At 39.2% G+C, this 72,089-nt stretch overlaps 3 protein-coding genes and 1 non-coding gene across 5 annotated transcripts; all 4 read right to left on the reverse strand.

Annotated features, from left to right (window-relative positions):
* Positions 1-19,527: 19,527 nt before the first annotated feature.
* On the reverse strand, positions 19,528-22,467 carry LOC142164699 (uncharacterized). Its single transcript, XM_075223078.1, has 3 exons — positions 22,144-22,467; positions 20,810-21,081; positions 19,528-19,801 (listed from the first exon to the last, which is right to left on the reverse strand). Exons 1-3 carry the CDS (start codon positions 22,465-22,467, stop codon positions 19,528-19,530), a joined length of 870 nt encoding a protein of 289 aa, XP_075079179.1.
* Positions 22,468-30,471: 8,004 nt separating this feature from the next.
* LOC142165275 (small nucleolar RNA R71) lies at positions 30,472-30,578 on the reverse strand. The gene has a single exon (XR_012696137.1). It is a non-coding gene; the product is annotated as a small nucleolar RNA R71 (small nucleolar RNA).
* A 3,196-nt stretch (positions 30,579-33,774) lies between these two features.
* Positions 33,775-34,404, reverse strand: LOC142164701 (secreted RxLR effector protein 161-like). Its single transcript, XM_075223087.1, has one exon. It carries the CDS (start codon positions 34,402-34,404, stop codon positions 33,775-33,777), a length of 630 nt encoding a protein of 209 aa, XP_075079188.1.
* A 4,318-nt stretch (positions 34,405-38,722) lies between these two features.
* On the reverse strand, positions 38,723-57,426 carry LOC107763146 (uncharacterized). Of its 2 annotated transcripts, XM_075256163.1 has the most exons (12): positions 56,982-57,424; positions 43,646-43,730; positions 42,507-42,637; positions 42,315-42,417; positions 42,101-42,115; positions 41,541-41,686; positions 41,204-41,399; positions 41,061-41,135; positions 40,732-40,848; positions 40,338-40,382; positions 39,905-40,003; positions 38,723-39,112 (listed from the first exon to the last, which is right to left on the reverse strand). In XM_075256163.1, exons 1-12 carry the CDS (start codon positions 57,299-57,301, stop codon positions 39,092-39,094), a joined length of 1,353 nt encoding a protein of 450 aa, XP_075112264.1. In that variant the 5' UTR covers positions 57,302-57,424; the 3' UTR covers positions 38,723-39,091. The 2 variants fall into 2 exon arrangements, with proteins under 2 accessions (XP_075112264.1, XP_075112268.1); XM_075256167.1 differs by lacking the exons at positions 38,723-39,112; positions 39,905-40,003 and having other exon boundaries at positions 40,341-40,479; positions 56,982-57,426.
* Positions 57,427-72,089: the final 14,663 nt, after the last annotated feature.

Here is a 72,089-nt window from a genome sequence, read left to right on the forward strand (position 1 = left end):
ACCAAGCTATGGCACATGCGCTTGGGACATGCTGGAGGAAAATCCTTGAAAACTCTATCAGATCAAGGATTGTTAAAAGGAGTCAAGGCTTGCAACTTGGAGTTTTGTGAGCATTGTGTTAAAGGGAAACAGACAAGGGTTAAATTTGGTACAGCGATCCATAATACTAAAGGCATTTTGGATTATGTACACTCTGATGTTTGGGGTCCTTCCAAAACACCTTCATTGGGTGGGAAGCACTATTTTGTAACCTTTGTTGATGATTTTTCTCAAAGAGTGTGGGTGTATACAATGAAAAACAAAGATGAAGTGCTGGGAATTTTTCTCAAATGGAAGACGATGGTGGAGAATCAAACAGGCAAGAGGATCAAGTGTATTCGCACAGACAATGGAGGTGAATACAAAAATGATCATTTCAATAAGGTCTGTGAAAATGATGGCATCGTCCGACACTTCACTGTTAGACATACACCACAACAGAATGGAGTGGCAGAACGTATGAACCGGACCTTGCTGGAGAAGGTACGGTGTATGTTGTCCAATGCTGGCTTGGGCAAAAAATTTTGGGCTGAGGCAATTACATATGCATGTCACCTCATTAATCGTCTACCATCTGCTGCTATTGATGGCAAAACACCATTTGAAAAATGGTACGGAAAACCTGCTGTAGATTATAACTCTTTGCACGTGTTTGGCTCAACTGCATATTATCATGTGACGGAGTCAAAATTGGATCCAAGGGCAAAGAAGGCTATTTTTATGGGAATTACTTCTGGAGTCAAAGGATATCGCTTATGGTGTCCTATGACAAAGAAAGTAATATTCAGCAGAGATGTTACCTTTGATGAATCTGCTATGGTAAATAAGGTAACAGAAGACACCAACCAAAATAAAGGTGCTTCTAAGCAGGTGGAGTTTGAGGGAAAATTTATTTTTCCTACACAAGAAGCAGAGGAGGAAACAAATGAAGATTACCCTCTGGAAGGAGAGCCAGTAGAGGAGATTCCAACTCAGGAACCTCAACAACAACTTGAATCAATAGCAACCAGCAGGCCAAAAAGAACAATAACGAAACATGTTCGTCTCATAGAGACGGTTGCTTGTGCAACCTCAATTGTAGCTGATGATGTTCCTACTACTTATAAAGACGCTGTCCAAAGTTCAGAAGAAGATAAGTGGAGGATTGCCATGAATGATGAAATACAGTCCCTTCATTAGAATCATACATGGAGATTGGCCAATCTCCCGAAGGGAAAGAAAGCAATTGGGTGCAAATGGGTATTTGCAAAGAAGGAAGGATTTCCTAACCAAGTAGATGTTCACTACAAAGCAAGATTGGTGGCCAAAGGATATGCTCAAAAGGAGGGAATTGATTACAATGAAGTATTTTCTCCAGTTGTAAAACATTCCTCCATTAGAATTATGTTGGCTTTGGTAGCACAATTGGATTTGGAACTAGTTCAGATGGATGTAAAAACTGCGTTTTTACATGGAAACTTGGAGGAGGAAATCTACATGACTCAGCCAGAAGGATTCAAAGTTGCTGGAAAAGAAAATATGGTGTGCAAACTTGAAAAATCGTTGTACGGATTGAAACAATCTTCTAGACAATGGTACAAGCGATTTGACAAGTTTATGTTGCGGCAAGGGTACAAGAGAAGCAAATACGATCATTGTGTGTATTTGCAAAAGCTTAAAGATGGTTCCTTTGTATATCTTCTCCTATATGTTGATGATATGTTGATAGCTTCCAAGAATTCGGAAGAAATTGATAAGTTGAAGATTCAACTGAAGAAGGAGTTCAAGATGAAGGATTTGGGTGAGGCAAAGAAAATTCTTGGCATGGAGATAATTAGAGATAGACGTTCAAAGAAACTCTGTTTATCTCAAAAGGAATATTTGAAGAGAGTACTTCAACGTTTTGGCATAGATGACAAGACTAAGCAAGTTAGTACTCCACTTGCTTCCCATTTTAAGCTAAGTACTATTATGTCGCCAATGGATGAAGCTGAACGAGAGTATATGTCAAAGGTACCATACGCAAATGCTGTTGGTAGCTTGATGTATGCAATGGTTTGCACAAGGCCTGACATTTCACAAGCTGTTGGAGTTATTAGCAGATATATGCACAATCCAGGGAAGGAGCATTGGCAAGCTGTGAAGTGGATTCTACGGTATATTCATAATACTGTAGATATCAGGTTAGTTTTTGAGCAGGAATACAATCAGTTGTAGTTGGATATTGTGACTCAGATTTTGCGGGTGATCTGGACAAACGAAGATCAACTACTGGTTATGTGTTTACTTTTGCAAAAGCACCAGTTAGTTGGAAGTCCACTTTGCAGTCAACAGTTGCTTTGTCTACAACAGAGGCAGAGTACATGGCTATTACAGAGGCTGTGAAGGAGGCAATTTGGCTTCAAGGATTGCTAAAGGAGCTTGGTGTTGAACAAAAAGGTATCACAATTTTTTGTGATAGTCAAAGTGCTATTCAATTAGCGAAGAACCAAGTTTATCATGCAAGGACGAAGCATATTGATGTTCGGTATCATTTCGTACGAGAAATCATAGAAGAAGGAGGAGTCACAGTGAAGAAAATTCATACTACGGAGAATCCTGCTGATATGCTAACTAAGGTGGTGACTGCGATCAAGTTTCAACATTGTTTGGATTTGATCAACATTGTTGAACACTGAAGATTGAAGATGAAGACACAACCAAAATTTGTTATTGAGAGAGAATTGAAAATGTGAAATTTTGCCAAGGTGGAGATTTGTTGAAGTTTGGCAAAATGCCAAAGTCCCACATTGGTTGGGAGTTAAGTTTGGGGGGATTTTTCCCCTATAAAAGAAGGCCTAATGTTTAGGATTGAAACACACCTCTCATTTGCCTTCTCATCTGTTTAAGGCATTTGTATCTTCTCTCTTTAGTATTATTTCACTTGTATTTTGGAGTGGAATAAAATATTGGTTGTGTCCGAGGAGTAGGCAAAATTAGCCGAACCTCGTAAATTCTGGTGTTCCCTTTATTATTGCTTTATTGTCTTATTTATTATTTGGGGACTGTCATAATTTTTGGTATAGTAGTTGTGACTTATTCACATTATATACATTTAGCTTCCGCAACAATATCTCCCTCCAGCACGCATTGATTCCACAGGTGATTTAGAAGTATCTAAAAGAAGTATCCTCTGCCTCTCTGTTTGGATTTCTGCCTGTAGAAAATTGAATCACTTCTATAAAGCAGTTCGTAGAGCCAAGAGATAAGAATTCAAAAGGTTAGAAAGTTTCTAGCAGCTTACAAAACTGATAATATGAAAAACAAGATCCCTGTACTTGACTCTCAATCAGAGAGGCTTGAGGTCTAACTTGTCCAGGTAGATATTTATCTCACCCTTTTCACTAAACGATTCCTAGGCTTTTTATATGCATTTGACAATTACCTATGAAAGCACTTTATACCAGATACACACGGTAGCAAAATTGTAGCATATCAAATAATAGAAACTGAAGTTTCATAAGCCATGCTTAAGAGGCATTCCATTGTCCGTACACTCACACACAGACTCAAATATGCCCATTGAGCAAATTCATTTTCTTCAGTGTATGATACATTTTGACGGTGGGTGTAAGATACATTTGGACCATACTTTCCAAAAATATGAAAGCTTGACTAACGGCTTTCAATAAGTAGCTTAGTTTAGCCAAAATGATCAATACAAGAGCATAAAGGCCACACATATACAAAATGCAATAGCCTGTTGTCTATATATCTACTTAGTCGAGAATGTCCTCTATGTGTGCACATTCCTAAATATGGAAAAGGCAACTCTATGACCAGAAGATTGCGATGACACTACTATTCTCCATTTATTATTTTTCCAAAGAAATTTTCTACACCAGAAGCACATCATTCTTTCAGACAATTCGCTAAGTAGAAAAACTATTTGGTTATATTTGTGTAGTTTTTTGAAAAGTTTATCATACTTGCGCACTAAAATGCAGTAAGCACTCAAACAGGGTAAACCAAGGAAAAAACTTTTTTTATCAATTTTATTTTCTAGGATAGAGAAGTAAACCCCCGGCTAATGTACAGCACCAAACTTCATTTAATACTTTTGCCAAAGAGCACGTATTCAGCCTTGCCACCTTACAAATTGATGCCCCCAGACAAAATAGTAAGGATCTTGCTTATCAACAGGTTGAATAATCCACAGCATCTCTATCACTATTTACAGTAGCTTCTCATAGTAATCAGCTAAGCGAGCAAATCACCTTGATGGTAACAGCTCTAACTTCAAAGTTGGAGCTGTTATTAATGCTTATATAACTGCAGAATGTCTCTCCCAAATATATCGCCCTGCAAGATTATAAATTTAACAAGGGGAAAAGAAAATTAACTAATCACAACATCCAACATATAAGCAGTGATTGCACGTCACTCATTATCTACTGTTTGAATATATGTATATAGAAAATTTAAAGAAAAATGTTAACATATACTCCATTTCAAAAACAACAACTGATAACATAGTACAAGGGTCAAACCATTCAATTTTATCTCAATTTGAACATCAATTCCTTTATTTTGTAAAATAAAATCTCCACATTCAAAGACTGCTCAAAAGTAGAATAGTATTTTAAGTTATTTGTATTAAAATGTATTTTAGAATGTTACTTCCTATGTCCTAATTTATGTGACGATCTTTACTTTTTAGTCTGTACGAAACAATTTAATTAAATTTCTCATTTTATCCTTAATGGGATGATTTAGAGCCACATGAATTTCTTTCTAGAGCTTGTTTTAAATCACAAATTTCAAAAGTTTTACTATTTTTTTTTCTTAAACTTGATGGTCAGTCAAACATCATCATATAAATTAAAACAAAAGGAGTACTATAAGTTACAAATTTTGTAATTAAGATTAGTAAAAAATGTTATAAAATTACAATAAGAAACTATTCGACTATCCAAATAGTTATAGTGTTATTGTGAGTTATGGTCTCATATAGAGTGTATACATGGCAATGCTTCATTGGTGGTGACTAATTCTTATGTGACAGATTTGTATAAGTTAGTTAATTGGGTTAGTCAGTTTGTTAGAAAGACAGGTAGCTTAGCTTAGCTTTTGTGTATAAGCTCTTAGCGGTGTATAATCAAGTTGGTGGTTATCATTTTCATCTAACACATTCCTCATTTCTCTTCTTCTCGAAGCTTCCGCCATTAGAGAGCTTTGAAGCTCATGCTCTTGCTCAATGATTGTCGTATATTTCAGCATGGTGCTGGTAGTATACGCGAATTAAGTTTCTTCTTCAGATTTCATCGATTCCGCAGATCGCCTTTATTTCCTGTTTTTTCAGTTTGTCAATGGAAGAATCAACAATTTTGTACACATATCCACTATACCTTGGTGCATCGGATACTCCGGCCGTTGTTCTAATCCCTGTTAAGCTTACAGGATCTGAGAACTATGGGCTTTGGAGCAGGACAAGGAAGAATACCCTTTTAGGGAAGAGGAAGTTAGGGTTTTTTAACTTGCACCTGCACAAATGAGCCATGTTAGGCAGAGTTGCATGAGCAATGGAAAACTTGTAATGCGATTGCCCTTTCATGGCTGATGAACACGGTGTCCACAAAACTCCCCAGTGGAATTGCATATGCTTCTAATGCACATCTTGTGTGGGAAGATTTGAGAGAGCGATTTGACAAGGTGAATCCCATAAGAATCTTCCAATTGCACAGAGCTATTGCCACTCTATCACATGGTATTGATTCTGTTTTCACCTATTTCACTAAGTAGAAGAGTCTTTGGAATGAATATGATGCCTTAGTGCCTGCTCCAAATTCGAAAGATTATGTTGAACATCCTCAGCAGCAAAGGTTATTACAATTCCTTAGTGGTTTAAATGATTCTTAAGGTCAAGCTAGAAGACAAATTCTCTTGAAATCCAGTGTTCTTTCTATTAATCAAGTATATGCTATGGTAATCAAGGACGGATCACAACACTCTCCTGGTCTAGGCTCAGTGAATGAGAAAAATGATCCAATTGCTATGCAGGTTGGTAAAGGTCAAGGTTACACAGATAAAAACCTTTTCCTACAGTGTGAAGATTGTGGGCTTAAGGGCCACACAAAGGAAAATTGTTATAGAAATATTGGTTATCCTGAGGAATTTAAGGGAAAGAAGAAATTTGGTTCTGCTAATATGGTCATGGCAATGAAGAGGGCAATTTGGTCGTGGTACTCAATTATCCTTCAATGTTGTCAACAATATATGTAGAAATGTAGATATTTAATCACAGGGCTATTCAACCAATGATCTGCAGAACACTTCTGTTGGTAAGGAACCATATTTCATTGAGGACAAATACATGCAAATCCTAGGTTTGCTAAACAAGAAGACCACTGACAGTCAGGCTAACATGGCAGGTACTGCTGCTTGTCTAATGTCACACACTCTTGCAAATGACTAGATTGTAGACTCAGGTACAACTCATCATACAACAGCAACTGAGAAATAGCCAAAAGATGATCCTAATTCTAAGAGGTCATCTAAAGATAAAGTCCATTTGCCCACAGGGATAAGTTGAAACTTCATGTATTGGTCAAGCACTTCTATTTGGAATTGAAGGTGTAAACAATGTGCTATTTGTACCTGACCCCAAATTCAACATGTTCTTAGCCTCCAAACTAAGCAGAGAACTCTCCTGTTCAATCAATTTTTGTCCTCGACTTTTTGTTTTGTTTCTGGATCTCTACATTAGCAGGGTGAAGGGGATATTGGTAAGAAGAATGCAGATACGTGCATATACAAGGAAGCAGGTGATAATAATAAAGCCAAAACACATCGACGGGCTGTAAATGTGAGTGGAGAAGATTGTAGATTATGGCACATGAGGCTTGGTCATCCTTCAGGTATTGTTATGAAGACTATGAGCCTAGGAAGTGTTGTAGAAAATGATTTATTGAATAAATGTGCCATAATCTGCAATCTTCTCCACTCACTAGATAATGATTTGTTGAATAAATATCCAATCTGTCCATTAGCTAAACAGGTTAGGTTTCCTACTAGTAGTTCCAGAGCTGAATTTCTCTTTTCTTTTGTTCATATGGATCTTTGGGGACCTTATAAAGTTGCTACATTTGATAAGAAATACTATTTCTTGACTGTTGTGGATGACTTCAATAGATATACATGGGTGTGTATGTTGCAACTCAAATCTGAAGCCATAGTTGCAATTAAAAACTTTTTGCTGATGATAAAGAACCAATTTGGGACAATGGTGAAGACTCTAAGGTCAGACAATGGAACAAAATTTTTTAATTCTCCATGTAATGAATTTTTGCGGAGTCTTGAGATGATACACCAAAGCAGTTGCACTCATATTCCACAATAAAATGGAGTTGTGGAGAGAAAGCATACACATATTTTAGATGTAGCAAGAGCATTAAGATTTCAGTCCAAGATGCCACTCAAATATTGGGGTGTTTGTGAATGCTGCACTATATTTGATCAACAGAACACCATCTTCAGCCATCAAAGGGAAGAGTCCTTTTGAAATGTTGCATTCTAAACCTTCATCTCTAGCTCACTTGAAGGTGATAAGATGTCTCTGCTACGCAACTGTAGTGCCTAAAGGTGATAAGTTTGCTGCAAGAGCATGAGTTGCAGTCCTTATGGGATATTCTGATAGACAGAAGGGATATCTGTTGATGGAACTAGCCACCAAGCAATTCTTTGTAAATAGAGATGTGTTTCAAGGAATCAGAGTTTCCTTTTACTAAAATTCAAAACTTTGTACATTCAATAGTTCCGGATGTTCATAGTTTGAGCATCTAGGATGCTAAATTGCAACCAGTTACAATTGACAGTGTTACACTTGACATTGTTGAGCATCCTTCAGAGTCTTAGGTTTTTTTTTTAAAAAAATTCAAACCATCACCCAGAGTATGTTGCCCTGTGGTGGTGGCGGGTTTGCCATTACCCCTACCTGTTTATTAGACAATCCAAAAAAATACACAAAGGACATAAATCTTAGCCTCTAGATATACATGGAGTGTGACTGAGACTCTAGGATATTTATGTGCATAGTCTAAATTTTCACTAAGACTAAGAGAGGACTCCCCTCTCATGTTACAGATAAAGGAGCTAGCTTTGAAATGAAAACTATATGTGAATACAACGAGAGTAGTCTTAAACATTATCAAATATGAAATGCCCCTTCTTGGACCTGATTCTAAAGCGGATAAAGCCATTTTGATCATTCTTCAACAAAGCTTTACTCTTTCATGGTAAGGCCATAGCTTGCGTGAAGAATCTCTTATGTTTAGTCTCCACTCCAATGTTAGCAAGCGAGTCCGCAACAATATTGGCCTCCCTATAAAAGTGACCAACTTGAGTTTTCCCTTGAATCATTAGGTATCTGATTTGATGGATATAATCCTTGAGGTATGACTAAATCTTGTTCTCCCCTTTAGTCATTCTAACTAGTAATAAGGAGTCAGTTTCTAGAGCAGGAATCAGTAGCTCAAGATAAAGAGATGCTACCTGGAGAGTCATTACAAGAACAGGATTCACAGGAAGCAACCTCTTCAGCACCAACACAAAGTGTTCCTCCTCTTATTAGAAAATCCACAAGGGAATCTAAGGAGCCTATTTGGATGAAGGATTATGTGGCCCCCAACACAGTATCTAGCAATATCCCTTGACCAACTACCTATCCGATGACAACACTACTCCAACTTATCATAGCTACCTAGCTAAATTCTCAGACTTTGGTAGAGCCACAAACCTTCAAATAGGCAGCAAAGGATGCCAAATGGATCAAGGCAATGCAACAGGAGATTTAAGCCTTGGACCGTGGGATCTAAATGGGTATACAAGATTAAGTACAGCCAATGGGAAATTAAAAAATTTAAATCCAGGTTAGTTGCAAAAGGCTATAGTCAACAGGAGTAGCTTGACTATCATGACATCTTCTCTCATGTGCCCAAGATGGTCATAGTGAGATCTGTTATAGAACTGGCTGTCTCTAGAGGCTGAACTTTGTACCAAATAAATGTTTACAATATTTTTTTACAAGGTGATCCCTGTAAAGAAGTGTACATGGAGATGCCAACAGGCTTTAAGAAGCAGGAAGAGCAGAAAGACATAGGTTGCTTAAGTATGGACTCAAGCAAGCTTCCAGGTAGTGGAACATAAAATTGACAGATGTTTTACTTGCAGCAGGTTTCACTCATAGTAGTCATGACTATTCTCTGTTTACATTGAAGAAACAAGGAGGAATGGTAATGATTCTGGTATATGTTGATGATTTACTTATCACAGAGAGTAATGAGGAGTTGATCAGTTAGGCCAAGCAGGTACAACAACAACAACCCAGTAAAATACCACTAGTGGGGTCTGGGGAGGGTAGTGTGTATGCAGACCTTACCCCTACCCCAAAGGAGTAGAGAGGCTGTTTCCGAAAGACCCTCGGCTCAAGAGGAATGAAGAGAAAGTTGGAAAATTTATTTAGCGAAATATATTTTGTCAACTAAAAAATATTATTGAGGATAAACTAGTAAAAGCCTTGGTCAAACTAAAAGTGATTATAAGCTGAAAAGCCATAAGTTGGGGGTGACCAACTTATGACTGCTTTTAGCTTATAAGCACTTTGGGTGATTTAGCTATTGTTTATGCTTCCGCTTGATTATAGTCCAATGACATTATGGTTAATTGATGAAAAATAGGCTTTAATTGTGATATGTATACATTGCAGGACGAGGAGCCTGTATGATGCTTTCAAGAGGATATTAGAATGATTTATGAGCAAGAACAACCCCTCGGAGTTGAGTGCGCGCAGGGACGAGATGAAAAAATGGACGAAATCAAGCTCCAGGTGCGCGAAGGCACGCAGGAGTTCGCGAGTAAGAAAGGCCGAGGCAGAATCATGTGCGAAGAAACGCGCGAAGTTATGCACGAGCTCGCGCGTGTCCGGTCCGGAAAAACGTTATTTAGGGTTAAAATTGGAAATCTGGAGAGAAACCCACTTGACATATATAAAGTCAAGCTCGCCCAAGGTTAAATCATCAGGGATTTTCATAGTTTAGTGCAAGAAATAGAGAGGCAAGAGGCAAGGAGGAGTTTTGACCATCAAGTTCTTCTTTTCTTCTCTTGTTTTTGCTATTTTGTGATGAAATTGAACTTATTTGGGATGAACACTAGTATGAGTGGCTAAGACCCATTATTCTGGGGTCATGGGTAAAACATGAATGTTGTTATTTGGAGTTTAATTTGACAAAGTGAGTTTATCATATTGGGTTGTTTATTTAATTATGCGTTCAATTATTTTGCTGAGTAGCTAACAGTGAAATACTATCTACGAATCTTTAGTTGAACTCGAAAGTGGGAACTTTAGATTGCATATAGAATTAAATAGAGCAAGTTCTTGAACCCGGGTCTCGGGGAACGGATTCGCAATTGGGATAGACATATACCCAATTGCCTTGCTTGGTTGAAATACAGGAATTGTAAATGCGTTCTTGTTAATCTTAATTCCATAGACATATAGGCATTGAGTTGACTTGAATAGGCAAGTAAGAACTTGACAGATTCTTATGAGTAATATCAACCCTGTCAATCAATAACCCAGATAAATTGATTAGTCATTCTAAGCCAAGAACACAACATGATTGCTAACTATGCCTGTGACCCTGGAATATCCTCTCCTACTGTTTGTTACTCGAAATTGCTATTCGTTTGGTTACTTGCTTTAGTTAGATTAATTCTTTATAGTTTAAGCAGTAAAACAATTACATCTCTCTTTTGTGAACAATCTCTTGGGTAGAGACAGAAATTGGGTTTGAATCAGTCAACAGTTAATCATAAGTCTTTGTGGGAACGATACTATACTCACTACTCTATTACTTGACGATCACGTACACTTGCGTGAGTGTTTTTGGTCACAACAAGTTTTTGGCGTCATTGTCGGGGACTTAGAAATTAGCTACTTGACTGAATTGAGCTTTTATTATTTATTTATTCGAGTTTTAACTCTCAGTTCACTTTGTTTGTGCTAATACAAGAGTTTCTATTGAATGCGAAGAAGTAGAAGCGCAAACAATCTCCTTCCTCTCGATCCCGAAATTGAACGAACACTTCACAAATTGAGGAGGGAGGTGGACGCTAGAACCAGAATTGAAAGAGAGTTGGACATCGTAGTTCAACCACAGCCAATTGAGATGGTAGGTAATGAGGAACGCGCGGTGATTGAAGCCACAAGGCCCAGTCTGGCTAATATGACTCAGGCTATTGTGAAGCCTGACATCACTGGGCACTTTGAGCTGAAACAATACATGGTGCAGCTGATCCAATCCACAGGGCTGTTTGTGGGTTTACCTTATGAAGACCCGCAGAGGCACATTCAGAATTTCTTGGAAATTACGGATACCTACAACTATCCGCACGTTTCCAAAGACTATGTCAGGCTGACACTTTTCCCCTTTCCACTGATTGGGGGAAGCTAAGGAGTGGTTGAATAAAGAGCCAGCAAATTCAATCCGCACTTGGGATGATCTGGCGAGGAAATTCTTAATCAAGTTTTTTCCCACTAAGAAAACAAAGGTATTGATGAGTCAAATTCTTGGGTTTGAACAACGAGCTAGCGAGACACTGCGTCAAGCATGGGAAAGGTACAAGAAGATGCTCAGAGACTGTCCTCATCATTGCCAGACGGACGATATATTGGGTTAGATGATGCTTCAAAGATGAATCTTGATTCAGCTTGTAGGGGTAGTTGCATGGCCAGACCGTACAGTGAAATCCAAATCTTGCTGAATAACTTCACTACTAATGATAATAACTGGCAAGGTGAGGGTGATTCACGAAAGGCAGTTAAGCAAAAAATCAGTTGGGTTACTTGAGTTAGACGAAGTGTCAGCCATGAGAGCTGATATTGCAAAACTGGCCAATCAGATGACTAGGATGACAATGCAGCAACCACAGACAATGCAACACGTACAACAAATGATTATTTGCTGCAAACTCTATGGCGACAGTCATATGAGTGATATGTGCCCTACGAATCCAGAATCCATCTATTATGTGGGGCAACAGAACAGAGGTCCACCGAATCAGCATGCACAATACGGGAATTCTTACAATCCAAATTGGAGGAAGCATCCCAACTTCTCATGGGGTGGAAATCAGCAGAATCAGAATCAGCATAGACCCCAAGGGAATTTCAATCAGCCTCAGAGACCACCCCAACAAATGGAAGAAAGTACCAATGATCTGCTAAAGAAGTTGTTGATTGACAATCAGCAACTCAGGACCGATTTCAGAAATCTTGAAAGGCAAATGGGGCAGTTAGCAACAAATCAAAACACTAGACCTGCAGGCGCCCTCCCCAGTGATACAGAAAAGAACCCTCAAGTGAATGCAGTTACACTTAGAAATGGTAGGGAGCTAGAGGAAGTGCCAAAGAAAAAGAAAGACAATCCCATACCTGAGGGAGAGTTGATCCCTAAAGTGACTCAAGAGCCAAAGAATGCTGCTGAAATTTTAGAGCCAGTGGAGGCCCCAAGACCACCACCACCTTTTCCTCAGAGATTGCAGAAAAAGAATAACGATCGCATGTTCACAAAAATCCTCTCTATGTTGAGCCAGGTTCAATTGAATATCCCACTTGTTGATGTGCTTCGTGAAATTCCAAAGTATGCTAAATACATAAAAGATATAGTGGCTCACAAGAGAAGATTAACTGAATTTGAGACAGTGGCATTTACTGAGGAGTGCACTTTAAGGGTCCAAAATAAGCTCCCTCAAAAGCTTAAGGATCCTGGCAGCTTCACGATTCCTGTGCGCATTGGCAATATTGATGTGGGTCGTGCTCTTTGCGATTTGGGGGCGAGCATAAATCTAATGCCCCTGTCCTTGTTCAAGCAACTGGGCCTGGGAGCTCCAAGGCCCACTACTGTGATGCTACAGCTGGCTAACAGATCGATAGCACACCCTGAAGGGGTGATTGAAGATGTATTGCTGCAGATTGGGAAATTCATCTTCCCTGCTGATTTCATTATCCTTGATTATGAGGCTGACGAACTGGTTCCAATCATATTGGGGTGACCTCTCTTAGCTATTGGTGATGCAATTATCAAAGTGAGAGAGGGAAAGATGATTTTGAGGGTAGATGACGAGGAAGCAGTTTTTAATGTCTACAGAGCAATCCAACTTCCCCGCCACTATGAGGAGCTCTCAATGATATCTGTTGTTTAGGCCGATGAGCAGATTCATTATCCGAGTGTATATCTAGACGATTCTCTAGAGAAAGCACTTATGTTGTTTGATAGCCTGGGGGTTGATGAGGAGGTTGAGGAGATGATGCACATCCTTGATACATCTTGTGCGTACCTGCAAGGGACGCACCCCTTCGAGCCTTTGAATAGACCAGAGGGGCCTCCTACAAAGCTGTCAATTGAGGAAGCCCCAAAATTGGAACTTAAACCCCTTCCACTTCATCTGCAATATGCTTATTGGGTGACTCTGACACTTTACCTGTTATTGTCTCGTCTGACTTGTCTAAATTGCAGGAAGAAAAGTTGTTGAGAGTGTTACGTGAGCACAAGCGAGAACTTGGGTGGACTATGTCTGACATTAAGGGCATTAGTCCAGCCTTCTGCATGCACAAAATCCTCATGGAGGACGGACACAAGCCTAGTGTAGAGCAACAATGCCGACTCAATCCAATCATGAAAGAGGTGGTAGGAAAAGGAGTGATTAAGTAGCTCGATGCATGTATTGTATTTCCTATCTCAAACAGCAAATGGGTAAACCCCGTCCAATGTGTACCCAAGAAAGGGGGGATGACTGTAGTAGTTAATGAGAATAATGATTTAATACATACAAGAACTGTCACCGGGTGGAGAATTTGCATTAATTATAGAAAATTGAACAATGCCACCCGGAAGGACCACTTTCCCCTCCCCTTTATTGGACAAATGCTTGATAGATTAGCTGGCCAGGAGTACTACTTCTTCTTAGATGGTTACTCGGGGTATAATTAGATTGTTATAGCTCCAGAGGACCAAGAGAAGACCACTTTTACGTGTCCTTATGGCACGTATGCGTGCGAATGCCCTAAAGATGGAAGCGATTGAAAAATTGCCTCCACCGATATCTGTCAAAGGCATTCGCAGTTTCTTGGGCCATGCAGGTTTTTATCGTCGTTTCATTAAAGATTTCTCGAAAACTTCCTCTCCCTTGTGCAGGTTGCTTGAGAAAGATGTCGCCTTCAAATTTGATGATGCCTGTCTGAAGGCATTCGAGGAGCTGAAAGGAAGGTTGGTTACTGCACCAATCATAATTGCTCCGGATTGGGAGCAACCATTTGAGTTGATATGCGATGCGAGCGACTTGGCTGTTGGTGCTGTCTTGGGGCAAAGGAGAAATAAGATATTCCACTCCATCTACTATGCGAGCAAAACTCTGAATCCAGCTCAGATGAACTACACCGTCACTGAAAAAGAGTTGCTTGTAGTGGTGTGGGCATTTGACAATTTCAGGTCATATCTTGTGGGGACCAAAGTCATCATCTGCACAGATTATTCAGCTATCAGATACCTATTTGAGAAGGACGCCAAGCCGAGACTGATTCGGTGGGTCCTGCTCTTGCAGGAGTTTGATTTAGAGATTCGAGATCGCAAAGGAACAGAGAACCAAGTGGTTGATCACTTGTCCAGGTTAGAAAATCGGAACCATGTGGCTGAAGGGGGTGCAATAAAAGAAACATTCCCTGATGAGCAGTTATTGGCAATCACCTCAAGCACAGCCCCGTGGTATGCAGATTATGTGAACTTTATTGCAAGTGGGGTAACACCACCAGAATTGACACCAGACAATAGACGAAGGTTCTTGCATGATGTGAGGCTCTACATATGGGATGAGCCATTCTTATACAGGCTATGTGCAGATCAGTTGATGCGGAGATGTGTTCCTGAGGAGGAGATGAGTGCCATACTTCATAGTTGTCACGCCTCGTCATACGGAGGTCATCACGGTGGAGACAGGACCGGCCAAAAAGTGCTACAATCAGGTTTCTATTGGCCAAAATTGTTTAGGGATGCACACGCCTTTGTTAAAATGTGTGACAGGTGCCAAAGAACTGGGACGATCACTAAGAAGCACGAGATGCCGCTGCAAAACATCCTGGTAGTGGAGCTTTTCGATGTTTGGGGAATTGACTTCATGGGACCTTTTCCATACTCGAACGGCCATAGATACATCTTGGTGGCAGTTGATTATGTATCTAAGTGGGTGGAGGCCATTGCTCTTCCCTCTAATGATGCAAAAGTGGTGGTAAGCTTTGTCAAGAAGCATATCTTCACACGCTTTGGAACTCCCAGAGTGTTGATCAGCGATGGAGGTACGCATTTCTGCAACAAATTGTTAAACAATGTCCTTGCAAAGTACGGGGTCAAGCATAAGGTCTCCCTGCCTATCACCCATAGACAAGTGGTCAAGTGGAGGTTTCAAACAGAGAGGTAAAGCAAATTCTTGAGAAAACAGTAAGTGCAAATAGAAAAGATTGGGTCGGAAAGTTAGACGACGCATTGTGGGCGTATCGAACAGCATACAAAACTCCCATAGGTGCTTCTCCTTATAGATTGGTGTATGGGAAGGCATGTCACTTGCCCATCGAACTTGAGCACAAGGCCTATTGGGCAATAAAGAAGCTGAACATGGATGGGGACTTAGCTGGAGAGAAGAGGTTGTTGCAACTCGATGAGCTCGAGGAGTTTCGATTACATGCATATGAGAATGCCAAATTATATAAAGAGAAGACTAAGAGGTGGCATGACAAGCACATTCAACATCGAGAGTTCGAGCCAGGGCAAGAAGTTCTGTTGTTCAATTCGAGGTTGAAGCTTTTCCCTGGAAAGCTTAAATCGCGTTGGTCGGGCCCTTTTGTTGTGGTAAGCGTGAAGCCTCATGGAGCCGTGGAGTTGAGAGATATGAGTTCAACTAGCACTTTCTTGGTGAACGGTCAACAGATAAAACATTACTGGGGTGGTGACTTTGCACGTCACAAGACCTCAGTGGACTTGAAGGATGCTTGAGAACATGTTGAGTCATGCCGCGACGTTAAATCAGGCGCTGGATGGGAGGCAACCCATTGAAATGTTGTAACCGTCGTGCCATGACATTAAATAAGGCGCTGGTTGGGAGGCAACCCAACGATAGTAGTAGTGTTTGAGTTTGAGCTTTAACTTACTAACAAATGTAGGCGACGAAGGGCGGGTGAAAGGACCATCAACTAGGAGCAAACCAGGTGAAAATAAATGCAAAAATAAACGCCCAGGAGCGCGACTTCGCGCCCACTTCGTGCACAAGTTCGCGCGCCTGGGCGAACCATTCGGCCTGGAACTCAACAGCACCGCGCGAAGAAACGTGCGAGCTCCAAAACTTCGCGTGCCTGGGCGGACCATTCTGCCTAGAACTTTTCAGGCGTTTTGTTTTTCTTTTTAGTTTTAGTTTTTCTTTTTATTTTTTTATTTTTGCAGTTTAATTAGTTATTTGTTTTAGACACAATTACCCCCCCTTCTATTAAACAAAACCCAAATCCCCTCTTCCAAACTCTCCCAACTTCTTCAAAAACACCAAATTCCAGCACCCCTGCCCCCATCCCCCTCTCTCACGATATTCAACAAGATATGAGCCCTAGTTGTAGTTTTCTTTCTTTTTCTCTTTCTACTTTCAGATTTTTTTTATGTTGTATCTTATGTCATTAGTGTAGATGTGTTTTGTGATTTGGTGTTCAAACTTGGTGAAATATGTTTTGGGGTTAGTTTGTTGTAAGTGTGGGGTGGGTAGCACTTGAGTTGGGTTTTGGATGAGATTTTGTGGGGGGGCCTTGTTGCAAGACACTTAGAAAAGAGTTGTGAGAGCCTAATGCCCACAAGGTGTTTGTGGAAAGGCCTCAATGAGCATGATTATGTATTTGTGACCAATTTTGCGTGTGAAGTCTGAGTAACCACATTAAGTCACACTAATTTTGTTGGGCTGAGCTAATGTGTCCACATTTTGCAGGTATTATGGCACCATCGAAAAAGCACCAAGCCACGGGTCCATCCTCAAGCCGCCGAAGGGCAGCTCCTGCACGTCCCTATGACAGCAAAAAATTTGTCTCCCCTGAGGCTCAGACCCGTTTTACAGAGAAGGCTGCCAAGAAGCCAATTCCGGAGAGGGGCATTGACATCAAAAAGGTCAAGGAACGATGCCCCCACATGCACAATGAGTTGATGGAGTGGGGTTTGCAGGCCTTCATTGACGAGATAGGGGACGCTAATGTAATGGTTGTACGTGAATTCTATGCTAATCTACCAGAGCATGTCCACCATGTGGTCACAGTGCGCCGCAAGGCGGTGGATGCCTCCATTGAGGCGATATGCATAGCATATCAATTGCCCGATCCTCTGCCTGGGAATACTGACTTTTATGAATATGGGCAAAATCCAACCGCTGCCAAGTGGGAGCGTTTCTTTGATGACATTTGCGTACTAGGAAAAATGGTAGAGTGGCTGGAACATGGAGAGAAGTTCCACTCCTCCGTCTTAACTCCAGAGGTGAAGAGCTGGCTGTATGTGATTAACAATCGTCTTATTCCCTCCAAAACTACTACGGAGGTGAATGGACCCCGGGCTGCATTGATTTGGTGTTTCATCAAGGGTCTTCCCTTCGTAGTATTTTTGGAGGGAATAAGGCGACTGTTAATCACATACAGCCAGCTCTTCACCTCTAGAGTTAAGACGGAGAAGTGGAACTTCTCTCCATGTTCCAGCCACTCTACCATTTTTCCTAGTACGCAAATGTCATCAAAGAAACGCTCCCACTTGGCATCGGTTGGATTTTGCCCATATTCATAAAAGTCAGTATTCCCAGGCAGAGGGTCGGGCAATTGATATGTTATGTGTATCGCCTCAATGGAGGCATCCACCGCCTTTCGGCGCATTGTGACCACATGGTGGACATTCTCTGGTAGATTATCATAGAATTCGCGTACAACCATTACATTAGCCTCCCCTGGCTCGTCAATGAAGGTCTGCAAACCCCGCTTCATCAACTCATTGTGCATGTGGGGGCATCGTTCCTTGACCTTTTTGATGTCAATGCCCCTCTCCGGAATTGGCTTCTTGGTAGCCTTCTCTGTAAAACGGGTCTGAGCCTCAGGGTAGACAAATTTGTTGTTGTCATAGAGACGTGCAGGAGCTGCCCTTCGGCAGCTTGAGGATGGACCCGTGGCTTGGCGCTTTTTCGATGGTGCCATAATACCTGCAAAATGTGGACACATTAGCTCAGCCCAACAAAATTAGTGTGACTTAATGTGGTTACTCAGACTTCACACGCAAAATTGGTCACAAATACATAATCATGCTCATTTAGGCCTTTCCACAAACACCTTGTGGGCATTAGGCTCTCACAACTCTTTTCTAAGTGTCTTGCAACAAGGGCCCCCCCACAAAATCTCATCCAGAACCCAACTCAAGTGCTACCCACACCACACTTACAACAAACTAACCCCAAAACATATTTCACCAAGTTTGAACACCAAATCACAAAACACATCTACACTAATGGCATAAGATACAACATAAAAAAATCTGAAAGTAGAAAGAGAAAAAGAAAGAAAACTACAACTAGGGCTCATACTTTGTTGAAAATCGTGAGAGAGGGGGTTGGGGGCAAGGGTGCTGGAATTTGGTGTTTTTGAAGGAGTTGGGAGAGTTTGGAAGAGGGGATTTGGGTTTTGTTTAATAGAAGGGGGGGGGGGAATTGTGTCTAAAACAAATAACCAATTAAACTACAAAAATAAAAATAAAAATAAAAATAAAAACTAAAACTAAAAAGAAAAACAAAACGCCTGAAAAGTTCCAGGCAGAATGGTCCGTCCAGACGCGCAAACTTGTGCGCGAAGTTTTGGAGCTCGCGCGGTGCTATTGAGTTCCAGGCAAAATGGTTCGCCCAGGCGCGCGAACTTGTGTGCGAAGTTTTGGAGCTCGCGCGGTGATGTTGAGTTCCAGGCAGAATGGTTCGCCCAGGTGCGCGAAGTGGGCGCGAAGTCGCGCTCCTGGGCGTTTATTTTTGCATTTATTTTCACCTGGTTTGCTTCTAGTTGATGGTCCTTTCACCCGCCCTTTGTCGCTTGCATTTGTTAGTAAGTTAAAGCTCAGACTCAAACACTACTACTATTGTTTGGTTGCCTCCCAACCAGCGCCTTATTTAACGTCGTGGCACGACGGTTACAATATTTCAATGGGTTGCCTCCCATCCAGCGCCTGATTTAACGTCGCGGCACGACTCAACATGTTCTCAAGCATCCTTCAAGTCCACTGAGGTCTTGTGACATGCAAAGTCACCACCCCAGTAATGTTTTATCCGTTGACCGTTCACCAAAAAAGTGCCAGTTGAACTCATATCTCTCAACTCCATGGCTCCATGAGGCTTCACGCTTACCACAACAAAAGGGCCCGACCAACGAGATTTAAGCTTTCAGGGGAAAAGCTTCAACCTCGAATTGAACAACAGAACTTCTTGCCCTGGCTTGAACTCTCGATGTTGAATATGCTTGTCATGCCACCTCTTAGTCTTCTCTTTATACAATTTGGCATTCTCATATGCATGTAATCGAAACTCCTCGAGCTCATCGAGTTGCAGCAACCTCTTCTCTCCAGCTAAGTCCCCATCCATGTTCAGCTTCTTTATTGCCCAATAGTCCTTGTGCTCAAGTTCGACGGGTAAGTGACATGCCTTCCCATACACCAATCTATAAGGAGAAGCACCTATAGGAGTTTTGTATGTTGTTCGATATGCCCACAATGCGTCGTCTAACTTTCTGGTCCAATCTTTTCTATTTGCACTTACTGTTTTCTCAAGAATTTGCTTTACCTCTCTGTTTGAAACCTCCACTTGACCACTCGTCTATGGGTGATAGGCAGTGGAGACCTTATGCTTGACCTCATACTTTGCAAGGACATTGTTTAACAGTTTGTTGCATAAATGCGTACCTCCATCGCTGATAAACACTCTGGGAGTTCCAAAGCGTGTGAAGATATGCTTCTTGACAAAGCTTACCACCACCTTTGCATCATTAGAGGGAAGAGCAATGGCCTCCACCCACTTAGACACATAATCAACTGCCACCAAGATGTATCTATGGTCGTTCGAGTATGGAAAAGGTCCCATGAAGTCAATTCCCCAAACATCAAAAAGCTCCACTACCAGGATGTTTTGCAGCGGCATCTCGTGCTTCTTAGTGATCGTCCTGGTTCTTTGGCACCTGTCACACATTTTAACAAAGGCGTGTGCATCCCTAAACAATTTTGACCAATAGAAAACTGATTGTAGCACTTTTTGGGCGGTCCTGTCTCCACCGTGATGACCTCCGTATGACGAGGCGTGACAACTATGAAGTATGGCACTCATCTCCTCCTCAGGAACACATCTCCGCATCAACTGATCTGCACATAGCCTGTATAAGAATGGCTCATCCCACATGTAGAGCCTCACATCATGTAAGAACCTTCGTCTATTGTCTGGTGTCAATTCTGGTGGTGTCACCCCACTTGCAATAAAGTTCACATAATCTGCATACCATGGGGTTGTGCTTGAGGTGATTGCAAATAACTGCTCATCAGGGAATGTTTCTTTGATTGCACCCCCTTCAACCACATGGTTCCGATTTTCAAACCTGGACAAGTGATCAGCCACTTGGTTCTTTGTTCCTTTGTGATCTCGGATCTCTAAATCAAACTCCTGCAAGAGCAGGACCTACCGAATCAGTCTCGGCTTGGCGTCCTTCTCAAATAGGTATCTAATAGCTGAATGATTTGTGTAGACGATGACTTTGGTCCCCACAAGATATGACCTGAACTTGTCAAATGCCCACACCACTGCAAGCAACTCTTTTTCAGTGACCGTGTAGTTCATCTGAGCTGGATTCAGAGTTTTGCTCGCATAGTAGATGGAGTGGAATATCTTATTTCTCCTTTGCCCCAAGACAGCACCAACAGCCAAGTCGCTTGCATCGCACATCAACTCAAATGGCTGCTACCAATCCGGAGCAATTATGATTGGTGCAGTAACCAACCTTCCTTTCAGCTCCTCGAATGCCTTCAGACAGGCATCATCAAATTTGAAGGCGACATCTTTCTCAAGCAACCTGCACAAGGGAGGAAATTTTCGAGAAATCTTTAATGAAACGACGATAAAAACCTGCATGGCCCAAGAAACTGCGAATGCCTTTGACAGATATCGGTGGAGGCAATTTTTCAATTGCTTCTATCTTTTGGGCATTCACTTGAACGCATATGTGCCATAAGGACACGTAAAAATGGTTTTCTCTTGGTCCTCTGGAGCTATAGCAATCTGATTATACCCCGAGTAACCATCTAAGAAGCAGTAGTACTCCTGGCCAGCTAATCTATCAAGCATTTGGTCAATAATTCCGGGTGGCATTGTTCAATTTTCTATAATCAATGCAAATTCTCCACCCGGTGACAGTTCTTGTTGGTATTAAATCATTATTCTCATTAACTACTACAGTCATCCCCCTTTCTTGGGTACACATTGGACGGGGTTTACCCATTTGCTGTCTGAGATAGGAAATACAATACCTGCATCGAGCCACTTAATCACTTCTTTTCCTACCACCTCTTTCATGATTGGATTGAGTCGGCGTTGTTGCTCTACACTGGGCTTGTGTCCGTCCTCCATGAGGATTTTGTGCATGCATAAGGCTGGACTAATGCCCTTAATGTCAGACATAGTCCACCCAAGTGCTCGCTTGTGCTCACGTAGCACTCTCAATAGCTTTTCTTCCTGCAATTTAGACAAGTCAGACGAGACAATAACAGGTAAAGTGTCAGAGTCACCCAAATAAGCATATTGCAGGTGAGGTGGAAGGGGTTTAAGTTCCAATTTTGGGGCTTCCTCAATTGACGGCTTTGGAGGAGGCCCCTCTGGTCTATTCAAAGGCTCGAAGGGGTGCGTCCCTTGCAGGTACGCACAAGATGTATCAAGGATGTGCATCATCTCCTCAACCTCCTCATCAAACCCCAGGATATCAAGCAATATAAGTGCTTTCTATAGAGAATCTTCTAGATATACACTCGGATAATGAATCTTCTCATTAGCCTCAACAACAGATATCATTGAGAGCTCCTCATAGTGGCAGGGAAGTTGGATTGCTCTGTAGACATTAAAAACTGCTTCCTCGTCATCTACCCTCAAAATCATCTTTCCCTCTCTCACTTTGATAATTGCATTACCAGTAGCTAAGATAGGTCGCCCCAATATGATTGGAACCAGTTCGTCAGCCTCATAATCGAGGATAATGAAATCAGCAGGGAAGATGAATTTCCCAATCTGCAGCAACACATCTTCAATCACCCCTTCAGGGTGTGCTATCGATCTGTCAGCCAGCTGTAACATCACAGTAGTGGACCTTGGAGACGATTTTCTTCAATCACCTTTTAGACGATTTTCTTGAGGGAAGTGAGTCTAGAGAAAACAACAAAAAGATTTTTTAATTTTTTCTTAGGTAGTGTAGCAATTCCCCCTTGGTTTTTCTTTAAGCCGCGGTTCTTTTCCAAGGGTTTAGCTTGAACCGGGCATAGGTAGTTTTTATTTTTGTTTTCTTTTTGATTTGTAGATTAGGGTAATGGACTACGAGTTATAAAATTGAAAGAGAACCCATAGCGTTGACACACCTGAACACAATAGACCCTAGAGTGTAACGGTTAGTCCTAATTGTTGAATCTCACTTAAAGTGCCTTAATTTGTATGTTTGTTATTGAATTGAATGCTCGTAATGGAGTGTCTTGATGAGCTGATCTAGAATGAGTTTTATGCCATGTGTGGTGAGTTTTATGTAGTCCATGTATTGTACTGGTGTCTAAAACTTGCCCGGTATGTGAGTTGAAGCGAAATTTTAGGTGATGCTCGGTTTGAAAAATAATGTTAGGCTTTCTTTGACCTTTTTGAGCTTAATTGCTTATCACAAATAAAATTTGTCCCTAGTTAACCCTTTTGAGCCTTTAGACTTTTGTTTGGCACCCGCATTACAAGCCTATACCCTTTTGTTCGTAATTGACATTGTTTTGATCCTTTTACCTCTTAAAGCAATTCAATTGTGAGAGGAGCGCTAAAAGAAGTAAGAAGAAAATAAGTGTGAAGTGGCTTTTGAGTGGAACCAATAAAAGGATGAAAGGTGCACTTATGTTGTAAACGAATACACCACTAGCAGAAATTGAGTGACAAGAAGAATAAAAAAAAGAGAGATGATTACATTGTGTCTTGTTCCAGCTAGTGGGAATGAATTAATAGAGTGCTTAAAGAAGAAGGGAGTATTTGTGGGATGATATTGTGTGTGAATGAGAAGTGGGTTGAAGAATTTGCGCTAAAAATTGCTCATGTGATGTGTTAAAGTGCTTAGGGGTTGAGTCACTATTCCTAAATACATCCTACTCGTCCCTTAGCCCACATTACAACCATGAAAAAGTCCTAATTAATTTTGGATCGAGCTAGCCTACATTAGTAGAGATTTACATTAAGGGCAAGCTTATGGTACCAATTGCATGCATGTGACCTCTTTTGTGAGAGTGAGTGATTTTCTTGATATATGTGAGTATATGAATTGAATGTGGTGGATTGAACTCAATTTTTGTTGATGTAATTGTGAGGGCATATGATTCGTGATGGAAAAGCAAGTCTTGACTTCTGTGTAGAGTACTTTGAGGAAGTGTGAATATTTCATGGCACTTGAGAGTCGACTTTGAGGCTAGGATTGTTCACTGCTAGGCGTAATACATGTACATTGTTCTAGGTGTAATGTGTTAAGGGAAATGGTTGAGTGAAGGATTCTCTAGAGAGTATAGTTGATTGCTCGAGGACTAGCAATGAATTAAGTGTGGGGTGTTGATAATAGGTGAAATCTAGGTGATTTAGCTATTGTTTATGCTTCCGCTTGATTATAGTCCAATGACATATTATGGTTAATTGATGAAAAATAGGCTTTAATTGTGATATGTATACATTGCAGGACGAGGAGCATGTATAATGCTTTCAAGAGGATATTGGAATGATTTATGAGCAAGAACAACCCCTGGGAGTTGAGTGCGCGCAAGGACGAGATGAAAAAATGGACGAAATCAAGCTTCAGGTGCGCGAAGAAACGCGCGAAGGCGCGCAGGAGTTCGCGCGTAAGAAAGGCCGAGGCAGAATCATGCGCGAAGAAACGCGCGAAGTTATGTACGAGCTCGCACGTGTCCGGTCCGAAAAAACGTTATTTAGCGGTAAAATTGGAAATATGGAGAGAAACCCACTTAACCTATATAAAGTCAAGCTCGCCCAAGGTTAAATCATCAGGGGTTTTCATAGTTTAGTGCAAGAAATAGAGAGGCAAGAGGCAAGGAGGAGTTTTGACCATCAAGTTCTTCTTTTCTTCTCTTGTTTTTACTATTTTGTGATGAAATTGAACTTATTTGGGATGAACACTAGTATGAGTGGCTAAGACCCATTGTTCTGGGGTCATGGGTAAAACATGAATGTTCTTGTTTGGAGTTTAATTTGACAAAGTGAGTTTATCATATTGGGTTGTTTATTTAATTCTGCATTCAATTATTTTGCTGAGTAGCTAACAGTGAAATACTATCTACGAATCTTTAGTTGAACTCGAAAGTGGGAACTTTAGATTGCATATAGAATTAAATAGAGCAAGTTCTTGAACCCGGGTCTCGGGGAACGGATTCATAATTGGGATAGACATATACCCAATTGCCTTGCTTGGTTGAAATACAGGAATTGTAAATGCGTTCTTGTTAATCTTAATTCCATAGACATATAGGCATTGAGTTGACTTGAATAGGCGAGTAAGAACTCGACAGATTCTTATGAGTAATATCAACCCTGTCAATCAATAACCCAGATAAATTGATTAGTCATTCTAAGCCAAGAACACAACACAATTGTTAACTATGCCCGTGACCCTGGAATATCCTATCCTACTGTTTGTTACTCGAAATTGCTATTCGTTTGGTTACTTGCTTTAGTTAGATTAATTCTTTATAGTTTAAGCAGTAAAACAATTACATCTCTCTTTTGTGAACAATCTCTTGGGTAGAGACAGAAATTGGGTTTGAATCAGTCAACAGTTAATCAAAAGTCTTCGTGGGAACGATACTCTACTCACTACTCTATTACTTGACGATTATGTGCACTTGTGTGAGTGTTTTTGGTCGCAACAAGTTTTTGGCGCCGTTGCCGGGGACTTAGAAATTAGCTACTTGACTGAATTGAGCTTTTATTATTTATTTATTCGAGTTTTAACTCTCAGTTCACTTTGTTTGTGCTAATACAAGAGTTTCTATTGAATGCGAAGAAGTAGAAGCGCAAACAATCTCCTTCCTCTCGATCCCGAAATTGAACGAACACTTCACAGATTGAGGAGGGAGGTGGACGCTAGAACCAGAATTGAAAGAGAGTTGGACATCGTAGTTCAACCACAGCCAATTGAGATGGCAGGTAATGAGGAACGCGTGGTGATTGAAGCCGCAAGGCCCAGTCTGGCTAATATGACTCAGGCTATTGTGAAGCCTGACATCACTGGGCACTTTGAGCTGAAACAATACATGGTGCAGCTGATCCAATCCACAGGGCTGTTTGTGAGTTTACCTCATGAAGACCCGCAGAGGCACATTCAGAATTTCTTGGAAATTACATATACCTACAACTATCCGAACGTTTCCAAGGACTACGTTGTGAGCACGTGATTTTTGCCCTACAAGAACTACTCCCACAAAATTCAAAATAATGTTGCTTGTGATTTATTTGTATTTGTCTGTACATGTTTATTCTATTTATACTACTGAAAAATACAAAAATATATGTGTTGCATTTGCATTTACAATTTAGGATTAATTAACCAGTGATTTGTTTTACGAAAATGAAAATCATAAAAAATAATGTACTTTGCATTTTTAGCATTTAATGTGGAATTGTGTGATTTTATTGTTAATTGGCATTTAATTATATGTGATAAATGTTATTAGAAGATAATTAGTATTTTTAATAAGTTAACTTGGTTTATAATTTTAGAAAATAATTTAGAAAGCAAAATGAATGAAAAGAACAAAAAACTAGGAAGGAAAATCGGATTGGGCTCAAATCCCTGGCCCAATGGCATGTCCCAAACCCGGTCCAGGCAGCTCCTCTCACAGGATGGTGAAACGACGTAGTATAGGGACCAAACTACGTCGTTTCAATGGCAAAAATCTCAGCCATTCAACCAAGCCACATCCAACGGTCACAGATCAATACCCGTATCCAAGATCCGAACCCGACCCGTTTACCCCGAACCAAACCCGCCTCAGTACTTAACCAAAACGACCCCGTTTGACCCCCTAACCTAATCTGGATCGTCGATCTTCACTGATCCAACGGACCACATTAATCACCCCATTTCAATATACTAAACCCCAAATCAGAGACCCTAACCCTTTCATTCCATCTCTAAGCTTTAGAGACCAAATAGACCCTCCGGCTCTTACCACCATGCTCCTCCCACCGGAAATCGCCTCACGGCGGTTCCGGTGGTCCAAACGACCCCATCTTTTCACCACTGATTCCCCTCGACCTCCCCATTCCGAATCCCTAACTCTTATACCTCGAATCCCAGTCGTGTGCTTCGAATATTAGATCGAAAATCAGGCTGGAACCCTATGTCGTCCAATGGCCTCCAATTTCACACCACAGCTTCCCCAAGACTTCCTCGTTCCAGTCCCATACTCATTTTCCTTCGAATTAAGCCCAAGCGTTTCCAATATTCATTCGAAGGTCCAAACCCTAGTGCCGCCACAAGATTCTCTGGTGGCGGCGCCACCTCCCAAGCCATCCCTAACTAACACCCAGTAACCTCCTTGACTCCCTCACCCCAAATCCCATACTCATTTCCCTTCGAAATTGGTCGAATTTCAAATCAGAGTTAAATCGTGAGTTTGACAAACCCTAAAAGAACCGAGCCAGGGGATCGATACAGTAGAAAACTGAGGTTGTAATCGACCTTAGTCATGTGATCTCAGTCGAGAACACTCGATTAAGGTCCGTTTTGGCTTCAAACCTCAAGTCGAAGTTTCGATTGGAACGGATTGGATTTTAGCCTGTGGTTTCTGAGGTATTTCTCCTCTTTTCCTTTTTCCTTTTTGATTGTTGTTTGTGTTTGCCTAATTTCATTGCTGTGATTGTCAATTACTTCTTCCCCTCTTTCGAACCTTTTTCCGATCCAAATTTTCATCACTGTATTAATTGGATTTTCTAGTTAATTGGATTTGTCTGAAATCGCTCGAACCCCTATCTGTTTGTTTTCCCTCTGGATTAGTTTCTTCTTTACATTGTTGAGTATCTCAGTTTAGGCAAGTTCAGTGAGTGATTGTATAAAACTGTGATCGTTTGATATTACTGTTGGTTCAAATTGTCTTATTATGTTATGTTTGATTCTTTCCTCTCCGTTGCCAATCAGTTTTGTTGCATATGAATTTGTCATATTACAATATTTCATCATTTTGCCTAAGTTTGATTTAGAATTGTGAATGCAGTCAGTTAATCCCATGTACATGTGCATCTTAGCAGCTTTGCACAGTCTGCTATTTGATCTAATCTGAGTTCGAAGTTCGAACTGTTAGGTGAATTGAATTAAATTGGTTATAGCTGTTGTAGTTTGCTGATTAATTAGGAATCAGTTTAGTTATCTGATTAAGGATTGGTTATAGCTGATGAGGTAAAAGGGATTGGGTAGGACAGTAATTTCAGGGACTTTAGGAGGGTATTTTGGGATTTAAAAGGTTTGAAAATGGTTTAAGTTGAATGGTCTGACGGTAGGGTACTAAAGTACCATTAAACTAATGAATTGTTTAGTAATAGTGGGGAACAAAACATAATAGCATGGGGAGACCTAATGGGGATTTAATTAAAGTATGCACTACCCATAACCATTGAATAAAATAAAGAAAAGACCAGGGTTAATGGGGGACAAAACAGACCCTAGTGGAGTTCTAGAGAATATCATGAGAAAAAATGCTTGATTAATGGGTCTAAGTGCTCCTTAGAGCTGTAAAAGGGGCTGAGGTTTTGGTATAAAGAGGGTCTAGACAGAGTTAAAGAGGGGGACTGGAATTAAGAGGAAGAGGTTAGAGTCAAAAACACATAGAAAAAAAAAAGACGATCAGTCCTCTTAGATTCTGCATTTGGTTCTTCTTTAATCAGTGAAAACAGCATTGAGAGAGAGTGGGGGGAGAGTTCGAGTAAGGAATCAGCTTTGAGAACTTAAACTCACACACAGAGTGAGGGAAGACAATCTGAAAAGAGAGAGTTAAAGGAGAGGAAGAGAGTTTAAGAGCTGGGGAAAGGGTAACAAGATACAGATACAACTATTGTTTCATGGCATTTTGAGTGAACTTTTAGTTTTCTTTTCAATTCTTGAAATACTTTATAGAGTAGGTTGAGACTAGAAAATGGATTACGCTTGATACTGTTGTGTGATTAGAGGGGTTTTGAGTTTGTTTGGGTATTTGCTGTGATTGTTGTTTCACACTTCATTCCTACTGTGTTCAAGTGTGTTTTGGGCTGAACTGGTTGTGTTCGTGGCTGTTCGAACTCCAAATCTGCTGTTATACCTGATGTTTGCTACTACTGACTGCTCCTTCTTCATTGTTGTAAATCCCAGGTACACATTCTCGAGATCGATTTGATGTAGCTTTTGAATTGGATTGCTGAAATAAAAGGCTCACCTATTCACCTCTTGAAGTGCGCGCGTTTAAGTTGTTGTACTAGAATAGATACTAGATGATTAGTAATTGTTTAGGTTTACTTCTGATTTGTGTTGTATAATTGGACTGACCGAACCATTAATTTGTAATGAACCGTACTGGAATGATGAATTATTAAGCGTGGGTATATTCATATTGAACCGTTAGCTGTGTATGTTTGTGTACTTAGAAATGCATATGAGTTTTTTAGTTAAGTACTAACTAAACTGAATAGTTCCTATTAGTTTTAGTTAATTTCTTGTGTTTCATAAATCCGTCTAAAAAATGTCTCAAGTTGTGATTAAGTAGGGCTGTGCTGGACTGCTTAGAACTGATTTGAATTCCAGTAGGGTGAGGTCTCAGCATGACAATTAGTTGTTTGCCTTTTGAACATTCGGATTGCATAAGTGTCCTCTCAGACAATTTTGGGCATCAATTAGCAGAACATAAGCGTTAACCACACAATTCAAAAATGGTTGTAGCATATTGATTAAATTCAATTTTGATTCTATCATCAATATTACATCTTGCTTCAATTCAACCTTTGATTCTGGGCTCAAAAGTGAGACCCAGACAGCTTTGGTTCAGTTGCACAACTAAACTTGAATAATGTCTCTTGGGCCTGGTTTCCGCAACAACAAAGCCCAAACTGTCCAATTCTTCATGTTTTGAACAACTTGCTAAGCATGCTTCGACTTTACTTCGTAAGTTACTGGGCTTGAATTGATTTGAAAGTGAATCATAAGGATTTGGCCTTTTATCAATGTTAATCAATTAGGACTTTTTTTTATTAGAGACAAAAATAGAAAATCATAGTCACTTTAGGATTGCCTTTTAAATAATAAAATGAGACGAGCCTCGCCCAAAGAAAAATGTAACTTTGCGGGGCCCTCAATAAATGGTTAAAATAAAACATTTAGAATTCGAGACGGGCTATTTAGTGAATTTTACGGCCTTCCCCAAAATAATAACGCGTTAGTCTCTTTAGGCGCGTATTTTAATAACATTACCTCCCTAAACTCGGGTGCACATTTATATGACCCAAATCCAAATCTCAACGGAGTCGAGATGTGTCAACAACCACGGGTGCATTGATGTGACGTGGTTCGAGACGCGTTTTTACGACGTTGCAATTCTCTATAATAAAAAGCGGTAAACAGTTAAAATTTGCACATATGTTCAACATGTATTGAAATCAGATAAATAAGTCGAATATGACAGTCGAGCGACTGTACTAGAACCACGAAACTCGGGAATTCCTAACACCTTCTTCCGGGTTAACAGAATTCCTTATTCGGATTTCTGGTTCGTGGACTGTAATACAGAGTCAATCCTTTCCTCGATTCGGGATTCAACCGGTGACTTAGGACACCATAAATATTCCAAGTGGCGACTCTGAATCTTTAAATAAAATCCCGTTTCGATTGTCCTTTAATTGGAAAAACTTCCCCCTTTGCGCCCCTGCGGGCGCGGGTAAAAAGGAGGTGTGACATATGTCAGGCTAACACTTTTCCCCTTTTCACTGATTGGGGAAGCTAAGGAGTGGTTGAATAAAGAGCCAGCAAATTCAATCCACACTTGGGATGATCTGGCGAGGAAATTCTTAATCAAGTTTTCCCTCACTAAGAAAACAAAGGTATTGAGGAGTCAAATTCTTGGGTTTGAACAACGAGCTGGCGAGACACCACATCAAGCATGGGAAAGGTACAAGAAGATGCTCAGAGACTGTCCTCATCATTGCCAGACGGATGAGGTATTAGGTCACACTTTTGTAGATGGGTTAGATGATGCTTCAAAGATGAATCTTGATTCAGCTTGTGGGGGTAGTTGCATGGCCAGACCGTATAGTGAAATCCAAATCTTGCTGAATTACTTCACTGCTAATGATAATAACTGGCAAGGTGAGGGTGATTCACGAAAGGCAGTTAAGCAAAAAATCAGCTGGGTTACTTGAGTTAGACGAAGTGTCAGCCGTGAGAGCCGATATTGCAAAGCTTTAAGTATCAGTGGCACTCTTTTGTCACACAATACTCCAAATGCTAACCTCCACTTCATCCATCCTACCCCGATACGGTGTGTAACATCCTCGTCGATCTCCCATCCCCCTTGGATAACCGACCCAAGGTACTTGAAGCCGTCTCTACTCGGGATGACCTGTGATTCAAGCCTCACATCCACGCCCACTTCCCTCTGCTCAGCGCTGAACTTACAATCTAGGTATTCCGTCTTTGTCCTGCTAAGCTTGAAACCCTTAGATTCAAGAGCTTATCTCCAAACCTCCAGCCTCTCGTTAACACCAGTTCGCGACTCATCAATCAAAACTATGTCATCGGCGAATAGCATGCACCAAGCAGGTACTGCATCAAAAATTCAAGCTCAAGGATTTAGATGAACTTAAATATTTTCTGGGCATTGAGGTCTTAAGGTCTAAGTCTGGTGTCATTCCAAATCAGAGAAAGTATGTTCTTGAGCTTATTTTTGAAATGGGACAGCCAAACCTGTTGTTACTCCCATGGAAACAAACTTGAAAAGTTAATGTATGTCACAATCACCAGGCCATACGTTAGTTATGCCTTCCAAAACTTGAGTCAGTTTATGCAAAGACCAAAAGGGACACACTAGGAAGCTGCATGTAGGGTGGTCAGGTATTTGAAAATGCTCCAAACCAACGAGTTTGGCTGAAAGCAGATCCTGTACCTGAATTGAGTTGTTGGTGTGATTCTGATTGGGCAGCCTGTTCCAAAACAAAAGGTCCGTTACAGGGTGTGTGATCAAATTTGGTAATTCCCTAATTTCTTGGAAATCGAAAAAATAACAAACAGTATTTAGTAGTTCAGCTGAAGCTGAATATAGAAGCATGGCTTCAGCTGTAGCAGAGGTCACTTGGTTAAATGGCATGTTCAAGGAGTTAGTGGTTGACATTAAGGTTCCTATTACTGCGCAAAGTGACAGCAAATTTGCTATGCAAATAGCAGCTAATCATATCTTCTATTAGCGCACCAAACACATAGAAATTGACTGTCACTTTATTCGAGATAAGATCAAGGATGGCATGGTCAAGACGGTGTACGTGAACACTAAGGATCAGCTGGCAAATTTGGTCACTAAGGGATTGAGTCAAACTCAACCTCTATACCTTCTAGGCAAGCTTGGTGTGCTTAGCATCCTGCACCCTGTAGCTTGAGGGAGAATATTGTGAGCTTTGGTCTCATATAGAGTGTATATGTGGCAATGCTTCATTGGTGGTGACTAATTCTTATGTGACAAGACATGTATAAGTTAGTTAGTTGGTTTAGTCAATTTGTTAGAAAGAAAGTTAGCTTAGCTTTTGTATATAAGCTCTTAGTTGTGTATAATCAAGTTGGTGGTTATCATATTCATCTCACACATTCCTTCCTCATTTCTCTTCTTCTAGAAGCTTCCGCCATTAGAGAGCTTTGAAGCTCATACTCTTGCTCACTGATTGTCGTATATTTTAGCAAATGTCTTATAAAATAGAACTGCAATAGTTATACTTATACATTAAGAAGTGCAACACTGACTTTAAATTCTGAATTTGTTTCGCGACATGAGTGTACCAAATTTAGTCAAATAAAGCAAAACGAAGCTAACCCGAAGGACTGAGGGAGAAGTAGGAGGCCAGGGTGTCCAAGCGAATCAGAAGGATGCTGAAGAAGGAATCTATTCCGGTAAGACAGATCCGAGGGATCAACTGAAGTATTGCCGGCGGTGGTGGCGGCGGCAGAGGAGACGGTATCGGCTAGGAGACGAGGGAGATGCTCAGCGGCGACAGGATCATCGAACAGGTCTTCGCCGAACAAAAGATCTGTAGGGTCGAAACGGAGCGGAGTTTCGACGTGAAGAGAAGGTCGACATAGTCTCATGACCCTAAAGGCCAGAGAATGTGGACCTTGCGTACTGCTCATCTTCATCTAGATGTCGATTCGTTGTGGCTTCTGTGAATTCTTTTTCCTCTCTCGAATGATTTCTGAAGGCAATTTTCCTTCGAGGAAGGAAAGGGGGAGCATAAAGGATTACAAAATTGGAGTATCAAATATAAAGGGAAAATACTTTTTTTTGGGAAGTAATTTTGGAGAATCGGAAAAAAATATCTTCAATTCGAAATCACTTTTTTGAAAAGCACATTTGACAAAATACAATTAGAAATTATTTTTAAAAGTTTGACCAAATATTAATTAATGTTGAAAAGTACTTTTCAATAAAAATTTGAATGAACTATCAAAATCTAGAGAAATATAAAAACTTACGTCTGATCCGTGAATTCACCAAACCAATAAATTTCCTAATATATGGCATTTTATGGATAAAAGTGAATTCTATGTAAATTCGTAATATTGTTGAAAAAATGTAGCTCAAAGTAACAATATAAAACAAGAAGATAAGTAGAATAAGAGAAGAAGAGATAACTTTCTTATTTCATCAAGTGTTCAAGTGTGTTCTATCTCACATTTCATGCCTCTATTTATACTATTACATATGAAGGTTACAAAATGATTGTCTTAAACATGGCATTAACAATTGAGATCATGGAGAGGGGTTATGGAGGTGTGGGAGTTACAATCATAATGGTGATGAGTAGTGGGAGGTTATTTACATCATGGGTGAAAGTAGTGGGAGTAGTGGACATGCACATTTACTAAATATTTTATAACACTCCCCCTTGGATGTCCTAAAAAATAGATAATATGCCTCGTTAAAACCTTACTAAGAAAAAATCCTGTGGGAAAAAATCTTAGTGAAGGAAAAAGAGTAAACATATCTGTAATACGCTTTATTTGCTGCCTTGTTAAAAACCTTACCAGTAAAACCCAGTGGGACAAAACCTAGGCTAAGGGAAAAAGAGTACAGCGCGTATCTTACTCCCCCTCATGAAAATATCACTTTATTTCTCGAAGACCTCGCATTCCAATCTTCTGTCTCAACTTCTCAAATGTTGAGGTTGGTAAAGCCTTAGTGAACAGATCAGCCAAATTTTCAAATGAACGAATCTGTTGAACATTAATTCACCATTTTGTTGAAGATCATGCGTGAAAAAGAACTTTGGTGAAATATGTTTTGTTCTGTCTCCTTTAATGTATCCTCCTTTCAGTTGAGCAATACAAGCAGCATTGTCTTCATATAGTATTGTTGGATTATCCTTTTTCATAAGAAAACCACACATTTCCAGAATATGTTGAGTCATTGATCTCAACCAAACACATTCCCGACTAGCTTCATGAATGGCTATTATCTCAGCATGATTTGAAGATGTGGAAGCTATTGTTTGTTTCATTGAACGCCATGATATAGTAGTACCTCCATATGTAAACAAATAGCCTGTTTGAGATCGGGCTTTATGTGAATCAGACAAATAACCTGCATCGGCATAGCCAATCATTTCTAACTTGAGTTCATTAGAATAAAACAATCCCATATCTATAGTTCCCGGAAGATATCTAAATATATGCTTAACACCATTCCAATGTCTTCTTGTTGGGGAGGAGCTGAATCTTGCTAATAAGCTCACTGCAAAAGCAATATCTGGTCGAGTATTGTTGGCAAGATACATCAGTGCCCCAATTGCACTAAGATATGGAGTTTCATCACCAACGAGCTCTTCATCATTTTCTTGAGGCCGAAATGGATCTTTATTTATATCAAGCGATCTAACAACCATTGGGGTACTCAATGGATGTGCATTATCCATGTAAAATCGCTTTAAAACCTTTTCATTATATGTTGATTGATGGACAAAAATTCCATTTGGTACATGCTCAATTTGTAGGCCAAGACAAAATTTTGTCTTACCAAGATCTTTCATTTCAAACTCTTTCTTCAAACACTCTATATTCTTTGGAAGCTCTTTAGAAGTGCCAATGATATTCAAGTCATCAACATATACTGAAAAGGTTTTAAAGATCATATTGTCCAGCTGGGACATCAACTCGAATTGGAGCATTTACATCTGGAATATGCGATTTGGTAACCCGTGGAAGGTTAGTAAATGCATCTGGCAATTGATTTGCAACATTTTGCATATAAATGATCTTTTGAACTTCTTGTTTACATTGATTTGTACGAGGATCCAAATGAGATAGAGATAATACGTTCCAATCTATCCTTCTTCTCTTATTCTACTTATCTTCTTGTTTTATATTGTTACTTTGAGCTACATTTTTTCAACATGTTATCAGCACGAAGTTGAGCTCTTTTCGTTGTTCAGGTATATTTGTTCATTTTGTTTTTTTTCGTTGTATATTTTGATTTCATGATTAGTGTCTTTAATATGCCGTTTTATAATTTCTCACATCTCTAGATATATGTAAAAATAAAGAATTCTATGTTTCTTTATTTTAAGTTATTTGCATGATTGTCATGTGAAAGTTGCTAATATTTATGTTAATAGAATTAATTGAGAGAAGATATTTTGTTCTAGTTAACATCAAAGATAAACTAATAATTTGAAGAAAAAATAGTATTCTTTTTTATGGAATTATCACTTTAGTGTATATATAGATCACAAATTTGATATTATGTCAATTTTTAAGATTCTTTATGCTATTATCCTAATGATTTCTAATTATTTATCTTCTTTGATAGTTTTTACTATGTCGAATTTGTCAAAGCTTGAGTTTGTGGCACTTGACATTTCTGGAAAGAATTACCTATCATGGGTTCTCGATGCTGAGATTCACTTAGCCGCTAAAGGCCTTGGTAACACCATTACTCAGGGTAATGAGGCATCAAGCCAGGAGAAAGCGAAGGTCATGATTTTCCTTCGTCATCATTTGGATGAAGGTTTGAAGGTTGAATATTTAACAGTGAAAGATCCACTTGAATTATGGACTGGCCTGAAGGAAAAGTGGGGAAGTTGTGAATGATGAGGATTTGCTGGAAAAGACTCTTACGACTTTTCATGCCTCAAATATGGTATTACAGCAGCAATACCGTGAAAGGGGTTTCTAAAAGTATTCTGAATTGATCTCATGCCTTCTGGTGGATGAGCAACATAATACCCTTTTGCTGAAAAATCATGAAGCCCGTCCCACAGGGTCAGCTCCGCTTCCTGAAGCGAATATGGCTGCTAGACGTGATAAGTCTGGAAAAGGACAGAATAATAATCATGGCCATATGAATGTACGTGGGCATGGCAATGGTAAGAGACGATATAATAGTCGTCATCGTGGTGATCATGGCAAACGAGAGAACAATATGGGTTCTCAAAACAATCCTTCAAGAGGCAAAAGCGGTAACTGCCACCGCTATGGCATGAAAGGTCATTGGAAAATTGAATGTCGTGCACCTGAGCATTTTGTCAAGCTTTATCAAAACTCCATCAAAAGAAAGGCAAATAATGTTGGAGCATCTTCTGTTAATGCCCCAGTGGAGTCACACTTGACCTTTAAAAATTATTTTGAGGCAGGGCCTTCAAACAAAAATGATGACAATGCCGAGGCAAATCTGCCTTTGAATGATGATGATTTTCAAGGCCTCGATGATCTTACTCATTTGGAAGTTGAAGACTTCTTTGGAGATCAAAACTAAAGTTTGATCATTTTACTGGGGAATGCAAATATGTTATTTTTATTTTCAATGGTTTTTTTTGTCTCGTTCTAAAGTTGTTTTTTATTTTCAAGTAGTACTTAAGTTGTCTTATGTTATCGTTGGTGATGTTAGTTTTTTTTTGTATTTCTCATGATGTACTTTTATTTTTTCTATGAAGAATATAAAATTCCTCAGTCTTCAATTGGATCCAAGATGAGTAATGAAGATTTATGCCTTTTGGATAGTGCTACAACTCACACAATATTAAGAGAAAAGAAATTTTTCTCTTATTTGGTTATGAAAAAGGCTTATGTTAATACAATATCTGGTAGTACAAAGTTAATTGAGGGCTCTGGAAGAGCGGCCTTATTACTACCTGGAGGAACGATATTAACTATTAATAATGCATTGTATTGTAGTAAGTCTCAAAGAAACTTGTTGAGTTTCAAAGCTATTCGCCAAAATGGCTACCATGTTGAGACCTCTAACGAAGGAAAGGTTGAATACCTTTATATTACTACAATAAAAGCAGGGAAAAAATGTGTGCACGAAAAATTACCCGCATTTTCTTCTGGGTTGTACCACACAAATATTGGTGTGGTTGAATCACATGCCATAGTAAACAAAAGGTTTACTACTTCTAATGATTTTATCATTTGGCATGACCGGTTGGGCCATCCCGGTTCTAACATGATGCGCAGAATAATAGAGAATTCAAATGGGCACACATTGAAGAATAAGAAGATTCTTCAATTTAAGGAATTCTCTTATGCTGCTTGTTCTCAAGGAAAAGTGGTTATTAAACCATCAGCAGCTAAAGTTGGGATTGAATCCCCTGCATTTCTGGAACGTATACAAGGTGATATATGTGGGCCTATACACCCTCCATGTGGACCATTCAAGTATTTTATGGTCTTGATAGACGCATCGACAAGTATGGTCACATGTGTGCTTATTGTCAACTCGTGATATGGCATTTGCGAGATTGTTGGCCCAAGTAATAAGGTTAAGAGCACAATTTCCAGATTATGCAATTAAGACAATTCGTCTTGATAATGCTGGTGAATTTACATCTTAGTCCTTTACAGATTATTGTATGACCACTGGAATAAAAGTTGAGCATCTGGTTGCTCATGTTCATACTCAAAATGGTCTAGCATAATCATTGGTTAAACGACTTCAACTAATAGCTAGACCATTGCTAATGAGGACAAAACTCCCCCTTCCAGTATGGGGACATGCTATTTTGCATGCAGCAGCACTTGTGCACATAAGGCCAACCAGTTATCATAAAGTCTCCCCATTACAGTTGGCTTATGGTCAGGAGCCAAATTATTTCCATCTAAGAATTTTTGGATGTGCGGTATATGTTCCAATTGCTCCACCACAACGCACAAAGATGGGCCTCCAAAGAAGGTTGGGAGTATATGTTGGTTATGAATCTCCTTCTATTATTAAATATTTGGAGCTTATGACAGGAGATTTGTTTACAGCCAGATTTGCTGATTGTCATTTTGATGAATCAGTTTTTCCAACATTAGGGGGAGAAAATAAACAGCTAGAAAAAGAGATAGATTGGAACGTATTATCTCTATCTCATTTGGATCCTCGTACAAATCAATGTGAACAAGAAGTTCAAAAGATCATTTATATGCAAAATGTTGCAAATCAATTGCCAGATGCATTTACTAAATATTTTATAACAAATATATAATTTTATAAGCAATTTAATATTGTGTATAAAAGATTATTTTAGTGTTTAATAATTAACTTCTGGAGTTAAATTAATAAGTTCTTCCCATCTTACCTTTATTGATGTAATTTTTTCAAAAATATAATGATTGAGTTGAAATAAAAAATCACATAAGTCGGAATTGCTAAAATAGCTCTATTACCTTTGAAAAATTAATTATATTGCCGACATTGTAACCTTTTTCTGCAGTCTATCTCGAGCATAACCAAATAGGATTATAGGAACATCTCTTTGGAGTCGTTTGGTTGGGAAACAAGTTATCCCAGAATTAATTATTGTTGGATTATTATTCCGCCCTCTCATAGTTAATAGAAAAAAATACTACAATCCTGAGATAACTAATCCAAAGATTAGCTATACCACTATTTTATCCCAAGTAAATATGAAATAAACTCATCTCAAATTTAATCCTGCGATTAATTACCCCTTATCCCTCGTACCAAACGAGCTATTATTCTCTTCGTAAGACTGAGTAACAAATCCCTTGTAAAGGAGAAAGGAGTTGTAACTCAAAACCATTCTCAACCTCTTTTCATTTTTAATATAGCCAACAAAGCGAAGTTAAAAACTGCTAATCAACACAAGAACATGGACAAAGGGAAGACCAAAGAAAAATGATCTTCATCAGAAATTGTAGCACATTGGTAGAGTAGGACAGGCACAAAACTATATACTAAAGAAAATAACATGTGCTAGCTAGTGTACACTGCCGATTGATCGAGAAAAACACATGTTACATCATTTTATGATCTTCTGGATGAATGCTAAGATCCATTGGGACCATTCAACGGTCAAGTGTCCTTCTCATCTGTTTGGTACGACGAGAATTCCTTTGACAATGAACTGGCTAGATCTCAACTTTGATGTTCCGAGTTGTAAAAACTCTCAACCAACAGAAACTCCAACCTCAATCAGATCAGCCTTCCTATTATTTTGCAACCACATCTGGCTCAAGTACCTACTGTGAATCGATAAATACCTGCAGCATCATGAAGAACAAAATTCTATGCACTTACTCCATAACACAATGTTAAAACAAAGAGGTAAATGAAAACTATAATACAAGGTTATCGCATAAGACGACATCCAGAATTTTGAAAAGTTTTTCTATGCACTTACTCCATAACACAATGTTAAAACAAAGAGGTAAATGAAAACTATAATACAAGGTTATGGCATAAGACGACATCCAGAATTTTGAAAAGTTTTTCGAACATGTATATGACAACAGATTCCTGTGCATGTATCAAGTGAGTACTATTTTTGGGCTGCTATTTTTGGACTGCAAAAGAAGGATGAATAGTTAAGGATGTAGTCATTGATCAATTTGAGGCCATCTCATACTTCAGATCACAGGTGGATCTAGTTCGGGATTCTACCACAACTCATTGATTTACTAGGTTCGTAATCAATCATTTGTACTTATTAAGCAAAAAATTTAACATATATACAACGTTCGAGCCAAAGCTATCAGCTGAACCCGTATCTTCCCCTCTACATCCACCCATGCTTTGTATTTTCGCAACATATTTGCCGGTAGCAAAACTTTTTTTATCAATGCCATGTGGCATGGCATGAGAATATACAGTGGTCTGGATCTGTACTGAAGATAGGTCAACAATTAAACCAAAGAAGATGTGCGGACAATCAAGTCTTAGAAAGGTGCAACCGCGTTCTAAAATAAGAAAATGGAATAACTAAAAGAGAATGAAATTGAAAAGAAGCATTATCCTCCATATCAACTTTGCTGTGAGCTGAAACTGAAACTAACCTCCAACTCCAGCAAAGAATCATATGTTTTCTTCTCACGCGTGTCAAACACTGTAATGCCTGTGATTTTCTGTACCCCATGCTTCACAGCAATCAGGTTCTACAGGGGAAAGTGCACCAAAATTCATTTTTATGATGTTAAACAACTAAATAATCAAATAAACAATTGCAATTAACATAACTATCTCTTGAAGCTACATTTTGTTATGGAACTACCATATATCTACTTTTGTAATCTCTGCATCTTCTTGATGCCAATCTATGAAACAGCTTACTTTATCAAAAAAAAAAAATCACTCTTGAAGCTATTAGGATATAGAACATTGTTATCAACAGTTCAATGAGATCAGTCACCAATGACTAAAATTATATATCCAATAAAATGTGCATTCGAGCTATCCATTTTACAATATTAAATAGAAGATTATCCTCACCAACTGGAATTCTGAAGAGCTAAATGCTTCCACCTGCGCCAAATGCTGTTCAAGGAAGACAGAGTTAGGGATCCAGTACCCGCAGAGAAGTTTAGAATCGACAAGAAGAGGAGAAAAAACAGCTGCAATCATATGCCCAACACTACAAAGAGAAAAGATTAGCTGAAAGTATACTCGTAGATGAAGTAGAAATTATGATAGAGAATTGAACTTGCACAACAAAGTGCAAGATTAACAATATGACACAATCAGTGCTAAGAATGAGTATGACAATTAATAACAGAACAAAAACGCATGCACCAAACAAGAGCTTTAATAAAAAGAAGGGAATTCCATCAATTGTAGGAGAGGTTTAAGCTCATCAGCTCGTGCAGAAGCCATTTCAGTGTCTCACCATTGTTAGAAGACCATTAACCATAACAGCCTTCTCATCGAGTGATTCACTTTGTGACACCCAAACTTCAAAAGGGCCAAGCAACCTGTCTGTCTGGTTTGTGAGATTCAACCGTACCTACAGAAGTGCCACAAAGACATCCAGTTTCATGACAGACAAATTGCAAGCGGAAGACAGAACAGAAGTAAATTCAATTCAAATGGACAAACTTCCTCACCAATACGGTAGATAAAAGGACTCATGTAATAATCCCAAATCCACTAGTTTAAGCAGCAATTAACACACTGTGTAAAGAGAAATGCGCTATAGTAATGTAAATGCAGACTTACTACGAAAGGTTTCTCCAGCATGATAATGGATGGCACTTCCACTGCTCTTAGCTCAATGTCTTTATGAGCAATAGGCTGCAAGGTAAGAAACAAATACCTTTAAGAGCGCATAAAAATTCATCATTAGAAATCATTTGACTTACACTTCCAAGAATTTGTTGTGTCTGAAGGCGTCCAGGTTCTCCCAAATTTGTGCGCCAAGTAATCTGGAGTTTGCCCAAGACATTACTTCCCTCCACCTTCAGCAATGAAGAGCCATCGGATGATAATTTCAATTGGTAGAGGAAATTATGGACCCCGCCTCCAGATCTTAAGAGAACAGGGGGCTTAAATACATCACTGGCAGATCAAAATATATCAGCAAAGGCTAGTCAAGGGAACAAAGGTGAATGCTAACACCAACTGGTGATCACATCAACATTTAAAACCAAAATAAAGCAGCAATTCCCATTGTAAAAGAGAAAAAATCTATTAGTCAACCTCATTGGTTGTTTGCTCTCTGGTTGATGATCAACACCTCTTAGTACTGTAGCGCTCCAATGCTGAGCTGGCTCAAAATCAACTTGGTCCATATAGAGATTAGATTTTGTATGATTCTCTATGCTAGCCTCCAAAAAGGTAGTTTCCTGGGATGGAAAAAGACTTTACTGTCATGAACAGGAAAAGTATTAGAAATGCAGAAGCTGATATTGCTGCTTCTGGTAGATCATTCTCAAGAGACAAGATGGTTTGTAATATTAGAAATCAAATGCGATCTCACATTATCCTATTAGGGACAGAAAACTGCCCAAATGGGTAGAAATAACAGACATTCCATATAAGCAAATGAGATTGGCGGCAGTATGTTGCAGATTTATGAAAGTGGTAAAAGTCAGATGCTATGTTATCATAAATTGGCCTTAACTGAGACATCCCAATGATTGAAATTGAAATAATAACTGCAAAACTAACTTTTCTTGACCTATTTTCCTAAGATATTCAGCCTACCAGTATGAACGCAAGATAATGAACTTACACTCAATGAGCTTGAACCAACCTACCTTAACAACGCGAACCTGCAGAAACAAACAACAGTTATTATCTTGAAAAAGCACGTCCAGACTTGAGAAATTAATCAATAATAAAGAAGCAAATATGATATATATTAGAATAGCAGAAAAATATAGTAAAGAACTGTCCCAATGCATAGGATGTAAAGCATATAGAATCCTATCAGAATAAAATTGCTAAAACAACACAGGTTTTTGGATGTACCTTTGTTCTAACAGAAAGTGGGTTTGCGACCATAAATTTGAAATATTGTGGAAGATATTTACGCTCACCATCATTGTCGCTATAAAGAGCAGTGCATACCAACCTAAAAAGTGAAGCAATTGAATAAATGAACTATCATATTGATAGAAGGTTCCTATCAACATAGAACAGAAATTTTATCATGAAACTTACGTGTGTGCACCAAGTTCTTTCACATCATGTTCCACAATGAAGTCATATCTCCCTCCAGCACGTATTGATTCCACAGGTGATTTAGAAGTATCTAAAAGAAGTATCCTCTGCCTCTCTGTTTGGATTTCTGCCTGTAGAAAATTAAATCACTTATATAAAGCAGTGCGTAGAGCCAAGAGATAAGAATTCAAAAGGTTAGAAAGTTTCTAGCAGCTTACAAAACTGATAATATGAAAAACAAGATCCCTGTACTTGACTCTCAATCAGAGATGCTTGTGGTCTAAATTGTCCAGGTAGATATTTATCTCACCCTTTTCACTAAACGATTCCTAGGCTTTTTACATTCATTTGACAATTACCTATGAAAGCACTTTATACCAGACACACGGTAGCAAAATTGCAGCATATCAAATAATAGAAACTGAAGTTTCATAAGCCATGCTTAAGAGACATTCCATTGTCCGTACACTCACGCAGAGACTCAAATATGCCCATTGAGCAAATTCATTTTCTTCAGTGTAAGATACATTTTGACGGCTGGTGTAAGATACAATTGGACCATACTTCCCAAAAATATGAAAGCTTGACTAACGGCTTTCAATAAGTAGCAAAATGATCAATACAAGAGCATAAAGGCCACACATATACAAAATGCAATAGCCTGTTGTCTATATATCTACTTAGTCAAGGATGTCCCCTATGTGTGCACATTCCTAAATATGGAAAATGCAACTCTATGACCAGAAGATTGCGATGACACTACTATTCTCCATTTACTATTTTTCCAAAGAAATTTTCTACACCAGAAGCACATCATTCTTTCAGACAATTCGCTAAGTAGAAAAACTATTTGGTTATATTTGTGTAGTTTTTTGAAGTTGATCATACTTGCGCACTAAAATGCAGTAAGCACTCAAAGAGGGTAAACCAAGGAAAAAACTTTTTTTATCAATTTTATTTTCTAGGATAGAGAAGTAAACCCCCGGCTAATGTACAGCACCAAACTTCATTTAATACTTTTGCCAAAGAGCACATATTCAGTCTTGCCACCTTACAAATTTATGCCCCCAGACAAAATAGTAAGGATCTTGCTTATTTACAGTAGCTTCTCATAGTAATCAGCTAAGCGAGCAAATCACCTTGATGGTAACATCTCTAACTTCAAAGTTGGAGCTGTTATTAATGCTTATATAACTGCAGAATGTCTCTCCCAAATATATCGCCCTGCAAGATTATAAATTTAACACGGGGAAAAGAAAAATAACTAATCACAACATCCAACATATAAGCAGTGATTGCACATCAGTCATTATCTACTGTTTGAATATATGTATATAGAAAATTTAAAGAAAAATGTTAATAAAATATACTCCATTTCAAAACAACGACTGATATCATAGTACAAGGGTCAAACCATTCAATTTTATCTCAATTTGAACATCAATTCCTTTACTTTGTAAAATAAAATATCCACATTCAAAGACTTCTCAAAAGTAGAATAGTATTTTTAAGTTATTTGTATTAAAATGTATTTTAGAATGTTACTTCCTATGTTCTAATTTATGTGACGCTCTTTACTTTTCAGTCTGTCCGAAACAATTTAACTTTAAATTTCTCATTTTATCCTTAATGGGATGATTTAGAGCCACATGAATTTCTTTCTAGAGCTTGTTTTAAATCACAAATTTCAAAAGTTTTACTATTTTTTTTCTTAAACTTGATGGTCAGTAAAACATCATCATATAAATTGAAACAAAAGGAGTACTATAAGTTACAATTTTTGTAATTAAGAATAGTAAAAAATGTTATAAAATTACAATAAGAAACTATTGGACAATCCAAATAGTTATAGTGTTATTCTGAGCTAAGTTGCTCGGACACGAGTGCGAGTGTCCGACTCGGGTGCGGATCTAGAGGTCGGATCCTTCGAGATGTAAATTCTAAAATTCGGGGATACGAATCCTAGTAAAGATACGGGTGCGGGGATCCGGTTAAAAATAATTCAAAAATATAAAAATATCTCTAAATTATGAGAAATTGTGGAATACTTACGTATAGCTTGTAAAGTGTGGATTTATTTTTTATTTTCAAGTTGTAAATAAATAAGGGATTGATTTCCTAGATAAAGTATGCTATTTTCTTCAAAGTTACCCTAGTTTTGGTTCTGATTTCGGGAATCAAGTTGTATCTAGTCTCGAATTTTTTCGTCCGTCGTGGTCAAAGTACCCAAAATTGTTTGACCAAATCCGGTACGGATCCCATACCCACACCCATACTAGTGTCGTGTCGACACGGGTGTGGCACCTAAACTGCCATGTAGTTATAGTGTTATTGTGAGTTGTGGTCTCATATAGAGTGTATACATGGCAATGCTTCACTGGTGGTGACTAATTCTTATGCGACAGATTTGTATAAGTTAGCTAGTTGGGTTAGTCAGTTTGTTAGAAAGACAGGTAGCTTAGCTTAGCTTTTGTATATAAGCTCTTAGCGGTGTATAATCAAGTTGGTGATTATCATTTTCATCTCACACATTCCAAATTTCTCTTCTTCTCGAAGCTTCCGCTATTAGAGAGCTTTGAAGCTCATGCTCTTGCTCAATGATTGTCATATATTTCAGCATGGTGCTGGTAGTATACGCGAATTAAGTTTCTTCTTCAGATTTCATCGATTCCGAAAATCGCCTTTATTTTCTGTTTTTTCAGTTTGTCAATGGCAGAATCAACAATTTTGTACACACATCCACTATACCTTGGTGCATCGGATACTCCGAGCGTTGTTCTAATCCCTGTTAAGCTTACAGGATCTGAGAACTATGGGCTTTGGAGCAGGACAATGAAGATTGCCCTTTTAGGGAAGAGAAAGTTAGGATTTTTTAACTTGCACCCGCACAAATGAGTCATGTAAGGCAGAGTTGCATGAGCAATGGAAAACTTGTAATGCGATTGCCCTTTCATGGCTGATGAACACGGTGTCCACAGAACTTCTCGGTGGAATTGCATATGCTTCTAATGCACATCTTGTGTAGGAAGATTTGAGAGAGCGATTTGACAAGGTGAATCCGATGAGAATCTTCCAATTGCACATATCTATTGCCACTCTGTCACATGGTATTGATTCTATTTCCACCTATTTCACTAAGTAGAAGAGTCTTTGGAATGAATATGATGCCTTAGTGCCTGCTCCAAATTCGAAGGATTACATTGAACACATATTACAATTCCTTAGTGGTTTAAATGATTCTTACGATCAAGCTAGAAGACAAATCCTCTTGAAATCCAATGTTCCTTCTATTAATCAAGCATATCTATGGTAATCAAGGACGAATTACAACACTCTCCTGGTCTAGGCTCAGTGAATGAGAAAAATGATCCAATTGCTATGCAAGTTGGTAAAGGTCAAGGTTATACAAATAAAAACCCTTTCCTATAGTGTGAAGATTATGGGCTTAAGGGTCACACAAAGGAAAATTGTTATAAAATTATTGGTTATCCTGAGGAATTTAAGGGAAAGAAGAAATTGGGTTCTGGTAATTCTGGAGGTCAATATGGTCGTTGCAACGATAATTTTAGAGGGCAATTTGGTCGTGGTACTCAATAATCCTTCAATGTTGTCAATAATATATGTAGTGTTAGTTTCATTGTATGAATAGTAGTAAATAACCCTAATCCCATACGTATTAGGAGTAGGACATGTATTGTATATATAGGGCTCTTTGTATCATTGTCAATTAATTAGTCAATAATATATTTTCTCCCGTGCTTTCTCACATGGTATCAGAGCAAGGGTGAGAAAATTATAGCTGTGGGTCATTCCAGCAACTTCCGGGAAGAAAGACCTCGTCGCCGTGCAATTTTCCGACGACTTAAGATGTTGTCCGTAACAAAATCACTTTCCGTTGGTGTTGTGCAAAAACCAACACCACCACAGGGTTCAGGCTCCGGTGACCAAACCCCAGTAAACCCCACCGGAAAACTCCTCTTCACGCGCCCTCACGCGCCAGAAACCTCCCGGCAGATCCGACCCACGCGCCCACGCGCCGCCGCGTGAGCACTGTTCCGGCCATTTTTTGAAAAACTTCCAGTAGGACAGTCGGATCGCGTAGTAATTCCGAGTCTATCCATACCCTTTTCATTTGATTCCGACCACTTTGAGTTTTTTCCGGCGACTACAGTGATTTTTCCGGCGTGAACAGTGATCCCCAGAAAATTTCTAACCTTTTCCAGCGTGAACATTATAATGTCATTCTTAGAAACCTTAGACTCACAATTCGTTGGATCGAATGCATTAAATCCAATCCAGATGGTTTCTTTACCGGATTATATTGAGTTCCTTCAGTACAAAGCACGTAAACAGACATCTTCAGGATTAGCCTCCGTTGTTCCAACAAATAGTAGCATGACTGGTGTCTCCAAATCTTCACCTTCTGAGTCTCGGGTCATTGATTCAGGCGCATCTGATCATATTTCTGGTAACAAAATCTCTTTTTACTAGTATCTCATATTCTCAATCTTTTCCAACAGTCACAATGGCCAATGGGTCTCAAGCCATGGCAACTGCAATAGGTCAAGCAAGTCCACTTCCTTCCTTACCTTTAGACTCAGTTCTTTATGTTCCTGGTAGTCCTTTTAATCTCATAACCGTTAGTCGCTTCGCCAAATCACTTAAATCTGTTGTTCTATTCCTTGGTGACCTTGTTTTTATACAGGAACGTAGTACAGGGCGGATCATTGGTACCGGACGTGAATCAGATGGACTTTATTACCTTATCCTTGCAAAATCACATGGACTCGCATCTTGTCTTCCTCCAATAACTTGTCCCGTTACAGATTCACCAGATTTATTACATAAACGGTTAGGACATCCCAGTTTGTCAAAACTTCAGAAAATGGTACCTGGCTTATCTCACTTGTCCACTCTAGAGTGTGAGTCGTGTCAGCTCGGTAAGCATACCCGCTCCCATTTCCCGCGGCGTCTTGATAATCGAGCATAGTCACCTTTTACTTTAGTCCATTCAGATGTTTGGGGTCCTAGTCGGGTTAGTTCTACCTTAGGATTCCGCTACTTTGTCAGTTTCATTGATGATTATTCTAGGTGCACTTGGATATTTTTGATGAAAAATCGATCTGAGTTGTTTTCTATTTTCCAAACCTTCCACGCTGAAATTCAAAATCAATTTGGGATTTCTATCCGCACATTTCGTAGTGATAATGCCCTAGAGTATTTGTCTTCCCCATTTCAGCAGTTTATGAACTCCCATAGGATTATTCATCAAACATCTTGTCGGTACACATCCCAACAAAATGGGGTAGCTAAAAGAAAGAATAGACATCTTATTGAAACTGTTCGTACCCTACTCATACAATCTCATGTTCCGCTTCGTTTTGGGGGGATGCAGTTCTTACATCTTGTTATCTTATTAATCGTATGCCATCTTCAGTTATCTAAAATCAAGTTCCATTCTCTGTCCTGTTTCCCCACTTACCTTTGTTCTCTCTTCCACCCCGTGTCTTTGGGAGTACGTGCTTTGTTCATGACCTTACTCCAGGAAAAGATAAGTTAGCTCCTCGTGCTCTTAAGTGCATATTTCTGGGGTACTCGAGAACGCAAAAGGGATATCAATGTTATTCTCCTGACCTTCAGCGATTTGTTATGTCTGATGATGTTACCTTCTTTGAAACTCAATCATACTTCACAGGTCCAGTTAATCACTTAAATATTTCTGAGGTGCTACTCGTTCCTTCTTTTGGAGATTCAGTCTCTATCTCCCATTCATCTTCCTCCATAGCTCCACCGCCTACAGTTCCAATTATAGCTCCACCACCTATAGCTCCAGTGTCACCACCGAGTCCAGTGCCACCACCTAGTCCAGCTCTACCAGCTATAGCTCCAGTGCCACCACCTAGTCCAGTTCCACTAACTATAGCTCCAGTGCCACCGCCTAGTCCAGTTTAACCTTCTACAGCTCCACCACTCCTGACTTATCATCGTCGTCCGCCCCCAGCATCAGGCTCAGCTGATTCACGTCCTGCACCTGACCCTGCTAATACTGCGGACTTGTCTCCTCTTAATCAACCGATTACACTACGAAAAGGTATACGGTCCACACTTAATCTTAATCCTCATTATATCGGTTTAAGTTACCATCGTCTCTCATCATCCCATTGTGCATGTGTATCATCTTTGTCCTCTGTTTCCATCCCTAAGTCTACAGGTGAAGCACTGTCTCATCCCGGATGGAGACAGGCTATGATTGACGAGATGTCTGTTTTACATACGAGTGGTACTTGGGAGCTTGTTCCTCTTCCTTCGGGTAAATCGACTGTTGGTTGTCGTTGGGTGTATGCAGTCAAAGTTGGTCCAGATGGCCAGGTTGATCGACTTAAGGCTCGTCTTGTTGCCAAAGGATATACTCAGATATTTGGACTCAATTACAGTGATACTTTCTCTCTCGTGGCTAAAATTGCATCAGTCCGCCTTTTTCTATCCATGGCTGTTGTTCGCCATTGGCCTCTCTATCAGTTGGGCATTAAGAATGTTTTTTTCACGGTGACCTTGAGGATGAGGTTTATATGGAGCAACCACCTGGTTTTGTCGCTCAGGGGGAGTCTAGTGGCCTTGTATGTCGGTTGCGTCGGTCCCTCTATGGTCTAAAACAGTCTCCTCGAGCCTGGTTTGGTAAGTTCAGCACAGTTATTCAGGAGTTTGGCATGACTCGTAGTGAAGCTGATCACTCTGTATTTTATCGACATTCTGCTTCAAATCTCTATATTTATCTAGTCGTTTATGTTGACGATATTGTTATTACCGGCAATGATCAGGATGGTATTAGTAAGTTGAAGCAACATCTCTTTTAGCACTTTCAGACTAAAGCACTTTCAGACTAAGGATCTGGGCAGATTAAAGTATTTTGTGAGTATTGAGGTCGCTCAGTCTAGCTCAGGTATTGTGATCTCACAACGGAAGTATGCCTTAGATATTCTTGAGGAGACAGGAATACAGGTTGTAGATCTGTTGACACTCCGATGGATCCGAATTCTAAACTTCTGCCAGGACAGGGGAGCCTCTTAGCGATCCTGCAAGATATAGGCGGTTGGTTGGTAAATTAAATTACCTCACAGTGACTAGACCTGACATTTCCTTTCCTGTGAGTGTTGTGAGTCAGTTTATGGATTCTCCCTGTGATAGTCATTGGGATGCAGTTGTCCGCATTCTTCGGTATATAAAATCAGCTCCAGGCAAAGGCTTATTGTTTGAGGATCGAGGCCATGAGCAGATTGTTGGATGCTCAGATACTGATTGGGCAGGATCACCTTCTGATAGACGTTCTACGTCTGGATATTGTGTCTTAGTAGGAGGAAATTTGGTGTCTTGGAAGAGCAAGAAACAGAATGTGGCTGCTCGGTCTAGTGCAGAAGCAGAATATCGAGCAATGGCTATGGCCACATGTGAGCTAATTTGGATCAAACAGTTGCTCAAGGAGTTGAAATTTGGTGAAATTAGTCAGATGAGACTTGTGTGTGATAATCGAAGCTGCTCTTCATATTGCGTCAAATCCAGTGTTCCATGAGAGAACTAAACACATCGAGATTGACTGTCACTTTGTTAGAGAAAAGATACTCTCAGGGATATTGTTACAAAATTTGTGAAGTCGAATGATCAGCTTGCTGATATTTTCACCAAGTCCCTCACTGGTCCTCGTATTAGTTATATATGTAACAAGTTCGGTACATATGATTTATATGCACCAGCTTGAGGGGGAGTGTTAGTTTCATTGTATGAATAGTAGTAAATAACCCTAATCTCATACGTATTAGGAGTAGGACATGTATTGTATATATAGGGCTCATTGTATCATTGTCAATTAATTCGTCAATAATATATTTTCTCTCGTGCTTTCTCACATGTAAAAATGTTGATATTCAATCACATGGCTATTCAACCAATGATCTGCAGAACACTTTTGCTGGTAAGGAACCATATTTACTGAGGACCAATACAGGCAAATCCTAAGTTTGCTAAACAAAAAGACCACTGACAGTCAGGCTAACATGGCAGGTACTGCTACTTGTCTAATGTCACACACTCTTGCAAATGACTAGATTGTAGACTCAGGTACAACTCATCATACAATAACAGCTGAGAAATAGCTAAAAGATGATCCTAATGCTAAGAGGCCATTAGCAGGCTGGCAGAAATGATACTTGTCAAAAAGCGATAAGGAAGTGCTTATTAAAAGCACTTTATCGAGTATGCTCATCTATTACTTGTCCCTGTTGCAAGCTCCTGTGAGCATCATAGAAAAACTGGAGCGGCTTCAAAGGAATTTTCATTGGGATGGAACTAGAAAATTTCATCTACTGAATTGGCAGACAGTCACTTCCCCAAAGAAGTGGGGTGGACTTGGAGTAAAGATCTTAGGTATTCCTCAAACCTTTGATTGGGAAGTGGTCGTGGAGATTCGGGGTCGAAGAGCTTGCTCTATGGAGGGAGATCATATTAGAAAAGTACGATTCCACGGGAGGGGGTTGGAGGACCAAGGCAATCACAACACCTTTTTGGGTGTGGCATGTGGAGGAGCATCATGAAGAATTGGGAAGCCTTCAATAGCAACATCACTTACAAGGTGGGAGATGGAAGGAGAATCAGCTTTTGGAATCATAGGTGGTGTGGAGAGGATACTCTTAGAGTCTCTTTCTCCCACGTCTTCAGAGTATCAAATCAGAAGAAATTGATGGTCAGAAGGAACTGATGGTCCAATAGATTCGCAAGTAGCATGAAGGGGGGTAGTATGGGACCTCCCATTTAGAAGGAACATGTAAGATTGGGAGATTGCGGAACTCCAAGATTTGTTGGCACTGCTATATGGACAAGACAGGCCCCAGTCATCTTGTGATTCTTGGAGATAGGGGTTGCGTGGCGATGGTTTGTTCATCGTAAAGTCTTTTTACCAAAGTATGTTGGTGAGAGAGGAGGCCACTTTTCCATACTCCTCGATCTGGATTCCTAAGGCGCCCACGAAGGTGTGCTTTTTTGCATGGCTAGCGGTGGGGGAGTGATCTTGACTGCTGAAAATCTGCGAAAGAGAGGAATTACACTTGTTAGTTGGTGCTACAAGTGTAAAAGCTCAGGGGAAGAAGTTGATCATCTTTTGTTGCATTGCCCTGTGTCCTCCGGTTAGTGGAGGGCAATCCTGAATCTTTTTGGTGTTCAATAGGTGATGCCAAGCACCGTAAAGGAAATGTTATATAACTGGGTCGATTTTCCTAGAAGAAGAAAGTAAAAGGCATGGAAGTTCCCGTTAGCTCTCATGTGGATAGTTTGGGGGGAGAGAAATAGGAGAATTTTTTAGGGGATTGAGTCTCCTTTTTCACATATTAAGACTAGTCTTTTATCTTTGATCGCTTTTTGGTTCACTCATATAGCCCCTACTTGTATAGAAGATTGGGCGTCTTTTGTAGAGAATCATGTTTTGATGTAAATTCTCTACTTTTTGGTATACTTCTTGTATACGGGAGTTTTTTCTCCCTTGTACAATTTACCTTATCAAAAAAAATGCTAAGAGGCCATATAAAGATAAAGTCCATTTGCCCACAGGGATAAATTGAAACTTCATGTATTGGTCAAGCACTTCTATTTGGAACTGAAGGTGTAAACAATGTGCTATTTGTACCTGACCCCAAATTCAACATGTTCTCAGCCTCCAAACTAACCAGAGAACTCTCCTGTTCAATCAATTTTTTTCCCTGACTTTGTTTTGTTTCAGGATCTCTACATTAGCAGGGTGGAGGGGATATTGGTAAGGAGAATGCAGATACGTGCATATACAAGGAAGCAGGAGACAATAATAAAGCCAAAACACATCGACGGGCTGCAAATGGGAGTGGAGAAGATTGCAAATTATGGCACATGAGGCTTGGTCATCCTTCAGGTATTGTTATGAAGACTATGAGCCTAGGAAGTTCTGTAGATAATGATTTATTGAATAAATGTGCCATAATCTGCAATCTTCTCCACTCACTAGATAATGATTTGTTGAATAAATGTCCAATCCGTCCATTAGCTAAACAGACTAGGTTTCCTACTAGTAGTTCCAGAGCTGAATTTATTTTCTTTTGTTCATATGGATCTTTGGGGACCTTATAAAGTTGCTACATTTGATAAGAAATACTATTTCTTGACTGTTGTGGATGACTTCAGTGGATATACATGGGTGTATATGTTGCAACTCAAATCTGAAGCCATATTAGCAATTAAAACTGTTTGCTGATGATAAAGAACCAATTTGGGACAATGGTGAAGACTCTAAGGTCAGACAATGGAACAAAATTCTTTAACTCTCAATGTAATGAATTTTTGCGGAGTCTTGAGATAATACACCAAAGCAGTTGCACTCATACTCCACAATAAATGGAGTTGTGGAGGGAAAGTATACACATATTTTAGATGTAGCAAGAGCATCAAGATTTCAGTCCAAGATGCCACTCAAATATTGGGGTGTCTGTGACTGCTGCAGTATATTAGATCAACAGAACACCATCTTCAGCCATCAAAGGGAAGAGTCCTTTTGAAATGTTGCATTCTAAATCTTCATCTCTAGCTCACTTGAAGGTGAGAAGATGTCTCTGCTATGCAACTGTTGTGCCTAAAGGTGACAAGTTTGCTGCAAGAGCATGACTTGCAGTCCTTATGGGATATTCTGAGAGACGGAAGGGATATTTGTTGATGGAACTAGCCACCAAGCAATTCTTTGTAAATAGAGATGTGGTATTCAAGGAATCAGAGTTTCCTTTTACTAAAATTCAAAACTTTGTACATTCAATAGTTCCTGATGTTCATGATTTGAGCATCTAGGATGCTAAATTGCAATCAGTTACAATTGACAGTGTTACACTTGACATTGTTGAGCATCTTTAGAGTCTGAGGTTTTTTTTAAAAAAAATTCAAACCATCACCCAGAGTATGTTGCCCTGTGGTGGTGGCGGGTTTGCCATCACCCCTACCTTTTTATTAGACAATCCAAAAAAATACACAAAGAAGGACATAAATCTTAGCCCAGTATTTTTGAGAGTGCGAAGCGCAAAAAAGCGACAAGGGCTCGTCTCGCTTCAAAAGCGAAGCGCACGCTTTATTAAAGTGAAGCGCAATTCTTAAAAAACATAATGTAAAATTATAAATAATCAAAAACTTCAATTTAAAAACTTAAAAGTAGGTACTAGGTACCACCAAATCATCCACAAACCATAGGACAAGCAAAATCAAATCTACTAAATTACTAGAATCAAAATAGGGAACTTCTGGACTGGAGAAAGAAGAAAAAGAAAGAAAAAGAAGAAGCAGAAACAGACGCAGAAGAAGAAGAAGAAGAAGCAACAGAAGAATCAGAAGCAGAAGAAGAAGAAGAAGAAAAAGAAGAAGCAGAAGAAGAAGAAGCAGAAGAAGAAAGAAAAAAAAATGGCGAAGCAGTGGTCGAGCTTGACCGGAGAAGAAGAAAGGAGAAAGAAATTACTTGGACTGGAGAAGCAGTGGCCGAGCTCGAGCTTGAGAGAGAAGGGGTCAGCAATGGCGATAAACCTAGCTTTTTGTCGATGTCTCTGTTTTTGTGAGGGTCTGTTGTGACTATTTAGGGGTCTGTTTTGTATAATTAAAAAACAGACCCCAAGGTTTTTTTTTTAAAAAAGGGCCCCTACGCCATTGTAAAAGAAGCGATCGCTTCGTCGCTTCAGCCAGTGAAGCGCGCGCTTTTCAAGATCGCATCGCCTCGGGCAGCAAGAAGCGATACAGTGTCGCTTCGCGCTTAAAGCGACAAAGCGATCGCTTTTCTAAACACTGTCTTAGCCTCTAGAGATACATGGAGTGTGACTGAGACTCTAGGATAATTATGTGCATAGTCTAAATTTTCACTAAAACTAAGAGAGGACTCCCCTCTCATGTTACAGATAAAAGAGCTAGCTTTGAAATGAAAATTATATTTGAATACAACGAGAGTAGTCTTAAACATTATCAAATATGAAATGCCCCTTCTTGGACCTGATTCTAAAGCGGATAAAGCCATTTTGATCATTTTTCAATAAAGCTTTAGTCTTTCGTGGCAAGGTCATAGCTTGTGTGAAGAATCTCTTATGTTTAGTCTCCACTCCAATGTTAGCAAGCAAGTCCGCAACAAAATTAGCCTCCCTATAAAAGTGACCAACTTGAGCTTGCCCTTGAATCATCAGGTATCTGATTTGATGGATATAATCCTTGAGGTATGACTGAATCTTGTTCTCCCCCTTTAGTCATTCTAAGTAGTAATAAGGAGTCAGTTTCTAGAGCAGGAATCAGTAGCTCAAGATGAAGAGATGCTACGTGGAGAGTCATTACAAGAACAGGATTCACAGGAAGCAACCACTTCAGCACCAACACAAAGTGTTCCTCCTCTTATTAGAAAATCCACAAGGGAATCTAAGGAGCCTATTTGGATGAAGAATTATGTGGCCCCCAACAAAGTATCTAGCAAACATCCCTTGGGCAACTACCTATCCGATGACAACACTACTCCAACTTATCATAGCTACCTAGCTAAATTCTCAGACTTTGGTAGAGCCACAGACCTTCAAACAGGCAGCAAAGGATGCCAGGTGGATCAAGGCAATGCAATAGGAGATTTAAGCCTTGGACCGTGGGATCTAAATGGATATACAAGATTAAGTACAGCCAATGAGGAATTAAAAGATTTAAATCTAGGTTAGTTGCAAAATGCTATGGTCAACAAGAAGAGCTTGACTATCATGACATCTTCTCTCATGTGCCCAAGATAGTCACAATGAGATCTGTTATAGCACTGGCTGTCTCTAGAGGCTGAACTTTGTACCAAATAAATGTTTACAATGCTTTTTTACAAGGTGATCCTTGTAAAGACGTGTACATGGAGATGCCAACAGGCATTAAGAAGCAGGACTCAAGCAAGCCTCCAGGCAGTGGAACATCAAATTGACAGATGTTTTACTTGCAGCAGGTTTCACTCATAGTAGCCATGACTATTCTCTGTTTACATTGAAGAAACAAGGAGGAATGGTAATTATTCTGGTATATGTTGATGATTTACTAATCACAGAGAGTAATGAGGAGTTGATCCGTTAGGCCAAGCAGGTACTGCATCAAAATTCAAGATCAAGGATTTAGATGAACTTAAATATTTTCTGGGCATTGAAGTCTTAAGGTCTAAGTCTGGTGTCATTCTAAATCAGAGAAAGTATGTGCTTGAGCTTATTTTTGAAATGGGACAGCCAAACCTGATGTTACCTCCATGGAAACAAACTTGAGATTAACCACAGCAGAATATGATGAAGCAACTGGTGATGTAGGAGATGTGATTCTCAAGGATATTGGTTTATATCAAAGGTTGATTGGGAAGTTAATGTATGTCACAATCACCAGGCCAAACATTAGTTATGCCTTCCAAAACTTGAGTCGGTTTATGCAAAGACCAAAAGGGTCACACTAGGAAGCTGCACGTAGGGTGGTCAGGTATTTGAAAATGATCCAAACCAAGGAGTTTGGCTGAAAGCAGTCCTGTACCTGAATTGAGTTGTTGGTGTGATACTGTTTGGGCAGCCTGTTCCAATACAAGAGGTCCGTTACAGGGTGTGTGATCAAATTTGGTAATTCCCTGATTTCTTGGAAATCGAAAAAATAACAAACAGTATTTAGTAGTTCAGCTGAAGCTGAATATAGAAGCATGGCTTCAGCTGTAGCAGAGGTCACCTGGTTAAATGGCATGTTCAAGGAGTTAGTGGTTGACATTAAGGTTCCTATTACTGCGCAAAGTGACAGCAAATTTGCTATGCAAATAGTAGCTAATCATATCTTCCATTAGCAACAAACATATAGAAATTCATTGTCACTTTATTCGAGATAAGATCAAGGATGGCATGGTCAAGACAGTGTATGTGAACACTAAGGATCAGCTGGCAGATTTGCTCACTAAGGGATTGAGTAAGACTCAATCTCTATACCTTCTAGGCAAGCTTGGTGTGCTTAACATCCTGCACCCTTCTAGGCAGCTTGAGGGAGAATATTATGAGATTTGGTCTCATATAGAGTGTATATGTGGCAATGCTTCATTGGTGGTGACTAATTCTTATGTGACAAGACATGTATAAGTTAGTTAGTTGGGTTAGTCAATTTGTTAGAAAGACAGTTAGCTTAGCTTTTGTATATAAGCTCTTAGCTGTGTATAATCAAGTTGGTGGTTATCATATTCATCTCACACATTCCTTCCTCATTTCTCTTCTTCTAGAAGCTTCCGCCATTAGAGAGCTTTGAAGCTCATACTCTTGCTCACTGATTGTCGTATATTTTAGCAAGTGTCTTATAAAATAGAACTGCAACAGTTATACTTATACATTAAGAAGTGCAACACTGACTTTAAATTCTGAATTTGTTTCGCGACATGAGTGTACCAAATTTAGTCAAATAAAGCAAAACGAAGCTAACCCGAAGGACTGAGGGAGAAGTAGGAGGCCAGGGAGTCCAAGCGAATCAGAAGGATGCTGAAGAAGGAATCTATTCCGGTAAGACAGATCCGAGGGATCAACTGAAGTATTGCCGGCGGTGGTGGCGGCGGCGGAGGAGACGGTATCGGCTAGGAGACGAGGGAGATGCTCAGCGGCGACAGGATCATCGAACAGGTCTTCGCCGAACAAAAGATCTGTAGGGTCGAAACGGAGCGGAGTTTCGATGTGAAGAGAAGGTCGACATAGTCTCATGACCCTAAAGGCCAGAGAATGTGGACCTTGCGTACTGCTCATCTTCATCTAGATTTCGATTCGCTGTGGCTTCTGTGAATTCTTTTTCCTCTCTCGAATGATTTCTGAAGGCAATTTTCCTTCGAGGAAGGAAAGGGGGAGCATAAAGGATTACAAAATTGGAGTATCAATTATGAAGGGAAAATACTTTTTTTTTCTTTTAAATGAAGTGTTTAGCTAATTTTTTTTTTTTTTTTGGAAGTAATTTTGGAGAATCAGAAAAAAAATATCTTCAATCCGAAATAACTTTTTTGAAAAGCATATTTGACAAAACACAATTAAAAATTATTTTTAAAAGTTTGATCAAACATTAATTACTGTTGAAAAGTGCTTTTCAAATTAATTAGTCACACACAAATTATTTCTCGTGAAAAGTACTTTTGAAAAAAAATCATTTTTCAAAATAAATTAATTTTTGCAGCTTGGCCAAATAGGCTATAAATTTGCAAATCGGTACGTTGTGAAATTGTTTATTTTTTTTCCTTTATTTATTACACTTTTGATTCATTTATCTTTATCATTAGCAACTTGTGAATATTTGTCTTAGCTCATCACAAAATGTGTGCATTTGAGTATGATATTAAATTAGGCTTAGGCCGACCAATATTTAGAGCAAATGTTCAATCGAGAAAAAATTGGTTATTTTCAAAAATACAAAAGTATATTCAGTGAAGGGTCTGATTTGTCATTCTACTATCATAAATAGACCTTATTTTCCGTTTGAGTTTCTTATCAAAAATATTCCCACCATTATACATTAGTTGCACATTTATCCCTTACCCGTTAAAAACACCCTCCCAGATTTTTAAGGAGCACGTGGCATCCTTTTATTGGACCAACTAACCCGCCCCAACTTTTAATTAAAACCCGTCCGACCCAACCAATAAACTTAGACCCATCGGTACAATTTTGTCCATTTTCCCATCGTGCTTTTCATCTACCTCGGAAAGAAAATACCTAGGGTTCATTCCCATCACTGTTTGCAGCTCCATTGTAAAGTCTTTCTTTCCCATTTGCTTTCTTCTTAACTTCATACATTGTGTTGTGAAGGTTTTCCACCATAACAAGTTTCCTCATGTCAGGAAGTAGTTATTCATCAAAGATGAGGTGCCATTGTGGGGAAATTGCCAACCACTTCACTTCAACGACTCCATATAATTCCGGAAGGAGATTCTTTAAGTGCCATAAACCTGATGTATGTATTATTTCTTTTATTTTGGTTCCATTTAATTTTTCGATAATTTAAGTTTTTCCCTTGTATTAGTGGTTCATAATTATAAGTTGTAAGCTTTGTGTTGGTAGGTAAGCTCGTGCGGTTATTGGGAATGGCAAAATGATGTGTTACCATATTGAGCGCTCATTACAATTAACAATATGAATTACAAATTAGATGCCGCTTGTTATACCCCATTTTAACACGGGTCAAATTAGAGTATAACATATTGGTAATTTTGTGGGTTTAATTAGTTAAAGAGAGTCGCCACCTAATTATTTTAACGGTGAATTAGGACACCAATTTTAGCTAAATAGTGCTTAAAATTAACTCTGTTCTATGGTCTACTAAACCTTTAAGGCTATGGGTAAGGGTTCTAATTAATCTTATAGAGAAGGTATTAGGCACTCTATATGATCCATTAAATATGGTTAAACGGCCAAACTTAGGTTAATTAAGGCTAAGGCTAAATATAAGTAATAAAAGGATTAGTAAATAATGAAATACTCAATTTTAGTAAGCACGCTGGTACTCGTTAAAATTTAACAGTGATTAAATCAAAAGACACACAATGAATTAGTTCCAAAAGTATAAAGAAAATAGAAATCATAAGCATGTCAGGTGGGCAAATTCTGTCTATTATTTGTATTGTTTAAAGAAAACTAGTTTTTGACTAGAAGTAATTTGAAAGTCAAGGATATAAAAAATCAACCGAACAAAAGAGTGAATTTCAAATATTGTAGGTGACTTAGAAAACAAACTTGCATTGATTAGCACTTTTATAAATAAATAAAAAAAGGAAAGTAAGCATGAAGTAAAGTAGAAGTATTTTCCACGTGAAATATTAAGCTGATTTTAAAGAATTTTAATAGATTTAATATGGCTAAATGTAACTAAATGTTGAATCTATCATTCCATACCTAACACCATATTTTATATTAATAGATTGGGGTTTTATTACTACTCAAATTAAGGCCTACTACCCAGATTAAGACTTGGCTGTGGTAAAATAAATAATCAAGACACACATATAAAATGTAGGTCATCAATGTAAGCACGTGATTTTTGCCCTATATGAGAATTACTCCCAAAAATTCAAAAATAAAATGATTTTTCTTTGGTGTGCAATTTTGTGATATTTTGAATAATTATTTGTAGTTGTATGTGCGTGTTTATTTGCTAAATTAATAAAAAATACAAAAATATGTCGCATTTTGCATGTAGGATTTAATTCTACAATTGTTAGTAATTAAATTTGTTTTACAAAAATATAAAAATTACAAAAATAGGCATCGTTTGCATTTTTAGCATTTAATGTCCAAATATACAATTTTATGCTTAATTAATACTTAATTGTGCGTTAATTGTTATTGGGAGTTAATTTGCGCTTTTATAACTTAATTTAGTTCTTAATAATAGTTTAAGTATTTTTATAATTTAGTTTTAGAAAAATAAAAGAAGAAAAGAGAGCGAAAATATAAATAAAGTCGGAATTGGGTCTTTTCTTCAATTTCAAGCCACAGGCCCAAAAAAATGGCTCAATCTTCCCTACGACCCAGTCCATTTCAAACTGGGTCAACCCGGTCCATAACCCAACACCCTATTATCTTGCATTTCAAAAAATAAAACAAAGAAAAAAAAAAGAGTAAACCCTAAAAATGCCTAAGCATCCGCCCCCCCCCCCCCCCATTTCTCCTTCTTCTTCCCCAAACTCAAAAAAACACCTCCCATGGCTTCCCTTTACTTTCTTCTTCGTCCACACAAACACCCTCGCGTCCAAACGACCCCCCCGTCATCCATTAAAACCACACAACCACCTTCAAGCTCGAACTCGACAACCATAGTCGCCATTGTTGCGTCTTCATCATCAACGACCAGTCCGTCGACTCCCTTTCACCATCATCGTTTCCACTGCAGAACCAGTCCTCAACTTCACGTCCCAACAGTCCACCTGCTGCTCGCGCTACTGCTACTGTTTCATCTTCTTTGTTTCGTCAACTTCGAATTGGGTGGTCGAAAATCCGAGCTCCAGCCATGGATGTTGCTCGCGCTACTGCTACTGTTTCATCCTTTTTGTTTCGTCGACTTCGAATTGGGTGGTTGAAGATCCGAGCTCCAGCCATGGATGCTGTTCGCGCTACTGTTACTGTTTTATCTTCTTTGTTTCGTCGACTCCGAATTAGGTGGTCGAGCTCCCGAGCTCCAGCCATGGACGCGGCGGCGCTTCACTGCTGCGTATTGTCATTGACGACTCCATGAGTCATGTTTGTTGCTCACCATCGTATTCTTGTTGATGACGCAAGGCAGTCCGGTTAAAGTCTGGCAAAGTTCGAAGGTTTATCGTCGAATCGAAATCCTTCGTCGAGCTTTACATGATGAGTTGTTTGGTCGAAGTTTGTCGAAACAGTCCGTACATATTTCGTGTCGATCCGGTTAGTAGATTTTGAGTTTTATTTTTTCGTGTTTCGTTTTGATATTTCTCGAATCTAAAATCGGTAGATATTTGATTTTTGGTTTTGTTCATGTTCATATGTTTTGTTGAATTAATTTTCAGATTTCAAATGGAAATTTAATTAGTGGTTTTTCATGTTCATTTCATATTTGTTTTATGGTTTAGGTAAGAATTTGTTAGTTTGATTGTTTGTTAGATTCAAATTGAAATTTAATTGATTATTTCTTCAATTTGTTTCATGTTGTTATATATTTTCCAGAAATTATTAATGTTGGTTTAATCATTTAATTTGTCATGTTTGTTGTTTTAAAATAGACTCATTCATGTTCATACTTTGTTTGATTGTTCTTGAATCCGAAATTTGTATAGTTTGATTTTTTGTTTATCACTTATGATTATTTTTTTATTTGTCTCATAATCTTGTTTAAGTTTAATATAAGAATTGTTTGTTGTAATGTTGTTAGAGTTGATTTTAAGTTCAATATGATTGAATTTAGAAATCTTCATACTTTGTTTGTTGTTGGTGTTGAATCCGAAAATAGGATTGTTTGTTGCTAAAATATTGTTCAATCAAATTTTAGTTGTTCTTGGTTGTTCAATTTGTGTTCATGTGATTTGTTGTTGAAATGTTGTTAAAATCATGTTCATATGATATTGTTGTTATGATGTTCATCCGTGTTCATATTGTTATTTGAACATTGTTAGAAATTGATCATATTGTCTATATTTTGGTTAAGTTTGATTAATTGATGTGTTATAGCTGATGGGTAGTTTGGTAAATTTGTAATACGTTCAGGGGTAGTTTGGTAATTTCAGTAAGGTCGGAAGGGGTAGTTTAGGAATTGTACATTTTGTAATTGTTTATTTGAAGCATGGGGGACAAAATGAAATGGGGTGGGTTGTGATATGATTATTTAATATAAAGGGGGGACAAGATTTAAATTAAAGGGGAATCTTGCATTATTTTAAATAAAGCATGGGGGACAAAATATAATGGGGTGGTGTGATATATTTATTTAATGTAATGGGGATGAATGGGAAGATAATGGGTTTGGTAGAGAAAGGGATTGATTTTAATTGATTAAAGGGATGGGATATATATATGTGAAGTCTGGACACAAGAAAAAGGAGAAAGAAATACAGACAGAAAAAAAAAGAGAGATTGAAAAAAAAAGCTGAACATTTATTCCGAAAAAAAAACATTGAAACTCTCAAGAAAAGAAAAACATACAAAGAAAAAAAAAGTTGAAAATTAGAAGAGAAAGTAGTACACACCTGATAAATATTCTGGTATACAGGTGTAGAAATTAAGGGTTGAAGATTAACTAGCCTTTCAAAAATCTGAAAATTTCCCTTGGTTTCTGTCCATTATTTTCGGCATTCCTGGATTTTATTTTGAATTTTTCAAAGCTGTCACTGGGATTTTCGTTGACTGGTTATTGTTGCTGTTGCTATGTTACGTATTACGTTGCTGACTTTCTTCTTCTTATATTGACAATATCAGGTAAACAACTGTAATTTTGGCATTTTGTAAGCTGAAATGAAGAATGGAGTGTTAAATTTTTAATTTAGTTTAATTTAATTTTTTGTATTGTATTTAGGTTATTCATGTATTATTATTCTGTAAATCACTGTCATCGGCATAACTAGGCATATTATAGCGACATATTAAATAACGCCTTTACCAGATTATTAGGAAATATATTTAAGCCTGATTATTAATTAAAACTGTTTAATAAAAAAATAGAAGAAATAACGTAAAAATGGCGTTATTGAATCAGTTTGGCAAAAATTAACTAAGTTCCTTATTCATAAGGTTTTTCGTCAACGATAAGTTAATCCGAATCATGTAGTCAATTTCAGTTATAACATGAATTAGTTTGCGAACAAGTATTAGGACATGATGAATTAAAACAAAGTTAGTTAATGTTAAATTGTTTAAATTTTTAGAAATATGATTTAGTACTCAAGTTTTTATTTTTATTTCTTTCAATTTTCAGTATTTGTAAATAATTAGTTTCAATAAGCTTAAGTCTTACTAACAATTTGAATTTTAATCCAACTATGGGATAATTAGTTTTTTTTTATTTTTATTTTTTTTACTTTTCGATAATTCCATGTTGTATTTATGATTATAATTTTATTACTTTCTGTTAATATCTGTTTTTCTCTTCTATTTAATATGTCATTTTCAAGAATGTAGATATTGATTTTATATTTATAAAAAACTTAGTAATAATAAAAAGGTAGTCATTAAAGGATACTCTTAAAGGATTTCGCTAAAAATAAATAGATAGTCTTACTAACAATTTGAATTTTAATCCAACTATGGGATAATTAGTTTTTTTTTTTTTACTTTTCGATAATTCCATGTTGTATTTATGATTATAATTTTATTACTTTCTGTTAATATTTGTTTTTCTCTTCTATTTAATATGTCATTTTCAAGAATGTAGATATTGATTTTATATTTATAAAAAACTTAGTAATAATAAAAAGGTAGTCATTAAAGGATATTCTTAAAGGATTTCGCTAAAAATAAATAGATGTAAATAATACAAATTTACAGGATTCTCCAATCTCATTTGTTTATTTAATTATTTAAAAATTTTGCAAAATTACTTAGAATTTGGGATGGATTGTTTAGTGAATTTCACTTCCTTCCCCAAAGATAATGACGCGCTAGACTCTTTAGGCGCGATTTAATTAATTTTACCTTCTTAAACTCGGATGCGCATTTCATGCGACCCAAATCTAAATCCTAAAACATCAAATAAAATATGTTTCGTATTGTGGGTGCATTTCATGTGACACAATCCAAAGATATGTTTTAAGCGATGTTCACATTCCTAAAAAATAATAATTATAATAATAAAGCGGTAAAAGATAAAATTTGCACATGGTTCATAATTGTATTAAAAATCAGATAAATAAGCCGAATATAACAGTTGAGCGACCGTGCTAGAACCACGGAACTCGGGAATGCCTAACACCTTCTCCCGGGTTAACAGAATTCCTTATCCGGATTTCTGGTACGCAGACTGTAATATAGAGTCATTCTTTTCCTCGATTCGGGATTAAAATTGGTGACTTGGGACACCCTAAATCTCCCAAGTGGCGACTCTGAAATAATTAAACCAATCACGTTTCGACTGTCCTTTAATTGGAAAAAAACTCCCTACGCACCTCGCGGTGCCGGAAAAAGGAGGTGTGACAGCTCTGGCGACTCTGCTGGGGACTTAACCCAGAATCTCTGGTTCAGGGTTAGAAATTCGAGCTCATATAAATTGTTATATTTGGTTTTATCTGATTTTTACATGTTTGAGCCTAATGTGCTAAATGCTGCTTTTACCGCTTTGATATTACATGAACTGTGTATAAACTGTGCCGAAACCCATCTCCTCTCTGAGTCTTCTAAATCATGAAGAAGGGTGTACTTCGTACGACTTCTTTTCTGTATAGTGTAAAATCCCAATTTAGAACGAGGTTCGGACAAGTTGCTAAGCCGGTGAAGCTTCTGTATTCCCGGTACGCTACCCCCCTCGGCTCGAGCTGTCCGCTCGGGTAAGCCAGGTCTAGAACAAACACCCAGGTTCTGAACCTAGTATAACAAAACCACATGTCGGATCCCTAGTAGGAACGTTTGTTTGCATCACATGCATCTGACTTTGGAGGCTCAACACAGGGGTTGGATCTGTCTAGGACAGGTGCACCAAAAATGAAAATGACCATCCTGATGCATCTTATTTGTTTTATGTGCATTTATTTGCTCGGTCTTGCATGTTGACCAGCTTCTGAGTCTCGGGAGTGTAAAAAATAAAATAAAATAAAAATAGCAAGTGGAAAGTTATTTGATTAATTTAGAAAAAATCAGTGTCCAAGTACTGTCGAAATGCTGCCGAATTTTTTTTTAAAAAAAAACATATATATTTTTACTTTTAGAATTGTTGGTTTGCCTAGAAAGCAGAAAGTGTGTAGGAATAAGTCTTTTATTTTAATTTGCTTTATTTAAAAAAAAATGAAAAAGGAAAATAGTTTTTTTTGATATAAAAGAAAAAGGAAAAATTTGTTTGTTTTCAAAAAAATTAGTTAGTTTATAGCCTGAACTACGCGGGTATGATTCTCACCGGATGTGAGATCAGAGGCAAACCTCTTTGGTTTCGGCTCACCATATTCAAAAAAAAATCCAAAAATATTTAACATTACTCACTTCTTTAGAAAGTTTTTCTTTTAGACCTCAAATTTTTTTTTAAAAAAAATATATATTTCCTTTTAATCTCAAAATCCCAATTATTTGTTTAAAAGATATTCAAAATAAAATTCAAAAATATTTTTCTATAGTATTTCTTTCATAAATTCAGAATATTGGTTCAAAAATATTTCCTTTCTCCTTAAAAGTTTTTTTTTTCAAGAAAAAAAAATTAAAATCCAAAAAATATTTCTTTAGAATATAGATAGTTTTTAAGTCAAATAAAAGTTTTTCCTTCTTTAATCACTATAATAAATGTGCAGGATGAGCACAAGTCAAAATGAACCATTCTCAGTGTGTAGCGATGGTCCCTTCACAACTCCACATGTGGTGGAATGATATGGGAAAGGATAGTATAAAGATAGTGGAAAGAGTTTTGGGAGGTTTTGTCGATCTGTTGAATATCAAGCCAAGGACAGATATCATCGAGGCTCTAATACCGTTCTGGGACCCAACACGCAACGTGTTTCGTTTTGCTGACTTTGAACTTTCACCTACACTAGAGGAAGTCGCCGGATATGCGGGGTTGAATGGGAAACTAAGAGGGCAGTATTTACTTTCACCAAGACCAGTATCTCCGCACGCGTTCTTGGATTTGCTAAGCAATAGTCGGAAGGTACAGAATGATGATTTGTCGAAGGGATGTTGTACTCTCCAATTCTTGTATCAACGGTACGGAATTCCTCAGGGTTTGGAAGAACCAAACCTCGGATTAATTCACACTGGGAACATAATCAAGTGGGAAGCAAGACGTACTTTGGCATTTATCACAGCATTTCTGGGAGTTGTGGTCTGTCCCCGCAAAGATAAAAAAATAGAGATAGGCCTTGTAGGGATGGCCGATGTTGCAATCAAAAGAACCGACAGTACTGTGGTTCCTTTGATTTTGTCCAAAATCTACCGAGCTTTAACTATATGCCGAGAAGGAGGCAAGTTCTTTCAGGGATGCAATCTGTTACTCCAGTTGTGGATGCAAGAACACCTCCATCACCGAGTGGGATACATGAACCACGGGTTGACTGAGAGAAACTGCATTAGCGGCTTTGAGAAACGAATGACAGGCGTCATATTTCCCGAAGGCGTCGAAGCATGGCTTGCACAATTGAGGTCAACAACAGCCGACCAAGTTGAATGGGCATTTGGGTGGTTGAATGATACTGAGGTAATATACATGGCGGCCGAGGAATGTCATGTTCTTTTGATGGGACTTCGTAGCATCCAACCATATGCTCCTCATCGGGTACTACGCCAACTAGGAAGATTTCAGGTAATTCCCACTGATGAGGATCTAAGCAAGCATGCCATTGAGTTGAGTCCAGGAGTCGTGTTCCCCGAAGGAAAAATTAGAAAGCTGTGGCACGAATGTAGATTCCTTGAACCCAAGACTATGGTTCGAGAGCTGGCTAAGGGTGAGGTAGACCCAAAATACGATGTTTGGTTCGGGAAAAGGTTCCAGATTCGTCAGAGGCCTGCCAAAAGAGCTCACGTCCAACAATTTACGGATGATTCGCAGGAACAGTGGGGCTGGTTAGTGAGAGAGGAAGGCTACCGGGTTGAAATCGGGAAGCTGAAGCGACAAATTGAAAGGCTTATGTTTGAAAACAACGTTCAAGTAGCCTCAGAGCAGGGTGAGAAGAACAAATTAGCCAAAGAAAACCAGGCACTGAAAGCCCGAATTCGCCAAGTCAGTAAGAGTGATAGCGACCGACAGAAACGTCGCTCTGATGAAAGGTTGATAGCGGAATTGAGAAATCAAGTCAGCCAAAGCCGAGAAGACTTGGAGAGATCCCAGGCTTGTATAACAAGAATGCGGGTCAGGTGGGCTACAGTTACAACATCACGGAGAGAGCACCTATGGCAAGTAAAAAGGGACTACGAAATGAGTGTTGCGACATTGAGAGAGATAAACTCCATTCTCAATAATCGGGTCCTCAAACAAGCCCAGGATGCTAGAACATATAGAGAACACTGCCATGAGTCGATAGCCCGGATGGAAGAACAAATGGAGAGGTTCCAAGAGCAGCTCATTGACAATACTCGAATATTGGGACTAAAGAATCAACGGATAGAACAACTGTGCATAGAGAGGGATAGAATCAGGGGTAGGATCAATGATATAGGGCGCTATATCACCACAAAGTGCCTAACATGTGAAGAGATGCCTCGTGATGTCCTATTTGCCTCAATCATGGGTTATGTCCATCAGATCATGGAGGAACTAAAAAGCTTGCAAAGAAGCCTGGCCGCCAAGCCCGCGGAAAGGCCGAATGATGCCTCGCGGGCACCAAAATTCAAAGCTTTAATGTATCCCTAGTTCAATCTTGCACTTGTTTGTTTTTCGAGTCTGTTGTCTACCCATATGTTTTTTTTTCTTCAAACATTCTCAAAAAAAAATAAATATATATATATAAAGTCTGTATTTTTTGTTTTTTTTGTGATGGCTTGTAATAGCATTATTTTGAGTAATAAAAAAAATATTTGGTCTTATGGCACGAACTACGCTTGGTCTGATTCGTGCGAGGTCACGATACGTAGGCAATCTCTATAGGATTCGACCGTAATTAAAAAAAAAAAAAAGAAAAAAAAAGAGGAAGAATATATATTTGTCAGAGCAAAAATAAGCCGGGATGATGCATGCGGTCAGAGCAAAAGCATGTTAGAAATGATTAACTGCCTAGGAGCATTGCATCCCCCTAACGTGCAATTACAATATCTGTTAAGACTCTAACACTGACAAGTTTGTTGTTTTTCCAATCAATATCAGTTAGTTGTTAGAGCGTACTAGTACCGTACCATTATCAGACAAGATCAAAAGGTCCTATACCAGAAAGCATGACTGGGTCAGACAACAACGTTGAGTCAGAAAAAACGGCCAATCAGATGCTGAAGGAAGCCCTGGAGAAAATGGAAAAAATGAGGCTAGAAATGAATGAAATGCAGATAGCCTTAGCTAGAGCCCAAAAGGGGCAAGAATTACCCGTTACTCCTACCCTCCAACCAACACACACGCCGGAATACCCCTCTCCCGGTCCTTCAACAAGTTTCCCAAGCCATCACTATTATCAGGGAAGAGAGGCTTATGATTCCCAAGCTCCACCACCCACTCAAAACCCTCCTCCACCAAATGTTCCCGTCTTTGTGGCACCTCCCCCAGCCCCATTGCACAGATCATCTAGTGAGCCACTGTTTCAGGCTCACGATACACAATACTACCCCCTGAACTCACATTCAAAGCACCCGAGCCACATACCTATAATCCCCACTTTGAGGTCCCGGCGGAGATTGAAAAGCCGGCTAAGAGCCCAGAGCAGGACGAGGTGATGCGGAAATTTAAAAGCCTGGAGCAATCCTTCAGGAACATACACGGGTTAGGTAACCAGGTCAGCGTGGCTTACAAGGATCTATGCCCTTTCCCTGACGTTCAATTACCAACAGGGTTCAAAATTCCCAAGGTTCGATTTATACGAAGGGCATGGTGATCCTATGGCACATCTACGAGGTTTTTGTAGCAAAATGAGGGGAGCAGGGGGCAAAGATGAGCTATTAATAGCTTACTTTGGCCAGAGTTTGAGCGGGTCGGCGTTAGAGTGGTATACAAGACAAGATCCGAGCAGGTGGTACACCTGGGATGACTTGGCACAGGCTTTCGCAGGACATTTCCAATACAACCTTGAGATAGTCCCAGACCGTCTCACATTGCTAAAGCTCGAGAAGAAACCCGGAGAGAGCTTCCGGGAATTTGGGTTCCGATGGAGAGAACAGGCAGCCAGAGTTGATCCCCCAATGAGAGAAGGAGAAATGGTGGATTACTTTCTTACAAACTCTCGAGCCAACTTACTTTGGTCACTTGGTGACGTCAGTTGGCAAATCATTTAATGAAGTTGTGAAACTGGGAGGTATGATAGAAGAGGGACTTAAGTCCAATAAGATCCTGAGTTATTCGGCAATTAAGGCAACAACTCAGGCCATTCAGAGCGGCACGGGAGGTGCGCTAGGGAAGAAAAGGAGAGAGGAGGTCACGACATTAGAGGCCGACAATTGGTCCAGATCTAGAGGTCCTTCCCCTCATTACCAACCCAGACCCCATCGTCTAAACTACCTACACATTCCAAATTACCCTCCACAACCCTACTACCAACCACAAGAACAACATTTCACCGTCCATCAAGCCCAGACATACACCCAACCTCCGGTTCGCCCACAATGGCGCGCGCCGGTTCCCCACAATACATACCCACCTCCACATAACACATACCCACCACCACAAAACACCTATCCACCACCAAGAGCCTACAGGAACCCTCCAGGGATGGGTTTCAGGGGAAATCCGGCCGCCAGAAATGAAAGATTGCAGAGGCAAAGAACTTTTACTGAGTTGGGGGAAACTTATATTGCCTTGTTCCACAAATTGAGGCAGTTGGGTTTATTAAATCCTGTTGAGCCTAGATTACCAAATCCCTTACCCCAAAATATGGATCACTCGGTAAGATGTGAATATTGTTCGGGAGCTCCCGGACATGATACCGAGAAATGTTGGAGGCTGAAACATGCAATACAAGATCTTATTGATACCAACAAGATCGAGGTACAGGCACCAGAGGCACCCAACATTAACCAGAACCCATTGCCAAAGCACCCTGAAGCCCACATGATCGAGCTTGTGCACGAAGGAGGGGAGCCGAAGAAACCCCCACAGACAGTGATGATGATCCGTGACACTCCGAAAGAAAAATCGATCAATGAGGAAGCAGGGGTACAGTTGAAGGGGGAAGATGTCAAGCCAGTGGTGATATTGGGGAAGAATCCATCTGCCGCTACAAGGAAACCAGAACCAGCCAAGTTGGTAATAACGGGAGCATCATCTGCACCCGTGGTTGTTGTGAAAGGGGTCTGCAGGGAACCGGTCATCATAAAACCAGTAGTCCAAACACCAGTGATTGATAGCAAGGCTGTGCCTTGGAAGTATGAGAAGGCAGTGGTGATGTACAAGGGACAACAAGTGGAGGAGAATAGTTGTGAGGCGCAGGGACTGACTCGATCAGGACGGTGTTTTGCTCCGGCGGAGTTGAGAAGACCCAATCCAGCTGCAATAAAGAAACCTGTGTCAGAAGAAGAAGCTGAGGATTTCTTAAAGAAGATGAAAGTGCAGGATTACTCCGTGGTCGAACAGTTGAAGAAAACACCGGCCCAGATCTCACTGCTATCATTATTAATCCATTCGGATGAACATCGTCGGGCCTTGATGAAGATACTGAATGAAGTTCATGTGCCCAATGAGATTTCTGTAAATCACCTGGAAATGATTGCCAACAAAATTTTCGAGGTGAACAGGGTAACATTTTCAGATGATGATCTGCCAGTGGAGGGCACGGAGCATAATAAAGCTCTCTACCTAACTGTCAAATGTGAAGATTCGGCAGTTACTCGGGCATTAGTGGATAACAGCTCAAGTGCCAATATTTGTCCATTATCCACCCTGAACCAATTGAAGATCGACCACGGAAGAATCCAAAAGAATAGCATTTGCGTCCGAGGATTTGACGGAAATGGAACAGCCACCGTGGGGGATATTGTACTTGAGTTGACCATCGGTCCAGTCCAGTTTACCATGGAATTCCAGGTATTAGATGCTACGGTATCTTATAACTTTCTGTTGGGACGACCGTGGATCCATGCAGCCAAAGCAGTGCCATCCACCTTGCATCAGATGGTCAAGTTTGAGTGGGATAGACAAGAGGTCGTGTTGCACGGCGAGGACACTGCGTGCATCGTAGGAGGCGCCATTGTACCCTTCATAGAGACCAATGATGACAAAGGTCCCTGGGTCTACCAGATTTTTGATGCAGTGTCGGCAAACAAGATCCCTGAGGGTGAAATCATTCAGCATCCTAGGATAGCTTCCGCAACGGTTATGATGGTTTCAGAAATTCTGGGTAATGGGTTTATGCTAGGAAAAGGCTTGGGAGCTGAACTTCAGGGAATTGTTCAACCTGTTTCCTTGCCCAAGAATTTGGAGACCTTTGGGTTGGGGTTCAAACCGACTGCGGCAGATGTAAAACGAGCGCGGAAAATGAAGAAGAAAGTTTGGTTTCTTCCCAAACCTGTGCCACGTCTCTCAAGATCTTTTGTTAGAGCAAGCGCCAAGGGGTCACCGGTCCCGAAAGTTCTCGGGCCATTGATTGGGATTGACGGGGATCTGAATCAGAGCTTCGAAAGATTGTTCACTGATGTCAATATGGTAGAAGTCGGAGAGGGTTCCAGCGGAACAGACATACAGTTTATGGGGCCTGAGGCCAAAACCAACAATTGGACGGTTACTCCTCTTCCTACTCGGGGAGAGTCCTGGTAGTAGGCTTTGATTTTTGCTTTCTTATTTTTCGGATTATTCAGGGTGTAATCCAAATCTTATTTTATCTTGTAAAAGTGTGAACCCTGTTATCCCGCATTTTAATAAAATTCTTTTCTTGTCTCATTTTAATTTTGTTTTATTCTTTTCTCTTTCTGAACAGTTCTCTTTTTACTGGTTCTAATGACATGGCATGCACGACGGATCTTCGACCTAGTCTAATAAATCAATCTGACTCTGATTTAATGATACAAGAGATCGATTATGACGATGAGTCTGAATATGATGTGGATAAAGCCTTCGAAGAAATAAACCGAGAACTATGCCAATTTGAAGAGAAACCCAAGCCTAATCTGAATGACACCGAGGCTGTAAATCTAGGGGATGCCGATAATGTCCGAGAAACCAAAATCAGCATCCACATTGAGCCTGGCATCAGGGAAGAATTAATCAAAGCACTCATTGAGTTTAAAGATATTTTTGCATGGTCGTATGACGACATGCCGGGTTTAAGCACCAAGCTAGTGGTTCACAAAT

Source organism: Nicotiana tabacum, chromosome 1 (genome assembly GCF_000715075.1).
Source record: "Nicotiana tabacum cultivar K326 chromosome 1, ASM71507v2, whole genome shotgun sequence".
Lineage (NCBI taxonomy): Eukaryota > Viridiplantae > Streptophyta > Magnoliopsida > Solanales > Solanaceae > Nicotiana > Nicotiana tabacum.

Coding starts and splice junctions, on each gene's coding strand:
- LOC142164699 (XM_075223078.1), bottom strand. CDS start 22,467: ATGTTACAGCTGGCTGACAGATCGATAGCACACCCTGAAGGGGTGATT. Junction 21,082..22,143: donor AGAAGATTCATTATCCGAGT/GTATATCTAGAA, acceptor GATTGGTAGCAG/CCATTTGAGTTGATGTGCGA. Junction 19,802..20,809: donor GCCAAGCCGAGACTGATTCG/GTAGGTCCTGCT, acceptor TTCTCCTTATAG/ATTGGTGTATGGGAAGGCAT.
- LOC142164701 (XM_075223087.1), bottom strand. CDS start 34,404: ATGTATCTTGCCAACAATACTCGACCAGATATTGCTTTTGCAGTGAGC.
- LOC107763146 (XM_075256163.1), bottom strand. CDS start 57,301: ATGAAGATGAGCAGTACGCAAGGTCCACATTCTCTGGCCTTTAGGGTC. Junction 41,136..41,203: donor CACAACAAATTCTTGGAAGT/GTAAGTCAAATG, acceptor CTTACCTTGCAG/CCTATTGCTCATAAAGACAT. Junction 40,383..40,731: donor TTAATGGTCTTCTAACAATG/GTGAGACACTGA, acceptor TTCCTTGAACAG/CATTTGGCGCAGGTGGAAGC.